The 71880-nt window shown below is 46.4% G+C and overlaps 1 protein-coding gene across 1 annotated transcript; it reads right to left on the bottom strand.

The window, feature by feature from the left end:
- Positions 1 to 19129: 19129 nt before the first annotated feature.
- LOC144153476 (palmitoyltransferase ZDHHC20-B-like) lies at positions 19130 to 35512 on the bottom strand. Its single transcript, XM_077685117.1, has 5 exons — positions 35299 to 35512; positions 33600 to 33813; positions 30572 to 30929; positions 27481 to 27646; positions 19130 to 19182 (listed from the first exon to the last, which is right to left on the bottom strand). The coding sequence occupies exons 1-5, from the start codon at positions 35510 to 35512 to the stop codon at positions 19130 to 19132; spliced, it is 1005 nt and encodes a 334-aa protein (XP_077541243.1).
- Between the last annotated feature and the right edge of the window lie 36368 nt (positions 35513 to 71880).

Raw genomic sequence — 71880 nt, 5'->3', positions numbered from 1 at the left:
ATCTTTTATTGATTGCCATATTTACAGGTAAAAAGACATGCACCCCTTTGTCTTACGACAACAATGGTTAACTCAAAGTTTTCTCATGAGGGATTCGTTGCTTGATTGTCATCTGAGCTTGGACGTTGACTCGCGGAGCTATCACTTTGACTTGCACGCAGTTCGGACTTTTGATCACAGTGGCTTTGAAACTTAATTCAGGCCTCTTTTGTCCCAGCTGTGCTGATTTCACCAATTTCACTCCCCAAAATAAGGCACCTGCTGGTCTTTTTATGCACAGAAAGTATGGTGAGGTTTCAAAACATTTCAGGCTGCTGCGCCAAAACTATACGGACAAAAACGCTGGTGTTCAGCCGCTTCAGCGGCGCGTACTACAGTGCACCAGAGTGGAAGTTCAAGTGCACTGGGCACCAGTAATCTAGACCCAAGAGAACTCTTGTCAAATGAGGGCCTTCAAAGGTATTCCTTCGGCCCCACAAAAGCCACAGATTCTATGATCTAAATGGGAGCGCAAGCAGCCTTCGTGCAACACTATTTAGACCTTTGCCGGCAGAATCTTCAGCCAGTGCCCACGTTTGAGGACACAGACCCATTCTTCCCTGAGCCACAGCAGATCAAACCTGATGGCGTGATATGGGGCGCGCGCACACACCTTCCAAAATAAAAAGAAAGAAAGAAGTGCGGTTACAAAAGCCGGCGAATTTAAACGTGCAACACAATCCTCCGAATCCTCCACTCGGAGTGGTTTTGCCTTGCCCGCAGGTGCGCCGTAGATAATACAACACCGAACGACAGCGGGCCGATGTACCAAGGAGGAGAGTTATCAGCCTGCGCTTACGGCGCGTACAAAAAGCGCGTGATTTTCATCGTAAACAATGAAAAGCACAGCCGGCCTAAACATGAGTGCCGGCACGGCCGCTTTGCACGGCCGGCATGGTACTTCGTACTAGTTTCGGCCGTTTCGGCGATCAACAACGACGACCGAATCCAAGAAATAATAACAAAAAACAGGTGACGTCACTTCCGTGGGGCGCTCCAGCCAGCCCCGATCGGGCGAGGCTGTAGCACCCCGGGGGAAAGGATCCCCGGGGTGTAGCAGCCTTTGCCATAAGCTATTGCAGAGCTATCTCTCAAATAGAGTACAGTTTGTTGTATATAATAACGTATTATCAGGTGCTGGATACCTCGCTTTTGGTGTCCCACAAGGGTCTATATTAGGACCAGTACTATTTCTTTTTTTATATTAATGATATTGTCAACATTCCTGAGACCCCTGAAATGGTGTTATACGCTGACGACACAAATGTGTTTTTCTCCTCAAAAGAATTCGGCAGCGTCTGGAACCCCGCGCGGGGCACGAGATTTAGCCCCCTCGCAACGGCTCCTGCCCCGCGTGACGTCATAAATACGTCATAGTGACGTCATATTAACAGCAATTGTTATTATTTTGCGTAGTAGAATACAAAAAGCACTTTTTTTTACATTTTAATACAAAATGAGGAAGCCACTCATTTGCTGGAAGTTTTATAAAAGAATTTTTTTGTTCGTTCTTGCGGAAGCCGCCGCTGCTGGCGGTATCACAGAACAGGGAGCGGTATGGCGTATCCGAAAGTGCCGAAAGCCCTGAATTTCTTGGGTCGACAACGTAGATGAAGCAGAGTTGATAGAGTTAGAAGCACTATCAGAATGTGCGAGAACGTTGCCGTATGCGGGGACCAAGCCAGCCTTTCCACACGGTAGCGAAATCCGCTCTCGAGTAATGCTGACCTGTGACCGCCTGCTGTCCCGTTCGAACAACCCACGTCCCACGCAAGAAAAGACACCGTCCGAGCGTGATTATGTGAGCCTGCTGCGGCATGTCCGCGCGGCGGCATCTGCTATCAACAGTTTGCACCACGGCAAGTTCAGAATGCTTAAATGGGTGGCCCGAAATCGCGGTGTGTTTTCAAAATGACAGCAGCGCGGAACGTACAGTGCTCAGGACGTAGGCTAGACGCGGCCACTGATATTTTACTGGTCGCATGTGCGCATTACAAGTGCAAACCACGGATAGCTAGAAAAGGTAATCATTGGTGTCCCCACACATGTACCGCGTACAACCCAGCACAGTAGTTTCCCCTTTAAGGAGATTAGCAAAAAAGACCCGAAAATCGGCAGTTTGTCACGTTTTTTGTATATATTTTCGAGTGGATTGAATTGTGGCTTAAAATTGTTTACCCGAAATACGTTTTGTGCGCGGAAAAGTCTGGTGATCATGAGCTTCTTGCATCATAAATGCATGGTATTCAGCGCTTGAAAAGATTTTTCAGAAGAAATTATTGCAGCTGTAGTGGTGAGCCATTTCACTACAGTAAAATGTGGCAGAAATACATCTGCGATACAAAGGATGTGAAAGAGTGAGAACATTGGCAGTATCGTATCCCGTGGACCAGATTGTGGCTGGGTAGTTTTCCATCATGCATTCAGCTCCTCACATTGGCACACACATGATGCTACGACAAATTAGGAACTGGGTTCTCCAAAAGGTACACTAGCTAGGCGCTTCATGCCATAGCTGCTGCATTGGAATAACCTTCACGTCTCTGTATATGTGGCTATGTTGGCCAGATTTTACCGATTCCCCTCATGCAAAGGGACTTAATTCAGGACACCCAGCCGATAGGGTCAGAGAAGAAGCTGTACAGACGGTAACAGGAAGGGTATACACTTGGCCGACCATCATGTCTCCAGCATATGAAAACCCATGGGTTCTACGCAGGCTCAATAGTCAACGTCAAAGAGAATCTGAAGATGTGCCTGGAACGTGAAAGCCTCAGCGGATGGTTTGTGTCCATGGGTATGAGCAGCGAGCACACTGCAAATGTAATTGATAGGCAAAGGTCAAGGCTGTAATGGTGCGAGTTTAACCAAAAGAAATGGTGAAAAACATCCCAATTTCAAACTGCATTGATGTAATATGGGCACGAGTGACATCATATGGACGTGCTCTGTAAATGCAGTTATCTGTGAGTTAACTGTACGTTAGCACTCAAGTGATACGATCAAACGGAATGGAGGCCCCACTGAAATTGCCCAGTTATGCTTTTTTTGCGGTGGGTTAGGTTGGTGGCTGTCAATTGCACAAACAAGATTCTGTGATGTCATAGAGAAATAGCTGGAAAGTGTGTATGGAACTTCCACTGCTCTACACATTTTCTGTACTATCTTATTTGTTTGAAGTTTACAATAAGATTGATGTCATTTGTTTTTTGGGCAAAGAAGTCTTTTTAATGAACGAACCTTGTGTATTTTTTCTTCGTAGCCTCTGTAAGAGCCTGCCTACTGTGCCCCTAAACAGTGGTCACTAAACAAATGCCCACTTGCCAGCCAGCTTCAGGGGCTTGTAACGATTTACTAGGATTTTTCATGGCCAACATAAATTCCAAGGAATCCACGGTGGTACACTCCAGGGCAGTGCAAGTCTCAAAAGAAGTTTGACAGCAGGACTGGACATTAACACAACCAACAGGCTTCATAGGTGGAAACCAGAAGCCCGCCCACACAATGCCATGCAATAACGTATAAGCCAATGCAGTGAGTCTCTTGCTTTTTATGCGAGACATTCAACGTGTGGGTCGACTAGTGAGGTTAGCTGGCCAGTTTGGTTACAAAATACTCACTTTTGTGGTTTCAGACAGCTCTCAAAGGCCTATCTAGATGTCTTCGTTTTTTTTCGCAAAAAAAAAGTGCAAGCTCACAGTTGGGGATCTTGAAAACATTGTTTAGCCTCTCCAACAATTGTGCGAGCCTGAGGTAATCCTGCCTATAGGTGGTCCTCATGTTTGCTAGCTCCCACAGCAAGCACATGAATGCAGTGACTGAGAAAGATGGTGGCCAAAGGGAGAAAAGGGGGTGGTTCCTGAACAAACAGCCCTTGATCATCAAAACAGCAGAAAAGAGCGCTGATGACTCCGAGTCCTCGGCTGGGGTGTCGAAATACCTTCTGGCCTACGTGTACAGTGCATTCACAAACTTTTCTTTAAAAAATCTTGCGATTACACACACTCCCTCCATGGAAGGGGTTTGTTTCCGGCAAGGTGGTTGAGTTGAAATTTGTGATTAGTAACAACATCAACTTGCCATTCGTCCCTTTCACTTAGCATGCTTCCGAGCTTCACTTCAAAAACCCTACTTTTTCTGATTTACGTATAAATAGATTGATTATGGAATATTCTCTTATTTACCTCTGCTCAAATAAAACTGTGTTATACCTTAAACGCTGCTGTGTCCATGCAGGCTAACATTCTTCAATGGTGTTGTGTGGGGTACATTAAGCTCAGTACTAATAAACTTAAAACCAGGGCAAGTGAAGTTTCCCCTATTGTTTCAGGGTATCCAAACTATTTATAAATTTTTGTAAGCATTCTAACTGCCTACCAAAACTTTGGGGGTAACTCAACTCAGCTCACCCTTTTTTCCCATGTCTTTATTATTGTTGTGCTCTACAAACACATTCCCAGCTGGAACATGCCTGCTGAATTTAGGGCCCCTTTTGCTATTTCACACGATTGCAGCTGTATAAAACATTGCTTCTATTTAGTTTTAGCCTATGATTTCCAACAGGTCACTTAACTACTGTCAACACCATATTAAAACATTAATTGCTATTTATAACAAACAGTATTCTAACATTTTACATAAAACATTTCGTTGTTACCTCACTTGACGTTTTTGTTACACAGCCAGCCTGGTTCATATTTATTTATCTATGTATGAAGGACATGTACACAACAGATGCCTTACTGCAATACATTCACATGCCCGTCTTACAGCAAATCAGCAGTGAAAGAAGCCACACGTTTTGGCTTTCCAGCAGAGCTTTGGTGTCAACAAAAAAGGAATCTTTCTTGGCTTCTCTGCAGAGCTTTGCACTCAAGCAAAAAGATCACTTGGTTGTTTGGCTTTCCTGCAGGACTGTAGTGTAGTGCTAGAAGGCATCACTTGCTTTTTTGGCATTTTTTTCTGTGTATTAAGCCAAGAAACCCTTCCGTTTTGTGTGGAAAAGGAACTTCACACCACAGACTGTGCAGAGAAAGTAGAGCTACTCACTGACTTTTTTCACAACCACAGAATTTTGGTAGAATCACTTGTCATTGACAAACACCATGTTTGCTTTCTGTCTGAAGGTGTGAATCTGGGAAAGTTTGTTTATATTTTGGGGGAAAATACAGCGACAATAGCAGTACTGAAGTACAAGGAAAGGTGCTGTGAAGAACAGTGTCCATGTGTTCGCAGCTTTTTTGTCCAGTTTCTTTCCTGTGTTTTTTCATGAAGACTTGCTACAGTGCCTGATCAAACCTGTTTTTGTCTAACAAAAATGTCAACAGCGAAGCACTTATCAATGCTCACATGCTGCCCATTGACACCAAAGCAGAAGTACGTTCACTGGAGTCATTTTATTGCTGAAGCCTTCCAGGATACATACAGCTTTCAGCTGTACTGCAATATTCACAAACACCAATAAAGACATTCACGTCCACATAGGTGACCTCGGCTCCAGTTCCTGCACAAGGTATTAAGTACTCTCAGGAGAGGATAATGTCAAGCTGTACAAGAACCATTCCCTCGTAGATGTGCTCCATAACCTGTTTTTTAGGCTTGTTAGCTTAAAAAATAGTTTCAGTGCCCTGTTTTTTTTTTCAAGCTAATTACCACCACCAGAGAATGTGCTTTCTAGCAGTTGGGCTCTGCTGGGTATGCATCGTTGCAAACAAAATATGGGACACTGCATTATGGCCCTTACGACTAAGCATAGTCACTTAAGCAATTAGCCGAAACAGTTTTTTACACAGCACAGAGTTAAAAAGCAAAAGAACATGAAATATCTCCTTGCAATTAGAAACTTGTACTGTTCACCCCCCTCCCCCAAACACAGGGCAGACAATTACCAGCTGTGAACACAAGTACTAACGTCAAGTTGAATTCCACAGGGGGCTCCGGATGGGTACATTGATGTCACAGTCAATCAGAATTCGTGAATCCTCTGTAAGCCTTCGAGAGAAGCTCTCACCATTACTGGCCATCCAACTGAGTGGGCATGAAAGTATTGTTGTTAGTTATGTTGACTTCCAAGCCAAACACGAGTAAACAAAAAACTAGCGTACCACAATACATAATCAGAACAGATGCAGGATGAAGTTTGTTGACTAACCGGGTTGAAGAAGGCAGTGGGGCAAAGGTTAGAAAAATAAAATCCATGCGGTAATTGTGAACGAAGTTATGAGATGCTGCCAGACGATCAGCTGGTGAGGAGGGAAGGCTATCCTATCTATCCCTTGCTACCTCTTTACTATAACTGAGCAGATAACAACCTTTCATTAAACTTGCTAGCTGGCAGTTCCACGTACCCTATGTAGAAAATTTCAAGGTAGACAAAACGTTGTTTCCTGTGCATTCAATAATGGCTGCCTACAGATTGCTTAGAATTCGCAGCTCATTTGAAGTCTTGCATATCATGAAAGCACAATAGTATTATTCGAAGCAACAAATTCGAAAAACATAGATGAACAACAAGAGCCACTTGTTTACCTTGAGCACACCAAACTTGAAAGCACTATTTAACACAAGTGTTAAGCTTGGCACAAACGGCGATCTTATCGGCTTGACTTCTACCGAACTTGCACATTTGAAGCTTGAGCCTCCTTGCACAGGAAGCCAGCCAGTGAGCGGCTGGTTTCAGCGATAGCTAAGTACCTATGCTGCCCATGGACGGGCGGCTGCTGGGCTCTCCCATTCACCAGGCCACCCACGAAAGTGGAGCTGCGCTCCCTGCATGCAGCGTGCACGGATCGTTTCGCGGGGTAGTAACGTTTCTTGCAGTGCCCCGCGAGAAAAATTGCAGAACAGGCGACATGCGAGGACGGATTGCGTTCGACGATGCCCTGCGCTACCTGACGATACTTGATTCGTGCACACTGACGCCGCTGACACTGCGTTGCTCGCGTTATCACGCCATCAAAGTAGCCACGGCCATGGAGGGCCACGGCGCAAAGCGCCGGAAAACTGATCCGCACGTAACACGTTTCACGCCAGAATCAAAACACATGGCTTAGAATGCAAGTAGCGATCGGAACAAGTAGACAACGAATGCAGGAGCATAAAGCCGATGGCACGCTAACTGCAAGACAATATGAAGCTAGCAACATATTTAACGGCAACAAAAGGAGCACGGAAAAAAGCGGGGCGAAGCAGCTTGCCAAAATAGGATGCGTTAGGCTTACCAAGACTAGCAGCAGCAAGTTCACGAAGAGTACTCAATAAATTATTGGAAACAATCCTCCCAACAAGAAAAAAGCGCCGCGAGTCAGCCGCTGTGCAAGGCGATAAGGACGTAACGTTGCGCAGGCTTGCGGTTGGAGCCACGGCCGGAATCCCACATTGCGCGCACACGCTGTCAAACAACGTCCTCAATTGTGCAAAAAAAAAAGTGACGTCACAGGAAGTCACGTGACTAGTTTAGTTTGACGTCACTTCTGCGGGGCAGGAGCCACCGCGAGGGGGCTAGATCTCGTACCCCGCGCGGGGCACGAGACTTACCCAAAGATTTAACAGTCCTCGTACATGATACTAACATTTATCTCCAAAATTTATCGCAGTGGTTAATGCAAATCAGCTACTTTTAAATACACAAAAAACTAAGTATATTATCTTTTCTGCTATAAATAAACCGGTCCAACGTCTTAATGCCATATCGTTCGAATCAGGGGCGGTATTCTCGTAACTGTCCCTTTTGGAAAAGGCAAAGGCTGCTGCACCCCGGGGATCCTTTCCCCCGGGGTGCTCCAGCCTCGCCCGATCGGGGCTGGCTGGAGCGCCCCACGGAAGTGACGTCACCTGTTTTTTGTTATTATTTCTTGGATTCGGTCGTCGTTGTTGATCGCCGAAACTAGTACGAAGTACCATGCCGGCCGTGCAAAGCGGCCGTGCCGGCACTCATGTTTAGGTCGGCTGTGCTTTTCATTGTTTACGATGAATTATTAACAGTGACTCTAAATGGCTAGTCAGTGAGTGGAAGTGGTTTGGTTTGTTGGGTAAAAATCAGAACAGACTGCTTTCACTATATGTTGTGAAGTGGGCGTGACAGTGACCCTGGCTCGTCAGTGAGCAGAAGTGGTTTTGCCGGTTGGGTAAAAATCAAGCATGACTGCGTTGAGGGGCAGACGAAGAGTGTGGAGCACGTCAGACATACTTTTAGCCTGTGCGATCAGTGTACGTGCTTTGTGCCATTGAGAAATTTAGCAGGTATATCCCGTGTATTGTTTTTTACAAGTTTGTCCGACATAAGCGTTAAATCATTCATTCCTTTTAAAAGCAACACGAAGCCAGCAGGTGAGAAAGAAAAAGGTATGCTAGTAATACTAAAGGAAATTCAGGCTATTAGCAATGGTTCAGAATGACACGCAAACAATCTTTGCTAGCATGCACAGTAGCTGACGAAATACTGCAGGGTAACAGTAGCACATGCACACGTCATTACAAAGAGGGTTATCGCATGTACAGGTAAGTGTGTAAGGTTGATTTAGTGCTAATATGCTGCGTGCGCACGTAAATAAAAATACCCTGCAAAAAAGATGAACAAGGCAACTGAGGTTAGAGCAAATAGAAACAACAACTACGCAGAGTCACCTAGATGGTATGCTTAGAATGTAGATATAACAGTTCAACACAACACGTAGCATCTGCTATTGCTGAAGCCACTGACGCATCACCTAGCCTGTCATAAATGGGCACGATCACGTACGTTTGGCGACATCGTAAATTTTGGAGCACACGAACACAACACACACGGAAAATGCCACAGTAACTCACGACAGATATCCGGCGCATTTTTTGGCCACGCTTGTAACGACAGGGATCACGGCAAGTTGAAGCGAACGAACGAAAACTCGCTGTCACTGCGACGCACCATTGCTAACTGATGGGGCTCTAGATTATTCACGTATACACTCCTGCAGCGACACGAATCTGGACACTTGCAAGTCGAGTACGGAGCAGTATCAAAGTATTTGCCTCGCGTTGTGATACCGACACAACACCGTGTATAGACTGTGATGATAGCATCGATGACTGCGGCGCCAGCAGCTTCACACAAACCTCTGGAAAACTATGACGCACCACACACATCGGTCACGTTTTGAAGGCAACACGGTGCTTCGTACTTTACTGCACATTTTGGGGCAACATTTGGTTCTGATACGTACGTATTTGATATGAAAACATTGCGCTCTGCGCAAGCGCTGACCAGCACTTCGCGTTGCTAACACGAATAGTCATCGGACTTTGAAGACTATGAATTACTGCAGAAGATACAGGCGCGGTGACACAGGCTTGGAGCTGAACACCTCATATGAAACGAAAACACAGCGCAGCACCGCACCGCTCGTGAGCGACTCCACACAACGGCGACGCTCGTAACAATTTTGCTTGCCTCGGCACCGCGCGAAGCCGGAATGAACAAACTCGGAACAGAACGCGTACGTATGCCAATACGGGGCCAAAATTCGCTCTTCGATAGAATTCGGCCTCTTCTCCATGCCGCTCGTCCGTAGGTCATCCGTAAAACCCGTGGTAAATCTATAAAAAGTGCTTTGTTTACACAACTTCTTCTACGCGAGTGTCAAAAACAATAACAAACTCGAGTTTCGCAGAGAAAAATATAATGCAAACATCTACAAAGCATGTCCATGACGTCACGGTGACTAGGTGACGTCATATTAAAAGACAATAAACTCAGGCTAAAAATAAATCTTGATACTGTAATATTAATGTGTCACTGCCAAAATTATATGCAATACTATTGAAGTAATTGCAATGTAATGCAATTACGCAATTTTTTTGTTGAGTACGTCACTTCCGTGGGGCGCAGCAGCCAGTTCGGCGGGAATCGGCTCGGAAGCCCCGGGTTGCAGCAGACGCAGCCTTTTGAAAACGTCCCTTTTGCGTCCCTTTCATCGTGATGTACTTCCGGTTAAGCAGTGGATGTTGGCAGCATGGAGAAAGGTTGGCAGTAGGTTTGCCGCGCTTGCGTTACGTCACTTCCGGTTGTTTGCTTTTACCCAATCAGGGCTCGCCAAAAGGGACACTTTTGAAAGGGACGCAAAAGGGACAAAACTCGAGAATACCGCCCCAGAAGTGTTACAACAAGTTTCAGAATGTAAGTTTCTTGGTGTGTATTTTCACGAATCTCTTCGTTGGACCTATCATGTAAATTATGCAAAACGCAGTGTAGCCCAAACAATTGGCGCCCTAAACAAGCTTCGTATGTTGTTACCCGATAACATAAAGGCAGCGTCTGGAACCCCGCGCGGGGCACAAGACCTAGCCCCCTCGCAACGGCTCCTGCCCCGCGTGACGTCGTAAATACGTCATAGTGACGTCATATTAACAACAATTGTTATTATATTGCGTAGTAGAATACCAAAAGCACATTTTTTTACATTTTAATAAAAAATTAGGAAGCCACTCATCTGCTAGAAGTTTTATAAAAGAATTTTTTTGTTCGTTCTTGCGGGAGCCGCCGATGCTGCCGCTGCTGGCGGTATGGCGTATCCGAAAGTGCCGAAAGCCCTCCTGAATGCCTGAATTTCTTGGATCGACAACGTAGATGAAGCAGAGTTGATAGAGTTAGAAGCACTATCAGAATGTGCGAGAACGTATGCGGGGACCAAGCCAGCCTTTCCACACGGTAGCGAAATCCGCTCTCGAGGAATGCTGACCTGTGACCGCCTGCTGTATGCCGATGGTACCTGCGGTAGATCTACGACATCGCGCAGCCGAGTGGCCCCGTTCGAACAACCCACGTCCCACGCAAGAAAAGACACCGTCCGAGCGTGATTATGTGAGCCTGCTGCGGCATGTCCGCGCGGCGGCATCTGCTATCAACAGTTTGCACCACGGCAAGTTCAGAATGCTTAAATGGGTGGCCTAAAATCGCGGTGTGTTTTCAAATGACAGCAGCGCGGGACGTAGGCTAGACGCGGCCACTGATATTTCACTGGTCGCATGTGCGCATTACAAGTGCAAACCGCGGATAGCTAGAAAAGGTAATCATTGGTGTTTCCACACATATACCGCGTACAACCCAGCACAGTAGTTTCCCCTTTAAGGAGATTAGCAAAAAAGACCCGAAAATCGGCAGTTTTGTCGCGTTTTTTGTATATATTTTCGAGTGGATTGAATTGTGGCTTAAAATTGTTTACCCGAAATACGTTTTGTGCGCGGAAAAGTCTGGTGATCATGAGCTTGCATCATAAATGCATGGTATTCAGCGCTTGAAAAGATTTTTCAGAAGAAATTATTGCAGCTGTAGTGGTGAGCCATTTCACTACAGTAAAATGTGGCAGAAATACATCTTCGATACAAAGGATGTGAAAGAGTGAGAACATTGGCAGTCTCGTATCCCGTGGCCCAAATTGTGGCTGGGTAGTTTCCATCATGCATTCAGCTCCTCACATTGGCACACACATGATGCTACGACAAATTAGGAACTGGGTCCTCCAAAAGGTACACTAGCCAGGCGCTTCATGCCATAGCTGCTGCATTGGCGTAACCTTCACGTCTCTGTATATGTGGCTATGTTGGCCAGATTTTACCGATTCCCCTCATGCAAAGGGACTTAATTCAGGACACCCAGCCGATGGGGTCAGAGAAGAAGCTGTACAGACGGTAACAGGAAGGGTATACACTTGGCCGACCATCATGTCTCCAGCATATGAAAACCCATGGGTTCTACGCAGGCTCAATAGTCAACGTCAAAGAGAATCTGAAAATGTGCCTGGAACGTGAAAGCCTCAGCGGATGGTTTGTGTCCATGGGTATGAGCAGCAAGCACGCTGCAAATGTAATTGATAGGCAAAGGTCAAGGCTGTAATGGTGCGAGTTTAACCAAAAGAAACGGTGAAAAACATCCCAATTTTAAACTGCATTGATGTAATATGGGCACGAGTGACGTCATATGGACGTGCACTGTAAATGCAGTTATCTCTGTGTTAAATGTACGTTAGCACTCAAGTGATACGATCAAACGGAATGGAGGCCCCACTGAAATTGCCCAGTTATGCTTTTTTTGCGGTGGGTTAGGTTGGTGGCTGTCAATTGCACAAACAAGATTCTGTGATGTCATAGAGAAATAGCTGGAAAGTGTGTATGGAACTTCCACTGCTCTACACATTTTCTGTACTATCTTATTTGTTTGAAGTTTACAATAAAATTGATGTCATTTGTTTTTTGGGCAAAGAAGTCTTTTTAATGAACGAACCTTGTATTTTTTCTTCGTAGCCTCTGTAACAGCCTGCCTACTGTGCCCCTAAACAGTGGTCGCTAAACAAATGCCCACTTGCCAGCCAGCTTCAGGGGCTTGTAACGATTTACTAGGATTTTTCATGGCAAACATAAATTCCAAGGAATCCATGGTGGTACACTCCAGGGCAGTGCAAGTCTCAAAAGAAGTTTGACAGCAGGACTGGACACTAACACAACCAACAGGCTTCATAGGTGGAAACCAGAAGCCCACCCACACAATGCCATGCCATAACTTATAAGCCAATGCAGTGAGTCTCTTGATCTTTATGCGTGGCATTCAACGTGTGGGTCGACTAGTGAGGTTAGCTGGCCAGTTTGGTTACAAAATACTCACTTTTGTGGTTTCAGACAGCTCTCAAAGGCCTATCTAGATGTCTTCGTTTTTTTTTCGCAAAAAAAAAGTGCAAGCTCACAGTTGGGGATCTTGAAAACATTGTTTAGCCTCTCCAACAATTGTGCGAGCCTGAGGTAATCCTGCCTATAGGTGGTCCTCATGTTTGCTAGCTCCCACAGCAAGCACATGAATGCAGTGACTGAGAAAGATGGTGGCCAAAGGGAGAAAAGGGGGTGGTTCCTGAACAAACAGCCCTTGATCATCAAAACAGCAGAAAAGAGCGCTGATGACTCCGAGTCCTCGGCTGGGGTGTCGAAATACCTTCTGGCCTACGTGTACAGTGCATTCACAAACTTTTCTTTAAAAAATCTTGCGATTACACACACTCCCTCCATAGAAGGGGTTTGTTTCTGGCAAGGTGGTTGAGTTGAAATTTGTGATTAGTAACAACTCGCCATTCGTCCCTTTCATTTAGCATGCTTCCGAGCTTCACTTCAAAAACCCTACTTTTTCTAATTTACGTATAAATGGATTGATTATGAAATATTCTCTTATTTACCTCTGCTCAAATAAAACTGTTATACCTTAAATGCTGCTGTGTTCATGCAGGTGTAACATTCTTCAATGGTGTTGTGTGGGGTGCATTAAGCTCAGTACTAATAAACTTAAAACCAGGGCAAGTGAAGTTTCCCCTATTGTTTCAGTGTGTCCAAAATATTTATAAATTTTTGTAAGCATTCTAACTGTCTACCAATACTTTGGGGGTAACTCAACTAAGCTCAACCTTTTTCCCCATGCCTTTATTATTGTTGTGCTCTACCAACACATTCCCAGCTGGAACATGCCTGCTGAATGTAGGGCCCAAACCATTCTTTTGCTATTTGACACGATTGCAGCTGTATGAAACATTGCTTTTGTTTAGTTTTAGCCTATGATTGCCAACAGGCCACTTAACTACTGTCAAAACCATTAATTGCTATTTATAACAAACAGTATTCTAACATTTTACATAAAACATTTGGTTGTTACCTCACTTGACGTTTTTGTTACACAGCCAGCCTGTCATATTTATCTAGGTATGAAGGACATGTACACAACAAATGCCTTACTGCAATACATTCACAAGCCCGTCTTACAGCAAATCAGCAGTGACAGAAGCAACACGTTTTGGCTTTCCAGCATTGCTTTGGTGTCAACAAAAAAGGAATATTTCTTGGCTTCTCTGCAGAGCTTTGCACTCAAGCAAAAAGAGCACTTGGTTGTTTGGCTTTCCTGCAGGACTGTAGTGTAGTGCTAGAAGGCATCACTTGCTTATTTGGCATTTTTTCTGTGTATTGTGCCAAGAAACCCTTGTGTTTTGTTAGGAAAAGGAACTTCACACCACAGACTGTGCAGAGAAAGTAGAGCTACTCACTGACTTTTTTCACAGCCACGGAAGTTTGGTAGAATCACTTGTCATTGACAAACACCATGTTTGCTTTCTGTCTGAAGGTGTGAATCTTGGAGAGTTGATTTATATTTTGGGGAAAAATACAGCGACAATAACAGTACTGAAGTACAAGGAAAGGTAGGTGCTGTGATGAACAGTGTCCATGTGTTCGCAGCTTTTTTGTCCAGTTTCTTTCCCGTGTTTTTTCATGAAGACTTGCTACAGTGCCTGATCAAGCCTGTTTTTGTGTAGCAAAAATGTCAACAGCAAAGCACGGATCAATGCTCACATGCTGCCCATTGACACCAAAGCAGAAGTACGTTCATTAGAGTCATTTTATTGTTGAAGCCTTCCACGATACAAACAGCTTTCAGCTGTACTGCAATATTCACAAACTAGGTGTCCTTGGTTCCAGTTCCTGCACAAGGTATTAAGTACTATCAGGAGAGGGTAATGTCAAGCTGTACAAGAACCATTCCCTTGTAGATGTGCTCCATAAACTGTTTTTCAGGCTTGTTAGCTTAAAAAATAGTTTCATTGCCCTTTTTTTTTTCAAGCTAATTACCACCACCAGAGATTGTGCTTTCTAGCAGTTGAGCTCTGCTGGGTATGCATCGTTGCAAACAAAATATGGGACACTGTATTATGGCCCTTACGACTAAGCATAGTCACTTAATCAATTAGCCGCAACAGTTTTTTACACAGCACAGAGTTAAAAAGCAAAAGAACATGAAATATCTCCTTACAATTAGAAACTTTTACTGTTCACCCCCCTCACAGAGCAGACAATTACCAGCTGTGAACACAAGTATTAACCTCAAGTTGAATTCCACAGGGTGCTCTGGATGGGTACATCAATGTCACAGTCAATCAGAATTCGTGAATCCACTGTAAGCCTTCGAGAGAAGCTCTCACCATTACTGGCCATCCAACTGAGTGGGCATGAAAGTATTGTTGTTGGTTGTGTTGACTTCCAAGCCAAACACGAGTAAACAAAAAACTAGCGTACCAAAATACATAATCAAAACAGATGCAGGATGAAGTTTTGTTGACTAACCGGGTTGAAGCCAGAAGGCAGTGGGGCAAAGGTTAGGGAAATAAAATCCATGCGGTAATTGTGAAGGAAGTTATGAGACGCTGCCAGACGATTAGCTGGTGAGGAGGGAGGGCTATCCTATCTATCCCTTGCTACCTATTTACTATAATTGAGCAGATAACAACCTTTTATTAAACTTGCTAGCTGGCAGTTCCACGAACCCTATGTAGAAAATTTCAAGGTAGACAAAACGTTGTTTCCTGTGCATTCAATAATGGCTGCCTAGAGATTGCTTAACATTCGCAGCTCATTTGAGGTCTTGCCTATCAGTAAAGCACAATAGTATTATTCGAAGCAACAAATTCGAAAAACATAGATGAACAACAAGAGTCACTTGTTTACCTTGAGCACACCAAACTTGAAAGCACTATTTAACACAAGTGTCAAGCTTGGCACAAACGGCGATCTTATCAAGGCTTGACTTCTCCCGAACTTGCACATTTGGAGCTTGCGCCTCCTTGCACAGGAAGCCAGCCAGTGAGCGGCTGGTTTCAGCGATAGCTGAGCACCATGCTGCTCATGGACGGGAGGCTCCTGGGCTCTCCCATTCACCAGGCCACCCACGAAAGTGGAGCTGCGCTCCCTGCATGCAGCGTGCATGGATCGTTTCCGCGGGGTAGTAAGGTTTCTTGTAGTGCCCCGCGAGAAAAATTGCAGAACAGGCTACATGCGACGACGGATTGCGTTCGACGATGCCCTGCGCTACCTGACGATACTTGATTCGTGCACACACTGACGCCGCTGGCACTGCGTCGCTCGCGTTATCACGTCATCAAATTCGGCTACCTCGTTAGCCACGGCGCAAAGCGCTGGAACACTGATCCGCACGTTTTACGCCAGAATCAAAAAACAAGGCTTGGAATGCAAGTAGCGATCGGAACAAGTAGACAACGAATGCAGGAGCATAAAGCCGATGGCACGCGAACTGCAAGACAATATGACGCTAGCAACATATTTAACGGCAACAAAAGGAGCACGGAAAAAAGCGGGGCGAAGCAGCTTGCCAAATTAGGATGCGTTAGGCTTACCAAGACTAGCAGCAGCAAGTTCACAAAAAATGCTCAATAAATAATTGCAAACAATTCTCCCAACAAGAAAAAAGCGCCGTGAGGCAGCCGCTGTGCAAGGCGATAAGGACGTAACGTTGCGCAGGCTTGCGGTTAGAGCCAAGGCCAGAATCCCACATGGAGCAACACACGCCGTCAATGCCTTCAAATGTGCAAAAAAAAAATTGTGACGTCACAGGAAGTCACGTGACTAGTTTAGTTTGACGTCACTTCTGCGGGGCAGGAGCCACCGCGAGGGGGCTAGATCTCGTACCCCGCGCGGGGCACGAGACTTACCCTAACATAAAACGACAACTTTACCACTGCGCTGTCCACTCAAGGCTACAACATCATTTACTAGTTTTGGGGCGCTACGTCAATATCAAACCAAAAACGTGGTTTACGATTCATTCACAACTTATCAGGTCAACAACATATCTCTTCGTATTTTAAATGTAGCTACATATTGACTATTAATGACATATATAATGAACGCCTAGCCGAAATAGGCTTCCTGAACTTGAAATCAGACCCAGAAATATTTTTTATCATTATACACTAATACTGATCCGCATTATATTCTCAGGCACACTTCATTTAAAAAAATTCAGTCTAGGACAGGGTACGGCATGCAACTGTTTCAATGGCAGATACCAAATCTTTTATATATGTATCCTTCTCTACTTGATGTGATGCAAAGCTGCTCTTCTCTGCTAGCCTTCCGGAAAAAAGTTAAACGGCTTCTACTCGAGCAATAATGTCATGTTCTTCCGTCTCCTCTTTTGTAGCTCTGTTATTGTGGGCGTGTGTTTTATGTAATAATGCTTTTGTGTTGTAATCACTAAAAAACTATTCTTCGGTATGTAACAAGAGTTATTTTATTACGCATTTTTATGCTTACGAATTTGGATCGTGAATACTGTACAGACTTCAGAAATGCATAGAAACTGTGTACGGTTAGCCTGATGTTGTTCTATAGTTGTACATAGAATTGTATAAGGTTTCAATTACAATTTCTAAGCCATTTGCCCCAGGGTAACCCAGGGCAACCTCCTTTTGTTGCCGAAATAAACAATTCAATTCAATTCAAACCCGCATGACATCGGGTGCAGGGCATGATTGAGTCTGCGAATACGTAATGGTTTTCTCACAAACAGAATGGCCAAAATCTAGATCCGGAACCACCGTTCTTCAAGAGACCTCAAGTCTATCTTCACCGTGACTACAGAAAAAGTGTAATCAAAACTTCGTCTTCCTCATTAACCCTTCGCCCGCTAGGTGCAGCACCCTCTTGTTGGAAATAAACCTGCGCCCCATCTCTATAATAATGTGCGTTGGTAAGTTGTTCGACAACGTCGTTACGCACTGACTCACCCGATACGTAGATGATATGCTGGTACACACCATGTTTGGTTTTAGGCCTCATTTGTCAACGCAGGATGTTTATTTGCCGCTCAAAAAGCTTCTTATCAACAATTTGAGTAAGGCTCACCCCACCTCCGTTTTAGCACTTGACGTGCGGGGTGCATTTGATATTATCCCAGACGCAGCCATCCTCAGCAGGTTAAAAACCCTCAACTTTGAAGCCGGCGCTTCCAGCAACGTGCGTGAGTTGATTCATCACCGGCCATCACTTAGGTTTCCATGCACCTGACAAGCTCAGCCCTCCAGTCACTTCCCAAGGCTGGTGGTTTACATACACAGGCTGGCGCAGACGAGGACGGGTAGGTCCATACTGCAACAGGTCCAAATACAACCAACCGATACCGAGAAACATCCTAGCCCTAATCAAGTCAAACGGCTACCTTTGCACGCGTGCAGTACCACTCGACGTACTACAGACGAACACAGCGTATAGGTGTATGAGGCACGGTACCCCAACAAAGCGGCCTTTGCGATTGCAGGCATCGATCGTCTCCGCGCAAAAATTCCAGGAATAATCACCGCCTCAATCTGCACGGCAAGCCCCACCACTGCGGAAGGAACAGCCCTGGCTCTAGCCATAACCAGGACGCCCAAACCGAGTATCGCCCTATCAGATTCACAGCAGGCGATGCAGGTGCTGCCACCGAACGGCCATCACCACTTCTTTCAGTATTTACCGTAGAAGAACTGTTGGTGGAAAAAAATATTAGCAGTGGCTTAGCTCGGCTATGCCAGGAAAAACGTAACGTGGGCTAAGGTTCAGCTTATGTTTTCTGGTTGTCTAGGATTAGCTTATTATCATGCTTACTGCTGCTAAAACGATTTCAAATCCAATCTAAGTTAATCCAATCCAATCCAATTCAATCAAATCCAATCGTGGTGGCGGCGGCGGCGGCTACGGCGTGCCAGCTGTGCGCCGTGAGACGGTAGTGCTTTTCGCGCATGCGCAGCACGGCTCTCCTGGAGCCACGCGAAAGTGCTCAACCTCGGCCAGTGTAGCTCACGCTGCAAAAGAGAACCTCCACCGCGCCACGCGTGCTTTACTTTCACCGCGTGGAATTGACCTCCCCAGTGGTCTCGCTCGCTGGGAGGAGGTCTTGCTGTGGAGGCTTCGAGTTGGGGTGGCGTTATCCCCAGCAGTTACTCACGCTTGGCCTGCCCGATATCACGCCCCGTTTGCGGACACCAGCCTCTAATGCGTGACTCCAACGCCGATAGCTGACGTTAAACACCTGCTGTGGACTTGTTCAGGTCTCAGAAACGCCCGAATTCAACACATTCGAGGCACAGAGCTCCATCTTGGGAGACCCCCAGATCTTAAGCGTTGGAAATGGGGTTCTGCGTGCAACTGGTGCAATGTTGTACCTTTAAACCTCCCTGTTATACCGTAGGGCAATCTATCGCAATTAAAAAAAACTATGCGGATGACAGCATCTTCGCCGCGGTGCTAAAAAATTCTCCTAAGAAGTCCTCCCGACCAGCCGGTGATGCTGCGAAGGTCCCCTGCTTGCACCTGCGTAGGAATAAACGATGAGCTAATCGGCAGGCCTGAGTGTTAATACCTCCGGGGAGCACTTCTCTTTGTTTAACGCACGGAGCCCTCGAAGTCGCTGGGTACCCACTTACCACATACCGAGACATCAAGCAACACTACCACCTCACCCACAGGACACCACCCCGCCCAACGCCGAACTTCCAGTAGAGGAATTCACGGATGTGGCGTACTCTATAAACCCACTCGCTTCCCGCATCGCACGCAACTACAGCTCTCCCACCCACACCTCGTCATCTTCGAAGAGTGCCCGTGATGCCACGAACTCGACATGCTTTACCGCTCCTTATGTGGGTATCCCGCGGACCCTTACTACCCTCCTTCCCTACTGGGAGCAAGCTTTGGGTTGCTCTTGCCTCGTGGACCAACGGACCCTTACTCAACAGGCGCTACAGGTCGCTTCGGCCATCTGGGCTGAGGACACGCCCCCAACCTGAGCCTGGTGTTTCACAGTGAAGTGTCTCTCTCTATCACCTATGGTCTCCAACATTTCCCTATCGGGCCTCCCAGCTAAACTCAATTATGAGGTTGTACCCCACGCACCGTACGCGGACGATCTAACACTGGATTACCAAAGGTTCCTCAAGCCACCAGTAAGATCAGCTACAACAAGAAATAGACACAGCAGGGGCATACCCTGCAAACGTGCGGCTTAACGTGCGCACCATCGAAATCTGCCCTACTCGTCATGAGCTGGAGGACACGAAGACGACCGGTTCTACCGACTCTAGATCTTCAATGGTCAACGTAAAGGGGGAAGTTTTTCCGCAGTGCAGATGCTGCGAATCTTGGCAACACACCACCGGAGTGGAGCCACATTGCCTTTCACACCTCAACAGACTGGCCCAGCTCACTTATCATATTCAACGCGTCTTCTCCCGTGGCATGTACTCACAAAAAGAAAGGCAAGCAAAATTCTTCAGGCCGTGCTGATCAGAAGTATTATTACTTGGGACACCATATATGCGGCTCTAACCAAAGATACCAACAACAGAGCAGCCATTGAGCTACTAGTCTTTACATCCACTCATCGCCATCTCCACCTGGTTTCACATAACACACTGGTTGAACAGTCAGCATCAACGATTTGACTGACAGTTGCAGGGCGATATGTCTGTCCTTTGCACTCTGTGCCTCTGAGCACTCAGCAACAGTCGACATCCTGCGGCACATGACAGGGGGCCGAACAAGCTTCCACACGGGTGCTTATAATACCAGATCCCATGTGCATGCAGCCAAAATATAACGTTGGTTGCGGACAAACCGCGCAAGCTTGCTTCTCACGGTGACATATGACACTGACCCTAAGAATGCCATGTTTTACGGACGTCGCGAGCTACCTCTCCCGACAAACACACGTGGTTGCGGTAGCTTTGTCGAATGGCCCCTTCCTGGCAACAGCAACACTTCACCCCAGCTTTACAACGGCAGCTGAAGAAGAGGCAATCGTCTTAGCGGTGGTGCACGCGCCGACCTCCAACGTAACTGTGATCATTAACTCATAGACAGCCTGGCGACGGTTTTCAGCGGGGAACATCTCCGGCCTTGCAGCTACCATGATCTAGAAACTACTAGAACTGCCACAGACCCACATCGTATGTGCCCCAGGCTATGGCACTGCTCGAGACCTTGCCCACCCGTGCATTTCCTGAAGGAGGCGAACTCCAACTATCAAGCTGCCCTCCTGTTCAGCACCCCGCGTCACAAAGCTACTTTAAACGCGTTGAACCACCACACCCAGAGGCGGATGTTGAAGCAGGAGCTTCCCCCAGGGTTCTACTGCCTCCAAAATATTCAACCGGATGCAAATTCTGCCAGCAGTTAGGGACACTCAGGCACATTATGGGAGAATCTGAGGTCCGTTTTTCCACTGAGGAAAATAAAAAAAAACATTTCTGATTCTGATTCTGATTCTGAATGTAAAGTTACCCCAGGATTGCCACCTCTACTATTCCCTTCCCCCCACCCTGCAGTGGGAGACACTGCTGTATAGCCCCTCCTCCCGAACCAGCTCATCCTTGTCGACACGGCAGCCGCGATCAAGACGGCACATTGATTCCCTTGAATAGGTAACCACTTCTAAATGATATTGTGATCAATGCTCCTAATAAAAGCTGCAATCTATTTATCTCTCTCCGCATCGATCACTTGGTGTAGCGGACGCACACACTTGGTGACGACGCCACACCGATGCTTACTACAACCACATTGTATTTCCCCTACCACATAGCCCCCGCACCCCAAATACAACTCATTTGGTTTGGATATTCCCTGCCTATCCCCTATCCCCCCACCCCCCTGCCATGCTTTTTAGCAATGGGACAGCAGCTGGCTGGTGAGGAGTTTCTGGTAACGCGCCCGGGCCGCCGCAGCACAGAGTGGACTATACCGGACTGGGATGTCCGCCCAGCGCCCATGGTCTCGCTCAATCACGTAATAATAATAAAAAAACGCTTCCAATCCAATACAGCCATCACTAGAGGCTACAGTATTTACTTCAGCAATAAAGCAAAATGGCACGTACTGATTGAGGGTGATTGGCCGTATGAGTAGTACGGCCATGTCTCTCTGGAAGTTCTGCTATTTTTAATTTCAGAATTATTGGAAATGAGCCCGCCGAAGTGTTGTCAAGCAAGCTTTTCAGCTTTGTTCCGGAGCGCCGATGCACGCGGACGCGCTGGACGGAAGGCAGTTGCCCGACCGGCACCGGTTGCGTTAATTGACCCCTTACAACCCCGCGCGTGATGATGATGTTTTCGCCAACTAGGTTTCGCCAACTTTGTTTTGGCCAAAACTAGTTGAAAGGAGGAAGGGGAAGTGGGAGTCTTCCTGGATTCCTCCCCCTCAGATAGCGACCCGCAGCCCTTGGGCGCGAGCGGCATCTTTGGCCAGTTGGACGATCCTAATCTGTATTTTTCACCAGTCTCGTAAAAGGGGCGTGGCTACAAGTCTAAAAAGGGCCTACGACTCTATCCACTGACACTAGACTAGGCAAAGGCAGACACTGTATGTTCACGGAGTGATAAACCACTGCTTGGCTACTTTAGTACATATTACGGCTTAGGGATCCACAAGACTTCGAACGCAATAATTGTACATTTCGCCTCTTTTGGCGATGCTATCATGACCTACGGTATCACAAGCACCCCAATATTTACCGATGTAAGTTGAGAGTGAACTGTTTCTTCGCGTGTGGGCACAATGTATTCCGCCGTGTCCTGTAGGACTTTGATAAACTGACTGTCCGGCGACCATCCTGCTTGAGTTGAGGCCTCCTACTCGCGCCGTGTTAACTGTTCGGCGTGTGGACAGCCAGCAGGAAGCAGCATGACCGACAAGGTTCTCCTGCAATGCCGGAAACATTCTATTATAATGGATGTGTACTGTCTTATTGTTGTTTCAGGCCATCAGCGAAAAATAAAGCACGTCTACTTGACGTGAAAGCAGTCGGAAGTGCATACTAGTGTTTCTCTGGTGTTATTCGTGCGCGTACGTGCAGATAAGCGCGCACTTGCGCAGCACAGCTGAACATTAACTTACCGCGCATCATGGGGCGCGTAGACTATGGAACAAAAATCTTGCGGATGGCGGATAAAGACAGAGTACTTAGTTGATCATGGAGTGTAGTGTTGAAAATTTTGGTACAGTATAATGCAGCATTAAAAAGCAACAGTTAGTGCGGATCTTCGGTAACACAAAAACGTTAGGTTTTCTAACATTGGCGATGGGTTAGCGGGACAACTGAAGAGAAAATATGGTAATTTCTTGCGGTTTATCTTTTAACGAAGCAAGCAAACCTGTAGTCAAATGATCTGTTGACTAATGCAATATTGTATCGCAAATACACGTGCCTAATAGGAGAATCATGCGAATCGCGCGAAGCGTTTCACATTGGTGCGCGCCTCCAAAGTTAACACATTTAAAACATTGGCTACGGTGGGGTTGCCCCAGACGAGAAAACAATAGCTTGAATGCCTAATGCTTGCTTTTTGCTCAACAATCTTGTCAGGTATGAACATTGTCATTAGATTCAGTTGTTTGTTAATGTTTTGCCTATATAAACGTCTCGCTCAAGAATTCTTTTACTTTTGGCCGGGAGGCTGAATCGAGGGACGGACAGACAGACAGACAGACAGACAGACAGACAGACATACAGACGGACAGACAGACAGACAGACAGACAGACAGGCAGACATACATACAGACAGACAGACAGACAGACAGACAGACAGACAGACAGACGGACGGACAGACGGACGGACGGACGGACGGACGGACGGACGGACAGATGGGCAGACGGACGTACGGACCAAAATACTTGCGTTTAAGTTGCCAAAGAAAGACTATATAGTCTTAAAGGAGCCATGAAGACAAAATACAAGTTGTGTTTATTAGAAAGACTGCTTAGTCCCGATAACAATGATACCAATATCATCGGAATCTTCGAACAAATAACGGAGATATTAAAGAAAACGTGTGAAGCAGTCGCGAACCCCTAGCCAATTTCCCGCAACTTTTAGTGGCCGCTTTTCTGATGGAGGCGAAAAGCAAAAACGCCCGCGTGTACAAGATTTCGGCGCACGTTACAGATCCCCAGGTGGTCAAAATTAATCCGGAGCCCTCCACTACGGCGCGCCTCATCGCCTGCGCTGCGTCGGCGCGTTAAACCCTACAATCAATCAATCAATCAATCAATCAATCAATCAATCAATCAATCAATCAATCAATCAATCAATCAATCAATCAATCAATCAATCAATCAATCAATCAATCAATCAATTTCCCGCAACTTTTCTATGACGTCACGGAACCTTGTTTGTGCGATTGGCGGCAGCCTAACTGACCTGTTGGCTCGACACATGACTGGACGTCTGTAATAGGGCCTCTAGTTCCATTTGACCGCATTACTTGAATGCTAACGTGCAGTTAACGCACTGAAAATTATATTTTATTGTTGGCCCGTATGACGTCATTCTTGCTCGTAACACGTCACTGTGGCGCAAAGTTTAAAAGTTTTTAAATACTTCTTGCTTTTTTTCGTTAAAAAACATCTTTTGTGGCTCTAATGGAGCTGAGTAAGATACTGAATGCTAGTTCTTTCAAATTAAACGAAGTTGGATTTTCTCTTCATGGCTCCTTTAAAAAGGGAGAACATGACACAGCCGGAGACCACGGAAAGCCTGTTCACTTTACCAGTTTACCTTGCAAGTTTGAGCACAGCGCAACTATACCGTAAAGTGCGTTTTCTAAGTATAGTCGGTGAAGGACCGAGATCGCTGGAACAATGTACTTTTCACCTTTCGGTGACCAATAATGTCCGCGTCAAGGTTACGCATTCCTAGACTTTAGAAATTTTGTTAAAGCTACTTTTCGGTGTGTTCAGCCGCAGTTTTCCCCACCAAACAATGGTTTGCTACAGCCTGGGGAGAAGCGAAAGACAAATGTTTGGAAGGTACAAGTCCTAATTGCCAGAGAGCCGCAGCTTTGACGTCGCCGGGCAGCATGATGGCTGCTATCGATCCAAGGATCCACAAAGGACAAAACTTGAGAACCCCAAACTATGAAGAAGCAGTTAAAAATTAATGTACCGGTTGAATTAATGCACGCAGAGCCGGTTGAAAATTCATGTACGCAGCTTTTAGGTATCTATTAGCGCCTTTGCATAGCTACTAATGTGCTTTTCAGTCATCATGAGCAGTGTTGCAAAATTTTTTGTGCTCCCATGCGCCACGCGGTACTCATGTGTTTTAAAATGCGAGAGTGGTTCGTAGATGCAATATTGTAATGAATATAAATCAAATTCCGCCAATATCGTAAACTCTGAGCTACCAACTGCATTGACTCCAGCCTTGCCAAGAGAGAGTGACCTCCACCGAGAACTGCAAATAATCAGCTTCCGAATCAACTGGCTGGGCTGTCGTCTTAGCGATTCGCGAAAACGACACATAATAAGCAAAGGAGCAATGAAAACCACGAAACTGTGGCCATGCGTCAAAATTATGGAGATGTATCTGATTAAGGATGACGATGTATAACCTCCGTTCTACGCATGATATACAATGGAGTTTTTTTTTGGAAGCGGTGATTAGGTCCCACGGTGGTCTTGTAACCCTTCGCTGGGAACCTCGTCAACAGCAATTATTTTTGTCTATGATAATCAGCAAACGCTGCGTCGGATGGTAGCGTTTTGGTCACGATGACAGGGCCTGCGAGGTTCATGGCCGCTTCAGCCGTGGATGGTACGCCAACCGGAACCAAGACCGGAAGCCTCTGATACTCATCTGCGTTTGGAAAAATGAATAAACAGCAATGTTAGGGGCTCCGAATGCTTGCATCCATGCGGCGTCTGCTGAATGAAAGGTTATTCTGTAATTTATAAGCGCCTTGTAAGGCGGTTGAGCACATTCTGAAGATTTCTACTTTAGCAGGTTGAACGCGTGAGTGCGACCTATTGTTGTGTAGCCTTTCCTAGATGCAGGCAGTTCCCTAGGTTATTCGCAGACTAGGGCATTACATATTGCCGCGGACCATATGCATTGGGTTTGTTTATGTTTGTTTTTACTGCCCGGCCGCGCCCGGCTGTGTGATCTGTGTCTGAAGCGAAGCGCGGGTTCCATTCTTTATTTTTATGCCGCACTGGTTATCTCATTCTGATAGGAGAGCGTTTCGCTCTAACGTCACTTGCCTAGAATAATCTTCTTTGAGCTACAATGTTCTGGAAGTAAATCAACGTTTCCAGAAACACTCGCGCCGAAAGATAAGAGCCTGCAGAGCAGACGCCGCGGCATTCGTATTGCCGACGCTCGCTTACGCACGTCACTTCGTTGACTGCTGCTTCGCCGCCTGTGTACTTTTTGAGTTATTGGGGGAGCACAAGTTCGCTCCAATAAACTTGTTTTAAGTGCGAATAAGCGACCCCAAACCATCCACCGCCGGCGGCGGCGGCGGCGTCGGCGTCCGCAGTGCTCCTCTATATTTAAAAAAGAAACAGCATCCGGCGCCAGGTTTCGATCCGAGGACTTTGCGGCCGCAGCGCGACGCTCTACCGACCAAGCCACGGACGCGGCGGTGATATCAGTGTTAGTAACGCGCCTTATATCTTTAACGCATTCAAACTACGCCGTCAGCGGCGTGCGTTAGCGACTCAGCGGCGTTATAGCGGCTTGATAACTGCGTGGTGTACACGTGATACTACAAACCCGATGGAAGAGATGGAAGAGAAGGCGGCGAGGCGGTGGGCTGCGGGGGCCGAGCGCAAGCGCCGCAAGCGGGCCGACAACCGTGCATTCGCACTTTCACATTCTCCCCCTCGGGGAAATGCGGGGGAATTTTTTTCTTCAAGACGACTGTGTCATCTTTGCCTTCGTGACAATATGCCCTTGACTAATATGCTTTTTAACAGCTTCTATACAAGAAAAAGTAGGCTGGTAGGCGGACAAGTTGCATAATCCATCTTGTTAATTATATTTATGTAGAAATGTTTACACGCCAGTTCCTCCAATGTCCGGAAGCATTCTGAGAGCAATGTTTACATTGTTTAGTACATCTCTTGCATTTATATGGAAGTCGTCTGCTTCCCGCCGTCACCTACGACTTTGCCTCACTTTAAGGCTTTAAGTCCTTTTAAGGCTTTCTCCACCTCGTTATCTGTTTCAGCTCTTCCCTCACAATTCAAGATGAGTGTTCAGTACTGTTTTCTCTTTGAAAGTTGCTAGAGTTTAAATACGCATGTAAGCTTACCGGCACTTCCATAATCACATCTGTATTGCCAATTACGTAATCAGCTTTGTCATTTAGATCACATATTTTATATTTTCCATCAGACAATTTTTTTCATTGTTTTCCTTAATGTTCTGTATTTGGTTATTGTTCCGCCAATCCTTGCCATTTGCAGGCACGAATATTATTTTGTGGCTTCTGCTAATCAATCTAGGCAACTCGGCGACTTAGATGCACTGCATTGTTCTTGTTTCATTCTTCTCCGTTTTTCAATGAGCTTATACTTGTTCTGAGATATTTCACAGGTTAGTTGTCCAAGTTCTAGCCTTCCCGCGGCTACTGTTGAATGTATGATTATCTTGGGTTGTCATTCAGTACGTCTACCGTGTCCTCCTCTAAGGCTGGGAGCGTGACTTTGTTATGAAACTTTACTCAAAACTTCTGCAACCCGCGCTCTGTCTCTTACAAGCTTGTTTAGTAAATATGGTTAATCCAACATTTTGCTCTCTTTTTTCACTAACACTAATAGAGGAGCCTTGCCTGTCGGTTTGGCTTCGGTGGAAGCGGGAGGAACAGGTTTATTCTTTTGGACCAACGGCAGGCGCAGATCGTAGGGATTCGGGTGGAGTTTCGTGGGATACCGACTGCCGTCTCCTTGGCTCGTGTGCACAGGAAACGGCCAGAGCAGCCTGTCGGTTCCGAAAACCTGAAGCAGCATTAGATAGAAACGTTGTAGTTAGGATAATCCACAGGAATAGTGTACAGACGACTGATCGATTCAGAAAAAAATGAATCAGGGAAGAAAGCAGCCACAGCACCTGTTCTATGCTGTGTATTATTTTTATTTCGGGCAGACTTCCCGAAACTACAGGAGTGCGTCTACCTCGTCAAGTTCGGTTTCGTCCAATGCAGCCACATCGGGCTTTCTTGAAAGCGCAAAGCTTCCATGCATGGCTGCACAGCGAGCCACCAGCTGGCTGGAAGCCAGAAGAAAACCGCATTTTACCATTGGGACGTGGAGAATTACACAGCGCGCCCAGGCGCCGGGTTTCTCATACTTAAACGGAACAGCTCCCACGCGCCCTTGCAGTCATGGCAGTCAGGGGCGCGTGGGTTTTTTTTAGTAGCTGACATAGCTACACCACCAGCGCGTTTTTGCTTTTGTGCAACTATGCCGTTGCCTACACGCCCATGTAGGCAGGTCCAATAAGCTCTACGCAGTATGTGCAATGTGTTCGGTATACAAAGATGGAAACTTTTTGTTGTGTGCTTTGCCACTCATTGGGGTCTAAATCCCGGCACTTTTCTTGGGCACGACTCTTGCCCAGCAGTTCTTCGCAGAGAAAGAAAACTCGACAGCCTCTTGCCAAGTGTGGACTACTTGCAACAACCACAGCAGATTTGTTGTGATTCAGGGCTGCAGTACAAAGTAAGACACCTTACTTGCTACGATATGTGCAAGCAAAGCTGAAATTGCCGTACGCAGTGCACGAGTACAGTCATTGTCTTTAACAGTATAGGCCAAACAGACTCCTTTTTTTGGAAGTAAAAGTTGGTTTCATAGAAAGGAATACATACATATTATTATACAGACCAGGGTCCCAAAGTCAACAGATTTTATCAAGTTTGTCAACTGTGTCAAAGTCAACTTGAATCAGTGACGACCACTGAGTTGGAATACACTCTTCGACTTAATTCCGAAATAAATGGAATTCCGCCACAACCAAAAGAAACTTGGCTTTTGTGGTGCAACCTTGCTGTGAAACTTAACCTCCCTGATTTCTGCGTAACCGATATCTCAGCTGTTCAAGGTACGCCCGGCCGCCCTAACACCTTTCTGCTATCTTGGCACCAGTGCATCTTTTGCGCATTTCAAGGCGCGAGTGGCACCGTTATTTCTTGTGCTGTCAATTGTTCTGTTGCGATGATGCAGCTTGCCGCTGTGACTGTGAATCGGTACATTGCGTTTTTAATATATCCTAAAACAGAAAAATAAACCACGCAATCACTTTTATAATCCTTCGTTGAAGGTTGCATTCAAACAATGCTCGATGCTACTCTCCTTGTCCTTGTTCTTGTTTTTAGCGAAGGCAGGGGGAATAATCAGTGCACGACTTTAGGACACATCAGCACTCCTTACGACGCAGTGAATGCGAAAGCACTAGCGTCGGAATGTGGCACGAACATGCCGATGTTTTTTTTCCCATGTTGTACAGCTGCTGTGGATGTGGACGGTTCAAAATCCATTGCCGCACATACTACATAAATTAAATTCGTACAGGTGTCGCGTGGAAAGCGGAGCGTTAATTTAATGCGTGGTAATGACGGGGTGCGTACAATGACACGTGCCGAGTGGTACGCAGGCGTGCTTTCACTACCATTATAACCCTGTTGTCTATGCGAAGTTTTCGTCCCCTTGAACTTACGGTCAATAAGATCATTGGCCAACCGCCTTGCTAGCCTTACGTGATTAGGTGTAACGTGCTTTGCTAATCACCTAATTGCTACTTGTACATCAGATTTAGTAGATTAACTTCGAACGAATTGTTCCATCGTGGTGCAGCAGGCATTATTTGTGATGGTGCATAAAATGGCTGAAGGTCACTATACTCCCTAATACGAAATTTGTGCGCTGCACGAACTTCAGTGTTCTCGGTCACGGAGCATAGCTGTTGCGCCCCAGGAAGTGATAGCGTGATCAGCAAACCCACGGCGGCACGCGCTACTCTGCCGTTTTCTCGAAGCGCGTCACCACCGCCGAGCATGTTGTAAATCGTGTTTGAACCTCCCGCGCAAATGTCCCGTGGTTCGAGTGAGCCACGCAACAAGGAGGATGCGAAGCCCGTCCCCCGGTTGCCTCACTCGTTGTTCACAACTCACTCCTGGGTGCTGCAGTGCGCTGAGGCAGCTTTCACTCGTGGGTTCTCTCGACGGCAGCGATGCTAAACCTCTGCTTCGGCGGCGAGAACTGCGTCTCAGGAAAGGACCGCGGACTGCGTCTCAGGAAGTGAACGCACATCAACGTCGAGCGCACGACGGCACGTGCTGCTATGGCGTCACCTCGCAGCGCATCACCACCGCCCAGCATGTCTCCCTGTCTCCCCCTCACACTTTCGCCATGCTTCTCCGCCGTTTTCTTTCTGGCTTCGTTCGCTCGGTTACGACGCCGACGCCGATGTCAAGCCACTGTAGCGGCCACCAAAGTGCTGCGCACTGAAATTGTTTGGAAGATTGTGAGAGTACCGCTGTGCCTTAGTGACATGCCTTCCGAATCGGTCCCTTTCGCTCCACAGACACAATTTCTGGCACATTCACGAGTTGAATCAGTAGCTGCGGTTTAGAGGGATCCGTTACGCCGAAGTATTTAGATAAAATATCCCGTGATAAATGTGTGCACCTCTAGTGGAATAACATTTAACCTCGTTAAAGCTTCGTGCAAGTATTTTTTGAATCGTCCTATTATTATTTTTCGGCAATTAATTTAAGAGGGTAAAAGAAAAGGAAGTGAGGGGAACAGCCTATTCCTGGCAAAGATATAAATAAGCCAGTTTGCTGAAATTTCTGTTGAAGGTAATGCGGCAGAGTACGCAGGCCGTAAAAAAGGAACAAGAAACAAACGTGCGATACAAACCTGAAGAACGTTTTTCTTTCGGCCCAAGTCGAATGAGTCCGTCTGCTCCCGGAACAGAGTCGGCCGCATGTTCTCCAAGGTGGTGACGTTGCGGTACAGGTAGCCGAGCTGGACGCACATGAAGGCGGCGACTGCGATCGACAGGTAGGCTCCGCCGGCGACCACGCAGCTGACGTTGAGCGCAGTGAAGGACAGGCCCAGGGAGAGCCAGGCACTCGCGGCGGGGATCAAGGCGGTGAGTGCCGTGAAGGCAGCGAGTACGGATCCGTACGCCAGGGTCAGCAGGAACGACTTATGGGTGGAAAAGGAGACGCAGTTGTTGAACCACGGGCAGTGGTGGTCCATCTTTGGAACGCACCTGCACAGTGGTTCACGGGCGCTTTTTGTTTCTTAGCTATAAAGAGGTGGAGAAAAACGCTGAGAACTGATATCATGGCTCATTGCTTTCGAAAAAGAATTGGTAACAGCGAACAAAAAGTAGGTATGCGAACAAAGACGCGCACGCACGCACGCACACACGCACACATACAACTGAATTCGCATCTCAAGTAAACTTGACACATGTTTGATACCGCAAGTTTTTCGTGTCTTGTACCGTTGCTGTGGTGTATTTAATTCCTTAAGTCCGGTAAAATTTACATTGGTCAAACGGGCCGATGACTTCACACTCGATTAATGGAGCACAAGCGCTATTTGTAGGAAAATGAGTATTCACACCCTGCACAGCACTGCATAGATTGAAGTTGTTTTGCTGTCTTCACAGATGGAGCAGTCGTTGCCAAACATAAAGACGAACACGTCAAGAACGTAACGGAAGCGTTTCATGTCAGAAAAAAACGAAGGTAGGCGTCTGAGTGCTCCCCCTCTATTATTACTAAAAAAATGAAATTTGATTTCTTGTCTGCAGGCTGAGTACAATCTTTTGTTTAATCCAGAGCAACACGCGTGCACTGGTTCGCGGATTACAACTTGCAGTTTGATTGATTGATTGTGGGGTTTAACGCTCCGACGCAACGCAGGCGATGAGGCGCGCCGTAGTGGATGGCTCCGGATTAATTTTGACCACCTGGGGAAACGTGCGCCGAAATCTCGTGCACACGGGCGTTTTTGCTTTTCGCCGCCATCAGAAAAGCGGCCGCCGCGGCCGGGAATCCAACCCGCGACCTCGTGCTCAGCAGCACAACGCCTTAGCCACTGAGCCACCGCGGCGGGTAGAACTTGCAGTTTATTGAATAGTTTCGCCGTTATGTTTGTTGACGTGACTGTACTGCTTCAAGTTTCATTTTCCTTTATCATAAAGTGCAATTGCGATTTCAGTGCTGTGCCGTCGTCGTTTCTTCTTTTGTCCGGGTCTATCTTGCCTGGTTTTGAACATCATGAATCTCCTTCAACTAGCCAAACTTGCAATTGCTTTACCTATTACAACGCTTGGGGCAGCTCAGGCTATCCACAACTAATCCTATGTGGGTGTCGAGACAACGTCTCGACACCCACATAGGTGTCGACACTCACGTCTCGACACCCACACGCTCTTTGCCTTAATACGTGGTGCCCCCATACCCCTCTCCCAAAGTGACTCTTTGTACACAGAACAGGAAGCAAGAACGACATGCATTTATCGCCGTGAATATACATGCGCGACATTGATTTGCAAGCAACTCCACAGCTTTGCTTATGCCCCGCGTTCAGCCGTTCTCTTGCTGTTGACGATCTTTCCGTATGCACAATTGACAATGAAATGTTAGGATATAAGAACGTCTATTACATGCTAATTTTGTGCTTTTACAAGTGTTTGATTTATAGGTATTGGACTTAACCTAGACATACAAAGCAAAATTGGAAGTTGTACATTACAAGGTTCACTGACCAATTTCTGGATATTCGATGGTGTAAAAATCGCCCTCGTGGATTTTTGATGAAGCTCTTTTTCCAAGTTCATAAGGAACATGTCAGCATTTTCAAAAACGTTTAGAGTGTAAGAGCACAACGTTAAGGATCTTTCCATTTCTTTAGTTGCAGGATAAAATGTCACAACGTTTTGGGCGACAATTAACCTCTACTAGCAGTAGGTGAACATTAGATGAGGGGGGGGGGGGGGCGGCTGCAATGAGAAAACTGCACACTTCGAAGATTAAGTAGGGAAACATTCGTAGGCCCTGTTCAATATTTCTGACAAAAATGCTAAAATAATAATCTATCAAAGAATTTTAGATGACCGCCGAGTATTGCTACGTTGCTTGGACTATCATGTCAGAACGCTGGAACCATTATCCGCAGCAACATGAAAATTGAAATGCTTGTACGAGTGTAGGTCGCACAACTCTTGTTAGTGGAACAAAAATGTTGCAAATGCATGATTACCGCAGCAGTAGAGAAAGAAATTCAGTGAATGTAGATGCGGGAGCACAGATGGTTCGAGAGTGCGGGCTGTCAAAGAACATTAACGGTGATGTGGCAGTCACAGCCTATACTTCATAATTTCTTCCAGGGTAAGAATGAATCTATATTTGTTCCTCTCAGGCAGGCGCTTAGAAACACAGAAAGTGGCTTAGAAACACATTCTGCTTGCCCGATTTACCTATGTGTGTATCAAACTACAGACGGAGACTGGAGAGAAAAAGTGCACCTTTCATATCTTATCGGAGATACGGGTAGAATGGTAAAACATTAAGCAAGTGAATGTATGTTTGCACCTAGCAGGCATTTCTGGACCTGAAGACAACAGAAGAGGCCGCGCCAGTAGCGATGGGAGCCTTCTACGAGGAGCTAGTACATATTAAATAATCATGCGTCTACAGGGCTGCATTGAATGCTGCACTGTATTTCCGAGGTGGAAAGAACGGTAATTTGGTCTCAGTATGGAGTATGCGCTTATAAAACTCTCGCTGGTTTCCGGAAAGGGGCCTGTACGTGAAAGATACATGAACATAAGAGCAACGCTCATCTAATTTCTGAGATTTTTAAGAGCGCGTGTGCCCTCGATGAAGCGGACGAAGTAGGCACGCAGCAGTTGAAACCGTATACGTACTTCTTGCATCGGGTGCAATGGTGGCATCTGTCCGGCTTGATGCGCCTGCACGGTTCGCAGTAGCGCACGCACTCGTCCGGGCCCAGCGTGAGAATACCGCGCTTGTCGCCCAGCTCGTCCAGGTAGAGTCGCCGCTCGTTGGGATCCTGCAGCGAGTTCAGCCGCTGGCGCTCGGCGCTGCTGACGCCGAAGTAGGCCGGGATAGGGGCTGGGCCTGCGAACCATGCAACGCGCGGCAACAACAGTGTTTGGCAGGAGCGGTCCAAACTGTAACTAAAATATCGCGCACCCAATGTGATTCTTTCGAAAACACGGCGGGTTCTAAATCCCTAAGTAAAGAGTAAAGATGGGTAAAAAGTGCACAAAGGAGAAAATTTTACACTTGTAATGTTTCCGCCGGCTTGCTGACTTAGCAAACCTTTCATCTTGATCAGAAGTTCCCAGGTCACGAACAATTAAAGCAGAAGGTTGGCCCTCCCTGATGGTTTTGCTATGGTTACAATGGGAAGCGTTCGCTAACTGCGCGGCATAACACATTACGCTCGATTTACATGGCGAAGCTTCCACGGCGAATTTATACAGCCTGGAGACTTTTGCATGACACTGAGGCTCCTAGCTAGGACTATACATATGTATATTGCTTTGTCGCAGTACATGCGGCATTTACAGTGAATTTCACGGTATTAAATATTTTTGTAAACAGCTCCAAAAGAACCATGACTAAAAGAGAGTATAATCTATCTCATGCGATGCCAGAATTTTTTCTCTGTAGTATATCTAAAGCGTCGGGGAACGCAATAAAATACAAATTTAGATGCTTAAACCGCAGCTTTAAGTTTTTTGCTTGATTCAATTCTTCCCTGAAGATGCTTGAAAAAGCACCTATCACAAATAATGGTGATTGTTATAAACTGGCGTTTTGCAACTAGTTCTTGTCATTTGCACCATGTGAAGTTTAATGTGAATGAAGAGCGGTATGTCCTGAAGGCAGCTTCTACCCATCCCAAAACCTCGTAGGCAAGGGGTCTATGTACAGCATGACCGCAGGTTAAGAAGCGTGCCACCGATGTTTTCGACCAGCCAGCAGAAATTGGCTGGTCAGCGCAGTCTTCCCCGTCCTCTCTCTGCTCTTGTTTTTTTTTGTACTCTTGTATTTGACCGGTTTCATATCCGTGGGCAAAAACGCCAAGGCGCCAAGAATACACTTATACACTGCATGGTTCGGCTCTTCACAAATTTCACGTTAGTATGGATGGCCCGGTTTTGGTTCTTTCCTGGAGTCCTAATACAACCAAATGACGCAGTTCTGTTTAAGCCTACTTCTTCTTGTTGACGTGGAAACATGTAATACTTTATGAATGCAATTTTTTCATGTGGACGTGCAACTGTGTGAGCACGAAAGAAAATCATGTCAGCATTTTCTGTGCATTCAACATGTCTTTCAAGGTACAAATGTAGGTCTCTACAAAAATAATGAGCAATTATGCCACATTGTACTTACCCCATCGCGGTGACACCAAAATGAGATACAATAACACTTCCCTGCAGAATGCTGCGGCCGAATTATGCCTACCTCCATGGCCTGCCAATGATTTTCTCGTTTTATACTCGGCATACTAAAACGAGCATTCGTGTAGATTTCAGACCATGCAGCTACAGACGGACGCCGTGAGGCAAGCGGAAACATGCAGCCAGCTACCTGTGAACGTGGTGTGCAGGAAGGACCAGAGCACGAGCAGGAGCAGCACGCTGAAGACGAGGGCCAGCAGTGCGCGGAGGGCTAACACCTTGACCAGGCTGCCGCACACCACGAAGACGTAGGAGTAGTACGCCCACCCCAGCAGCGCCAGCACAGCGATTACGGGAATCCAGTCGAACATGGGGGCCACGCATCGCCAAAAGCCTCGGGGCATTTCGAACGGGGAGATTATGATGATGATGATGATATTTTGCGAATGACACATACCCATTCCGATGCGGGTGGTCAAAAGATGTTGCTAGCTGGTAATTTTAGGACAAGTGGAAGACATTTAGCAGGCTTGATTACGACAAAAACGAAAACCGAGATAAATGAGGTAAATCACCTTTTCTTGTTTTTTTTTTAAGAAACCGATCAATATTTCCAAAGAAGTTCATGCAAAGCATGCATGCATCCCTGTGGCAGAACCCCGTCTATGAAGCCGCGAATTCAATGAGTGCCGGTGCTCAGAAGGAAATCCCCTCTATGTAAATGGTACCTCGAGGTGGTGATTTCTGATGCGTAAAAATTGATGAGAAGATATTACCAGAACGGAAATTCTACTGGATGACTTCCCAGATGCCATCACTCGGAGAATGAGGCTGTAGGATATGACGAATGCAGTATTCGGTCTTCAGGCATTGAACCAGCTTTAGGTTTATTGTTTTCTGCCTTTCCCTGCGTTCCCTTAGCTGCATCGGAAATCCAGGGACAAGTAAGCACTTCTTATAGTGGCGAGCGCTTCGTAGAGTTTTGCAATGCGCAGCGAGACATGCTGACTCTCAGCGCGTTCTGCTTTGTAGTTCCGCTGTTTTCCTCGGTGGAGCATTGGCGTGGAGGCCGAGACGAAAGCGGCAGTGGCGAGTCGCTGCCACCTGAACTCAGAACTTTGACTGCGCATGCTTAGCGGTTGATTTAGTTATGAAGGCGCCCTACCTATGTTTTTATTTCAAAGGCCCAGGCATGGATATCGAGCGCATCGTAGCCAATGGGCATTCGGGAGCGGTAACAATGCCTGACAGTCCCGACGGCGGCCTTTTCGCTCAATTGAACTATTTAAAGCTTTCTCTCTGGCTGGAGGTTCCAATGCTTTCTGGGAGGCCTAATTTTCCAGCAAAGAAGGAAAAGTCTCATGCGTACGCTAGACTGATAGCTAGGGAAGGAGTCAAAATATCTACATTATTTATGTACAGTTCAAGGAAGTAAAATCGCTTTAATCGCTTCAGCAATGATATTCTCGTAGTTTGTGTGTGCGTGTGTCGTGTAGGTCTTGTGTCCAGTTTAGCTATACCTGGAGCAATTGAGTTTTGGAAGCTGTATGAGGGTTGACAGCCTTGCATTTTTTGTCTTTTGCAAAAATACCAAAGCCGAGAGCCTGTTCGGTACAACACGGGATAGTGGGATAACAGAAAAAAAAAGAAAAGCAAAGTCGCTCGTGCAGTCAGCTTAATTTGGTAGACAGCTCCTCGATCAATACCCCCTTCATAGGTATTGTCTGAAACTACCAACCACCACACTAACAGGCCTGGAAATAAGGGAGCATTGACTTGAAGCTTCCAAGTGGGTGAAATGATGGACTGACGTTTTGAAACGAGATGCGCCCACCTTTTTCAGAAACAAAAAGGTGAACTCGGCTGTTTGACCAGCAACGTTTTTCTCGGCTGTTTGACCAGCAACCAGCAACCAGGGGCTCGTTCGATGTTGAATTGCCAGTGGATTTGATTTTCTCTTAAATATTCCGAACACTTAAGTGCTCTACTATGACTCGAGATTGAAATAGGTAAATTTGGGAACAAGCGAAATAGTCCTCCCTCTACGAGGTAGTGCCGCTGCTACTATGACGTCCCTTGGGGTGCCATTTTTCCTGCATACATTGAACATACGTTGGAACAGAAACCGAAGTTCAAAACTGCGCTTGCGGCGCATGTTAAACACCTACTTGCCTCAATGCACCCCGTCGCTGAGCGCACCTTTGAACACAACCAGGAACAGGCTACAAGCGCCGGAGTTGACTGTTTGCTGTGAACAGTAAGCGCACACAGAATAAAACCTCAGTCCAAGAGACTGAACACGTACTGTTAGCGCTGCGATTTGGGACACAGGATAGGAATACGCGGGACAAATGATAGATGTCAACTGATTTTTATTAGACACGCACACAGGGTACAACAACGGCGCATGCGCCGATAAAAAAATTTGTGCCCTTCCACTCTGTGAAGAAGGATGAAGCTGGATGCAGTCCACGGAGAGCACGAAACAAAACACGTTTATCGTAATTTGCGATGGAGCATATTTCCTAGCCGATTAGCTGAATGAACCTCTGACGGATCCAAGCTTTGTTCTTGCAGATAAACATGGAACTGCCTGTGTCCCTTCCGCGTCGTAAGCATCTTACTGTTTCTGTAAGGGCGGGTTCAGACTGTTGCCGCAACTGTCGTAATAACTTAAAAAAAAATGACATCATTTCATGTCTCAGCCGACCGAACTGCGTGACATGGCATTTTTTTACGTCCTTAGATCACGATACGGGTTTTGCGTCGGTAATCTGAACATAGCCTAACACACAAACCCAATCCGCTCTACCACTAAGGACTCCGGACAGGTCCCATTGGGCCGTTTAACGTCCGCGTTTAAATCTCCCACCAGCACAACGGACATGCCATCCATCAGTACGGGCATGAAACCTACAGCTGCGCGTGCAAGCTTCCCCTCATCCCTCCCACTATTCTCCACTACAAACCTGCGCACGCATAAACCGGCAACCGGTCATATGCGCGTGCTTAAAAGTGACAGACGCCGTCAAAAATGTCCCCTGAAAGCCCACTGAAAAAGTGATATTGGCTCACGCCGGCGTTCCAAGAAGGCAATTTGCTGTTCATCCGGGAGGGATTCGCCGCTACTCCACGAGCTGAACTTGAAGCGGTAACGGTTACGTTGGTGCCAGCAGCTTTCCGTTGTTTTTTCACCCATTCGCGCTTGTGTTCGGGCCAACGCTTCGATTCTTGCTCTTCTTCCTCCAAACGAACGGCATGCATCCGTCCCATAACGATTTAAAACTTGGAAGCCCTTGAGCTCTATTCTCGCGTACAAACATGGCTGTCCGTTTTCCTTCCGCCTCGTATGCATCTTACTATGTGTGTAACACGTCAACCTACACCCGAACCACTCGATTGAGGACAGCCAACTAACCACATTGAGCCATGTAATTTCGACATCTAAATACCAGCACAACCGGCATTTCATCATTAGCGGCATGAAGCCTACCTGTGCGTGCACGCCCCCCTTTTTCTACCCGCAAACCGCGCCTGTATAAACAGGCAACCGGTGATGGCGCATACTTAGATGTAAAAGACACCGGCGAAAATGTCGCTCGGAAGGCCTTCCAAGCTGAAAAAAAATGTGCTCAAGCCGGCGTTCAAACTGGGGAAGTTTCTATTCTACCTGGAGGGATTCGCAGCTACTTGGCAAAGTGAATTTGAGTGGAAACGACGACGGCGGGCTTCGGTCGTTTTAAGGGGCAGCCCTTTGGCAGCCGTTATCTGGAATTCGCGGGAGCGGCGTCTGTTTATGTCCGCGTAACCGAGTGAGCGAATGCAGCAGCGACGAAAGAAAGAAAACGGAGAGGAGCGTTTAGCGAAGGGTGAAGTGGAGTACGATACGTGCGGCTACGACGTCAACTCTCTTACTGCCTTTCCCCCAGACATGTTTCATGTGTCGCCACCAAGGAGCGCCCTCCCCCTGACACTCTCCCCAGACGCTGTTCCATTCTCCGCTAATCCAAACCACGTGACGTCTGCGCGGGAGGTTCAAACACGATATGCAACAACATGCTCGCTGCTCCCTTGTGCGGGGCTAATCCGTACCACGTGACATTTGCGCGGGAGGTTCAAACACGATTTGAAACATGCTGGCCCGCGGCTGCGGCGCACTTCGAGGTAGCAGCAGAGTAGCGCACGCCACCGTACGTTTCCTGATCACGCGAACAGTTTTTGAGACGCAGCAGAAATGCACCGTGACCAAGAAGACTGCAGTTCACGCTGCGACAAATTTCATATTAGGGAGTGTAGTAATCGTCAGTGCATTTTTTATGCCCATCCGGGCTACTGTTTATTTTTAGCAATCATCTGATAACCGCATACCGCCGTTAGCTGCCTACTGCGCGACTTGCCAAAGGGGAATGGGTGGAGGCGAGGGGGAAAATAGTTGTGAAAGAGGTGTCAGCGGTGGTGAGGAGGAGCCCCGGAGGGGTGCCGAGTAAATCGATGACACCGGAATGAAAACCAAGGAAGGGGGGGGGGGGGTTAGACATATACTGCTTTGAAGTAAAAACACAAATTCTTTCCTCGCGCGTGAGTTGATCTGCACTTCAAGGAATACACTACTCTGCTCGACAATTGCGCGGTAGGTCTGCTCACGCAAGCGCTCCATTCTTCTGGAAAATGGGTTGCTTGAGGTATTTTTCTTTGTAGTTGGTTTTTTGACCTGTGCAAAACCCGCATGTTTTTTTTTTTTTTTTTTTTTTTTGCGGTGTAGCGCATGCGCACCTGCGCCAGTGGTCGGCTAAGTGTCCCCCACTACAGAGGACCGTCACTGAGGCGCGCAAGTGAACAACGGCGGCCATTCTGTTGTTTATCAGTGTTGCCAGATTGCCCCTTCTGCGACCTCGCCATTAACTTGGACGAGGTCATTCGTAAACAACGCTGCCGAAAAGGCAGCAACACGGCATCTTCGGACACACTTCTGCAGCTCACATGTAGCGAAGCGCGTCGTTATCTTTGATTTTCATTCGGAACGACGCCAGCCTCGCGCGGCCGCAGAGCAGGGAGAACAACCTGATACCACAGTTGACCGACAGAAAACGCATAAACAACAAAATGGTGGCGCCCATGAACCGTCGCAGTGTAAACAAATGTCACGTGATGCGAACTGACCAATGATCATGGTGGCGGCACGGAACAATAGGAGAAAAAAGTGCCGATACTCTGTAACCTTACCTAGTGACACTATGCACTTATTACCGCCTGTACTGCTGTGCAGTACCATTGTGGGGTTTAACGCGCCGAAGCTGCACTTAACTTATGAGATGCGCCGTAGTGTAGAGCTCCGGATTAACTTAGACCACTTGAGGATCTTTAACGTGCGCCGAAATATCGACACAGGGGCGTTTTCGCTTTCCGCGTGTGGTACCTACCAAGCCTGTCGTCTAGGTGTGTGTTGTATGTCCAATGTAACATTTACCGCAGGGCGGCGGGACCTACTGCAGTACAGCAACACATGAAACACGTGACGTGCTTTTTTGAGCACCCAGAGCCTTTTGCTTCAGAGTACACTTTTCAACACAGTTGTGCTTGCTTGCGGGGAGCCGAAAAAATGAAAAGCATATCCCGCTTTCAATCCACCCTTTTGAAGCTGTGGGAAAGCTGGCGGACGTGTCACCGCCAGGTGTCTCACCCTTTAAAGTCCTTATTTCTTCCAGATGCTTTTCTCTGGCGCTCTTCATTTCAGCAGCAAGGTTCTTTGCCACAGTCATACCTCGGCAAAGTTAGACCGGCTCACTCAAACTCACTCACAAATTTATTTTTGGAATCACCTCTCACTCAAACTGAGACCCATTGCTTACAGGCATCAAAATGTCAAACATAAGTGATAGATGGTCACTCAGGAATTGTAAATATGATATGATTGATGCAATATCTGGGTGGGAACGAAGTATAAAATCAAGGACGAACAAACGAGCCAAGTGTCTCTGAAGTCTTTGACGCGACACGGCCTCGCAAGAACACTCGCACGAAGAAAAATAGTGATCGAAACACACTGACCTGTTCGCAGCATATTGGCAAACTTGGTGGGTAATCCTCGGAATCCTGGCCGAAAAACCTGTTTCTGCGACCAGACATGGCCGCATTCCCCTCTCCTGAGGAGCCAAGCGTCCTACGTTCGCTCACTTTTGGCGGCGACATGTTTTAGTGGCGCCCTCTAGCTCTGACGTAAGCTTATGGACTGGCGCCGCTGTCGTCCGCTTGTGAAAGGAGCAGAGTGCCTGTGCCCGCTATGATGGGTTAGCGCTTTAAAAAGCGTATTTACAGTAATCCAGTTTTTTCCCAGCTTCTGACCCGTGTGAGTCATTTGAAGCTGTATCCCGCACAAGTTTTCAACACACAAGGAGAGAAAGACCAACTTTCTTTAGTTAGAGCATCGCCAAAGAAGGTCGTGTGTAACTCGTCCTTTCTAGCTTATTTCCGATGCTCAGCTCTCAGAGCTCCTCAATAATTATTCCACATGCGTAGGCTTCCCTACAGTATTTTTTAGATGCTCTTATGAAGACTCAACAGTCTAATGCTACGCAACAACCAGCGGGTCCCTGCACGCGCTTCGCACCGCAGGAAGTAAAACGGCTGTCTTCTATTTCTTCCTATGTTGTTTACTTGTATAAGATGAATGTTTTTTTTTTCTGTGGCGAACGCTTTAACTTTTCTTCACCTCCCAAAATGCCTTATTAGGAGGTATGGGGATGTTTGGGAGACTCACAAAGTTCATGTGGATATTTTCTTCAGGCTGTAAGGGATACACTACCTACTTCAGGAATTGGTTTCCGTTATGGCCGTGTGCAAGAAGGTTCATATCAGCGGCGTGCGTCGTTTATTCACATGCAAATGCAATGAGAAGGTTTGTGCTACGCAACCGCGAAACAGCGCAGACAACGTTGTTCAGAGTACTCGAAGGCGGATTTTCTGCACCGAATTTCTAGCAGAACTGAATCCCAACCCGAACAGTCATGACATGATTACGGTGTTAAAGGCATGATATACTCGCGAACGAACGCCATCAATAGTATACGTGCCGGTTATCAGTATGACAAGAATCGAAACCGGTGAAGATGTCCAAGCAGCTCTTTATTGTTTTCCAAACCCTTAAGGCGTAAGGAACAAATGCTGGCTTACTCGGAATGACGTTGCATGAATTGAAGAAAATTATTCTTACTCTCTGGTCTTCTAATGACGAGCCTGCCCGCTAACCATTTTGATTTTACTGCTATGTAAAGTTTTTTTCCTCCTCCCTCGTTCCTCCTCCTTCTCTGGAGTGCAGTTTTACTATACCGTATATATGAACATTGGGAAGATATAGCTGTGGGAAATGCACCAAAATATCCCTCTGGGTCTGAAAAACATAGTGTCACTGTATTTTAACCGTACACGTTACTTGTTTTGTTCAATTACCCTCAATACTGGTTAGAAGCCTGGTATACAACCAGCAGCCTATACACACGGTAAGTTATTTGGAACTCCACCTACATTTTTTTGCGCCCCATAGTGCATGTTGGCATACTTTCAAGCCATGATAACGTAAAGTGATGTGATACAATACTTTTGAGCGTTCGGCAAGGTTGCAAAACCTGTTTTACCTGACATACAAATACCGGGAATCATAATGCCGTCTGGCAGAACCGACAGCCCCGAAGGCCTGGAATTTGTTTTGGTCTTGCATTTTCACTGTTGTCGGTTATTGAACTATGTATTCACAAACTTTCGAACTTTTTTTCGAAAGATTGCTGAATACACAAATTGTCGTCTAGCTCCAACTCTTCGCGGTCCGCACCGGACCGGCGTCGTAGGAATGGGGTGACGCCGGCAATGTTTCTTCTGGAGCGGTTTAAAAACCTATACTTAAAATTTAGCCTGGATCTAGTGTATGCGATTTTAAAGCCTTTTATTATGACAAAAAGTTGCATATACGCAAAATCTCGCGCGGAAAAGCATCAAAAGTCAACCGAGCGCAACGAAACAGCAGGGAGAGTGAGCCCGAGTGAAGCAGACGACAAATGCAAGAATCCCTATGCCGACGTCACGGAGACGCGCTTCGCAGCGCCGCCCGTGGTTGCGCTCACCACCAATAGCGCGGCCGGAAGCAGAATCAGAGATGTAACCACGCGCACAGTTTAAGAATTACAAAATTTTTATCGTCCAGAGTCACGAAAACAACGCATCAAAATTTTGGACCTAAAGCTGAATGATTATTGTTGGCTTAGGGTCTCAGAAAGTGACGAGACAGGTGGGTGGCCGCCTGTCTGGTCACTTGAGAGGCACGAGACAGGCGGGTAGCCGCTGTTGCTCGCGCAGCGGCAAATCGCGGGCAGATACAGAAGTGCTCGGTAGTCAAGCACAGAGCGCACGTGGGGCACGTGGTGAATCCGCCCACCCTATTTAGCACTTGAAGCTTCGGGTCTAAGCTACGTTGGAGCGCAGACGACGCAGTAATCTGTCAGGCGCTTTGTTGAAGGCGTGTGGAAAATGGAACTTGCAGAGAGGGTCCATGGTCACCGAGAGCGTCACCGACAGCGAGGAGCCCACTCGGCGGCCGTACTCCGGCATGTGGTGGCTTGCCCGAGGAAGGCAGGCTCTTGCGGAAAGCATAGGAGCGTCGCACAAAACCTGCAGCACGCGCGACCAGGGTAGCGGCGTGCTGAATTGTAACACTGCCTACGCTGCGATTTATAAACAGCGCCTTTGGTAGCGTGAGCTACACTGGCCGAGGTTGAGCAGTTTCGCATGGCTCCTGGAGAGCCGTGCTGCGCATGCGCGAGGAGAAGTGCCGTCTCACGGCGCACAGCTGGCGCGCCGGAGCCGCCACCACCCCGACTGGACTGGACTGGATTGGATTGGATTTAAACTTGATTTAGATTGGAGTGGATTGGATTGGAAATCGTTTTAGCAGCAGTAAGCATAAATAACCAGCTGAACATTAGTTCACGCTATGTATATCCTGGCATAGCCGAGCTAAGCCACTGCTCATCTTTTTCCTTCTCCTTTTCCTTCCACTTTTTCTCTATTTTTCTTCTTTGTTCCCGCATTTGATGTAGCAAGGCCTTTCGTGAGTGGGGCTCTCTCTTCAGTTTTTGTAGCATTCGACTCTCTCTCTCTCTCTCTCTCTCTCTCTCTCTCTCTCTCTCTCTCTCTCTCTCTCTCTCTCTCTCTCTCTCTCTCTAATGGCTGTGCTACATGGAAACTTTCGATTGACAGTTGAAAGCTCACTTGCAAGTGCTGCCTATGTATCTGCAATGGGGCACTCGATAGGCAGTTTGTTCGAAGGCCTTCGGAAGGCCTTTGAAATGGCCGTGTAGCCGAATCAAAGCACACGTTTTCAAGCCGAAGGCCTCAACAAATTCACTCTCAGTTGGTTCATACCAAGGTTAGGCCCTGGCGCTGGGGACGCGTTTCCACTCGCTTTGCGTAGGCTCGTGGCCTCGATAACTTGAAGCCGAAATGTTTCCAGCTATAGAAAACACCAGAGAGCGAACCCGTCACCACTTGCCCCGTGTGTCATCTAAGTCCTTGCCACGCTCGTGCAGTAATGTGTTTTATATCGGAGTACCAACTTGCCTAACAACATATTCTTCTGGAATATTTGCAATTTTATTTTCTACTCCCTTCATATTGTTTTTCCCCCCATTGGCCATTTGGTCGGCCATTATGCCGTAACGCCGGCGACGACTCAATATTCTCGAAACACCGAGGCAAATAATGCTTTAGCATTAATATTTGTTGCAGAACCACTGCCGCGTAAGCAGTGTTGGTGGCCTAGCTTTAGGTCTTACCTTTAGCGGTGTCAGTGCGCTATACAGGAAAAACCTTTGCATAAACACAAACAACCGGCCGCGTATCTGTTTACTCCGCCTGAAATGCCGCTTAAACACGGTAGTCTTCCGTCGCCCCAGCCTCTTAACACGCTTTTCTCCCTCCCTCCCTCCCTCCCTCCCTCCCTCCCTCCCTCCCTCCCTCTCCTGCCCCTCTCATGCTGTTCCCCCCCTTTGTCCCTTTTCAAAATGGGCGCAATGGAGGTTCGCAACATAGATTTTCCCGCGTTGTACAGCTCGCGGGCCTTCTTTGGTATCTTTTCCCTGCATTCTTCATTGAACAAGTTAAGGAGTCATTTTCTGGTATTTACTTTTATTCCGCCTGTCTTTGGGCGGCGAACCCTTACCAAATTTTCTTGCTTGCTTACGCAAAAACAAATCCCACGGCTACCATTTAAAAGAACGATGCTATTGTCAGCCATATACTGTCGCCTTGTTTCAAATGTGCATAATGTTTCGTTTCTGCAGAATAATTCTGATTTTTATGATTCATCTTACCAGTTTTAGTAGTTTGTAACGGTCTTGACGAATGCACGCATAATTCTTGCTGCGCCTTTTTATTTCAGCCTTAGGGCGGTGGAACCACCACACCACCAGATGGTGATGCTGAATATATCCTAGTGGTGATGATGATGATGATGATGATGCATATCATTGTGACTTCGCTGATGATAGTTTACACATGAATCACTGGTAGCAAAACCGAGAGTGATGGCAGCGTAACCAAAAGGGTTCCCATGAATTCGTGCGAGACTCGGACACGGGAGACTTGGAAGACGCGTTTAAGGAAGACGCAACCTCGCCGAGATGCCGTTGCCGGAAAACGATGACGATGAACGCACGAGACGCGAGAAATAACGTAGGAGGCATAGCGCTATAGTGTACTAAAATTATTCTAGTACACTGCAATAGCGCTTGCGTATGACATGACGATGATAATGAGTTGCGAGGAAAGACTGACCAGTTCATTAGCAGTTTGAAAACACCGATGATGCTCACGCTCACACTACCATGGTTTTGCAAAAAGGGGGAGCGGTGGTGGTGGCGGGTTTGGCGGATTCACGCCTACGGAACCTGGGAATGCTGGCGGTTCTTGCGCTCGCGTGAGCAGCGCTAAGCGGAGGAGATGATTACCTTCGACGAATGTTCCAAGACAACAAACTGCAGCTTCAATCGGGTTGTGAGGGCCTTAGTTGGTTCCAATTCAGTTCGTTATTGGTAACATCAACAAAGCCGGTTTAAAAAATGGTTCATGAACAGATTCGGTGTATATCAATCAATAGCCAGATGCACGGATTGTAATTGCAGGTTTTACTGCTCGAATTGGTACCTGTACGGGGTGAGCACCGAAGAAAAAAGTAGTTCAACCATACTGCTGCCTTTAAATTCTAGCTGCAGGTCATGGCCCCCCTATCTTACTCCTTTGGAGCATTCACTGCTGTCCCCCGTAAAGAGCTCGGACATCGTAAACGGGACCACCTCATTAACGTACGTAGGCGGCAATCTAAACTGTACGGGCCTATAAATGAGGACGCTTCCTAACTAACCCCTTTTTTACGGCCCTGCAGGAAAGCAGTCTTCTACACTCTGCATCACTTACGGAGACCTCGGCTTTACCCGTGCAGTGCCCAAGCAGCGCCCGCGCGCCCGCCTGCACGCGCACTTAATAGAAACACGCAAGAAGACACACACAGAACGATTAAGGGAGCGTAAGAAATAGAACGCCGTGATGAGAAAACGGCATTGCTCGTGGGGATGATTGTGGTATAATTAGACGTTGACGCAATTGTAAATTGTTTTGCGCCATTCAGTGCAGCTTGGCCCGTCAAGATGATGGAGCCGACGCTTCAACGTCTCCTCCTGGCCTCGTCTGCTCTGCAGGGGCGGCGCTAAGCGTGGGCGCGATGTCGTTAGGAAGAAGGGTGGTGGGGCGCCCTCGGGTGCACCTGCTCTTCGACGAAGAGAGGGTGGTGCGATGTACGTTGTGCGCACAGAGTTCAAGCTGATAGAGCTCGAATTTCTTGGGGTCAGCCGGACCGTAGGTCTCTTCAGCTTCCAAGGCCGCGTAAATGTCCTGCGAGCGGAAACAAACGTTATCAGTCCTTCCAAACAACTGGGACTTGGTGGTTACTTTGAGTTCCTATTGAACCTTTAAGAATTCAAATGGGCTGGACCGAAAAGTACCCATTGATTTATGTCCTTCATGCAGATAAGAATCTGTCTGTAATCGTACATTATCTATTAAAATCCTCAGTCAAATGCTCAGCAGGTATCCTTTTAAAAAAACGTAGCCCCTCTCGTGTGCGTGTGTGTGCAAATGTTTTGGAACGCTGCAGATGAATGGACAAAAACATTCCATGTGGTTCCCTAAAAAGGTAATAGCTTTGCAACATGCTTAAACAAGGGCATTTTTTTAGGATTTCGTTAATTGTGAACTGCAAACGTTTCGACACGCACGCTTTAGGCCAGTAGAAAAATAAACTGAGAGAATCAGTAGCTGTTCTTGGCTTCTCGAATCTCTACCAACCTCTCGGAAACAGAAAGCAGTTAAAACGCGTTGCAAACAAACTGGCTCAGGTAAATCTTGTAATCCAGTGTTTTAATGCCAGCTTTTACCAAGAATTAGCGTACTTCTTTTCAAAATCCTATTTAGGTGAGGTAATTACTGTCTGGCAGTGTGGGGCACCACAAGGGTTTCCAATATTAAACTGCATTTACTCCAAACAATGCGTACGGCATCTCTTAAAAATGTCTCTCGGTGCATTTACACAACCTCGGTGTTTAGTTTTCGGGATGATTAAAGTACATCTAGTGTGAAACCATACACTAATTATACAATTTAAATTAAAGATTAGAAAACACGCGAATAGTTCACGCGCCGTAGCTAATTTGTAAATATGCCACAAATTACACCACGAGAAATAGGAAACGCCAATCGCACATACCGCACGACTGAACACTGCAAAAGAACCTCGGTCATGCACCCCTCTCGGGCTGGTTAACGACTTTAACCTTCATAAATTTGACCCATCAAATTTACGAAACCAGCCTATTCGTAAAAGGTATGCTTAACAAGAATTTAGAACTCGAAATACCACATGAATGGAATATTAGTATCCGTAGAATGGTTTCTCTGTGTAAAGAGTCTGTAATAACAACAGTTGGTTTCTGTAATATTGTTAATGATGTTTTGCCCTTCCAGTACCTTCGTTGTTTCACATTGATTTGTGAAAAACGAGAACGCCCGCGTGTTCCAGATTCTGGCGCACGTGAAAGGTCTCCAGGTGGTCAAAGTTAATCCATTACAGCGCGCCTCATCGCCTGTGTAGCGTCGGCGCGTTAAATCTCTCAATCAATAAATTTCACATTGATTTCAAGTTTCTGCCGATTAATAACCCGTCATTTTTGTTTTTATCTTTTTATGTGTGTGCTGCTACCGAAGTTTGTACCGGGGCAGTGAACACTGAAGCGGCTCATGAGCAGCATTTATTCCCAGTCCCACAACTCCGCACAATACCAGAGTGAAATGCAGATAGATAGATAACGGGATTGCAAAGGTGCCGCACGACGCGAGACGCACTATGCTGAAATGTGCGTGTATCGCAGGTCCGCTAAATGAGTCAGGATCAGGCCGTAGCTGACCACAACGAGCGACAAGTTGCCCTTTCTACTTGTCCAGCAACCACTATCGTCACGTTTTGGGTACGGTGTCAGTGTTAACCGCACGTTTCTGAAATTCATATTGCGGACCAAGCAAGGACGAGACAAGCAGGACCATGAGAATGCGAGAGGCCGTCAGTGACATCTTGAAGGGGGCTTCCACTAGCCGCGAGACTGATGACCACAGCGTTTTCGTTGACAATCTGGCTAAAAGCACTCCTTCACCGAATTCTGAGTTTTCATTCCCTGTTGATTGAGGGAAACCCTACAATGAATGACTACAAAGCAACAATGAATGACCACAGATTCTGCAGCAAAGCGCTGACTCATCTCGTCCAGTGCGGGAACGTTGCCTGCCGCGGCCCCCGCCCTGCCAAATCCGTGCTCACATGCCATAATATAAGCTTAGAATATAAAATAAAAATAATGTGTAAATACCTTTTATTCGAAAATTTAATATGGTTGGCGCGTAATAAGCAAACACTAGAGAAAGATTCGGTTTTTGCCCGAAAGGTTTCACATTTCCACATAGCTCTGCTATGTGAAAATAAACCTGGACTTTTTCCTTCAGAATATACAAGTAATTTTTCCACGGCCAGTCTCAGGCCTCGTATACACCGCTAACGGTTACTACGAGAAACGTCAGAACATGTTGGTAGTGTTTATGTGTCGAAATGGGCTTATTGAATTTACGTGTAAATTCTAAGGTCTTTTTTTTCTGACAGCGAAATATCTGGCGACAGGAGGGAGTCGCAATGCGAAATGGAGAAAGATTCCGAGCCTTTTCCAGTCTCACGCCACTGGACACTAGTCCTGCTGCCGACGGTCTTTAGTCCTTGCCGGTGCTTGTGCTTAGCTGGCACTAGCAGTACCGCTTTCACCAGGTCAGGTACTTCTGGCATACTGCCATTCTCCTGCGACCAGTACCTTATAGGATCGTCTTCATTATGTCCTTCAGACGGGAAGAAGCCATGCTGGCGACTCTAACAGTAGACGGCCGCGGGTTCTAATTATCCTTGAACTGTTGAACGTGGAGAATGGCATCGGTTGTAGGGGGAAGAATACGAGGGAATGCCACCCCTATTCTTTTTTCCGTGACCGCACTGTGTGGAATAGCGTATCGTGGGCGCTGAGTATCTTGGGCACCGGCCCGGTCGACCACTTGGCCTCGGTTGTCGAGAATTGGCTTCCTTCGCATCTATAGCGATTAGCATACCGGCTGCGCCTGCGAGTGGGCATTTTTTTTGTGGCCTCGTTGTGGGTCGCGATCAACTACACGCCACAGTTCCTCCCACTGAATATCTTTAAAGGGACCCTGCAACACTCTCGATAAACGCTTTCATTCCACCCTTCGCGCCTGGAAGCGCTGCGAAAGCTACAGTTATCACCAGCACATAGCAGGACTGCGTGATTTGCTCGTCGCGCCAGATACGCCTTCCGTTTCTGCTTTGTTTTTGTGGCTTTATTTTCGAAGTTGCTATCAAAAAACTTTCATTGCTGCAACTGAAGAAAAACCGACCAACAGCCGCTACATAGCCTCAGTGACGTAATTTGGGCCGTCGAAGAACGTCAAGACCGGGAAAGGGAGAAAAATTTTTTGAGTGAGTTTCGAAGTTATCTGATGGGCATAAAGCAGTAATTTTTGGCTGAGGTGCTTTGCGGCCCCCTAATCTAAGTACTGGGTGTGGTGGGTGACTACGTTCTGCAAGCATTTCGGAATTTAAAAAAAGTTGAAAAAAGTGTTGCAGGGTCTCATTAGAGCTTTTGGCAATAAAAAAACTGGGTGTAATAGGCCGGCAATCATGTACTTCTACGACTCGTGAGAAAGAGAGCGTGTGTTGCAGAACTGTTGCCAGCTGAATGGAAGTTCGATAAGCATGAGTCAAGACTACGCAAAACTTCCTGTTGAAAGTAAAAAAAAAGCTTTGACAAAGCAGTGCATCTGAAAGAGCAACCGACGGCAAAGTAAAACTGCTACACGACAAACTCAAAATCGGTAATCGCATCTACGTCTGGGATCAAGAAAAAAATTACACCATCTCCCCGAAGGGAACTATGTGGTGATGCAAAGCATCCCGGAGTTCCCAACCACCCCGCCGCGCGCGCGGCCGCTTTCGCGGCGCGGTCGCGTGTACGAGCGGCATCCGGATCCGCTTGGCGACGAGGGCGTTTCGAAGCGGCTTCTCGTTGGCGAACCGCATCCGGATCCGCTTGGCGACGTTGGCGTGCCGAAGCGGCTTCGCTTTCTCGCAGTGTGGGATCCGCTGCTCGACGCTGGCGTTTCCAAGCGGCTTCACTTTCCCCAGTTCACTGACAGAATTGTTGGCGTCCATTCAGTTCATCGGACAAGCAGCAATTGAGGGAGCGGCGCGCGGAGAGGAGGAGAGGAGGAGCAGCGCGCGCGCTATGCCACAGCTGGCGTGGAGAGAGGGGGAGGAGGAGAGCGGCGTTATCGCATAGCTGGTGGGGAGAGGGGGAGAGGTGCGGACGGACGCCGACGGACGGACATAGCCCCGAACAAGAGATGCTTTGCATATAAAAAATGAACGTTGCCTGTTCGGACGGAACGAGATAAGACTCGTCCAAAGGGGCGAAATGGTAGATCTGCCAGCGAGAGCCAGCAATAGCCTACTACTTCAGACAAGCTTTCTGGCACGGGAAGCGATTCGTCGCTGTTATAGCTCAAATTTATACTTTTGAACACACACAGCATAGCTAACAAAACAACTGATTTGGAATGTTTATTTTATTAACTGAGACGTGGTTGCATAATGGCATTATTGTCCCGCCCGCTTACAAAGTGTTTAGAAGGAACAGAGATACTAGAGGTTGTGGAGTGGCTATCATTGTGAAAAGAACTATAAGTACCGTGCCTTTGCACCGCAGTCTACCCTAAATGGTATGGTGCAGGATTACCTATGCAAACAAGGTGTATTAATTAGGGGCTGTACATAGGCCACCCTCCACTTTACCAAATTTTTTGGATGACTTGAACTGTGTTCTCAACTCTTATGCAAATGAAAATACATGGCTAATATTGGCTGGTGACTTTAATTTGCCACATATTAACTAGGAAAGTCTATCAATGAGTCATCTGGAAGTAAATAGTGCGAACAAAATAATGCAGACAATGTTTTCGCGTAACCTTAATCAAATATATATAGTTAAAGACTTTACAAGGGTTAAAGATAATAGTTAAAGTTAAAGACTTTACAAGACTTTACAGCAATGTCGCAGTCAGTGCTGGATTTGGTCTTCATATCTGGTGGAGTGGGAGATTAGACTGTATCAGTTGACGAAGGTTTATCTGATCATAAGATGCTCGGCTTGAACATACCCGGGAGCGCAAGGGTCTCTAAAAAAACCATATGATTTGGTACATGTTAAAGATTATGGCCGTGCGGGTGACACGTCCATCCTACACGTTTTGGAGAACATATTTGACGAATTTGAAATAGCATCCCACAACGAAAGTGTAGAAGAATTACGGAAGAGTCTTAAAGGTATCACCAGACACTGCAATGACCATTTTGTTTCCACACGAATGAAGAAATCAAAACAGAAAAATCCTTGGATAACTAGACGTAATTTACCTCAAGCGCAAGCTGAAAAGATTAAGAAAAAGGAAAAACAGCACTGCGGAAATTTTATTAACTAAAAAAAGTCTGAAATACGCTTGACTAAAATCGAAGAAAACGTTTTTCAATAAAACGCTCACAAATTTTCGCAGATGCTCGCCACAAAAGTTCTAACGATACTTTACAGGTAAGAAGTACGCAATCGAATAGATAACGGATGGAGAAGTAGGGCTGACAGAAAAAAACGATATCGCGAACCTATTTAATCATTTCTTCCAATCAATTTTCACAAAGTATAGAGGTGACAATGAGAGCGAAAGCTTGGTCTATTCAATACAGTACCCAATGGAAGACCTGCGCATTAAAAGGGAGGGCGTGTTTGGGCATTTGGGAATGTTGGACCCAAAGAAATCATGTGGCCCAGACAAAATATCTACAGCACTTCTTCAACGTTGCGCTGAGTGGACGTCATATTACCTGCCCCTTTTGTTTGAGAAATTATGAAGGGATAATTCAGTGCCTCAGGACTGGCGCGACGCGAACGTTGTTCCGATATATAAATATGGAAATAAACTGTCTGTAACCGACTATTGACCCGTCTCGCTAAGAATTGTGTGTTGTAAAGTATTAGAGCATATGATAGCCAAACACATTCTTAACTTTTTAGACAAAAATCGATTCGTTATATTCATTTCAGCACGGCGTCCGATCTGGCCTTTCGACAGCCACTTGGTTAATCTATAGTGTCCATGATCTTTGTGAGGCTATATATGAATTCAAACGCGTAGAGGTATTATAGACTTTGCGAAGGCATTCGACAAGGTTCAGGATCATAAACTGCTTTACAAATTACGAAGGCTATGAATTAGTGAGGCTATTGTTTCGTGGATCGAGCAGTACTTACGACCCACCGCGGCGGCTCAGTGGCTAAGGCGTTGTGCCGCTGAGCACGAGGACGCGGGTGCTATTCCCGGCCGTGGCGGCCGCTTTTCAAATGAAGGCAAAAAGCAAAAACGCCCGTGTGTGCGAGCTTTCAGCGAACGTTCAAGATCCCCGGGCAGTCAAAACTAATCCGGAGGCCTGTACTACGCGCGCCCCATCGCCCCTGCAATGAATCAATCAGTCGTACTTACGGCATCGTTTTGAAAGCGTCAGAATCGGGACAAGTGTATCTGAAAAGTGCGAAGTTCTGTCTGGAGTGCCTCAAGGCTCCGTTTTAGGGCCGTTATGGTTCCTACTGTACATTACTAATATTACTGCCATTATCAACTCACTTGTTAAGATTAAACTTTTTTCGGACAATTGTTTAATTTGTTCTTGTGTACTTTGCCCGAACGATCACTTAAACTTAACAAATACCTGCAATTTTTGGTGCCAACGCTGGGGGATGGAAACCAATTATAAAAAAATACCATATGCACATGTTCTAAGATTTGAATATAATGTAGGGGAACATAGCTTGAGCTTCCGGTACTTCTTGACTGGCGCATTCATGTTTATAATACCTAGTCCAAAGCATATCAAAAGCTCTGCTTTCTTGTGCGGCGCTTCCAAACGCGACTAAACAAATCAAGTCGGTTGCCTACAAAATGTTAATACGGCCCGTTCTAGAATATGCCAATGTTGTATGGAGCCCACACCAAAAACGCTTTAAAAAAGAAAGTAGAAAAAATACAGCGAATCGCAGCGCGTTTTATACGTTCTAGGTGTCGCCGCACAGACTCAGTTACAGATATGCTTCGGCAGTGCGGGTTGGAACTGCTGTAAAGCAGAAGAACAAACAACGGATGAAATTCCTTTTCCAGATATTGTATGGAGCATTAAAACTAGATAAGGAACTCTATGTGAAAGCGCCTCCAAAACTTGGTTCCCGGAAAAAATCATAGCAGAGCAAGTCGAACTGTTAATACGTATGCTGACGTGTATCGGCGTAATTTTTTCCCGGAAGTAATTGAAATAGGAAATAAACGGCCCAATGATGTTGTGGAGTGCTCGGGTGCACAACAATTTGAATTAGCTATAGATATGTTTTTTTAGAAATAGTAGGTCATCCCAAATCTGTTCATTGTGCGCTGTTACAGTATTTTGTTCCCTTGTTTTTTCCCTTGCAGTATTTCGCAATTTTTTGTTTATGACTGTGTTATTTCATTGTTCGTTCCCTTGTTTTGTTCCCTTGAAACATTTTGCAGTGTTGCGTTCATGACTGTGTGTTATTGCAGTTTTTTCTTCCCTCTCTGCAACGACCCTCACTAGAAGGTCAACAGTATTGTCGAATACATAAAAAATAAATAAACAAATGAATGAATAAATGAATAAACAAAAATGAATAAATAAATAAATAAATAAATAAATAAATAAATAAATAAATAAATAAATAAATAAATAAATAAATAAATAAATAAATAAATAAAAATCAATGAATAAATAAAGTGGTTTAGATGAAGGTCAGTCATCAAACGATAAAGATAAAGACGCTTCTTTAGGGGACCGGAGTTCTTCTTGCAGATATTGCGCCTGAACACACGAAGCCCGATCTGACGTCCTACAAATGAAGCACATACAGCTAATGGCGCGCAAGTATTGAAGGCATATAAAATATGGTGTTGTAGGTAGAAAACTATCATGATTGTTCGAGAAGAACTTGCATACTCGGCCGCAGCTAACTGACGAACTCAGACTTTTTACGAATGTTGTCTAATTTGTTTGAACTGATGGAAATTTGGGTTAAATATGCCAAGTCAGGTTTTCGAACTTTTAACATGCAAGTGTTATTGACAAAAAAAGTTGAAAGAGCGCAGTGTTTTGAAAACGATAAGCGCCTCACGTTTCTGTTTTCCCCCATGGTGCGCATGAGTTGGGTGATGACCATGACCATACACAGGATCATGGTGCCCAGCTCTATTATGCCGGTCCAAGCAGGGTAGGTGTAGCCCAGCGTTGTCCTCCTGTCAGTGCTCACCGAACCCAGGGACACTGCCTGGGGGCAACAAAAGTTAAGGGAGAAGTTAGGACTTCCTATAGCGTGGCATGTAAAAAGCGACGACCGCAACATATCAATGAACTGGTAAGGTGGACAACAAAGCAAAACTGGCCGCGTGTCTCCGCGCTTTGCTGAGAATGACTTAGGCAAACGATAGCACTCTTGCTGACCCCAGCAGGCGCAGCGCCTCAAACTTTGTCCTACGCGACCTCCGGCTCCTTTATTCTGTTTTCCATCTCCACATTTTATTCCTCCTCTTCTCCCTGGTACTTTTTCCTACTTTGCCTGACCCTCCAAATGCCTCCGGCACCTTCCGTAGTTTCCATCGTAGTGTCTAACCTTCTATCGTATTGTTTCGTCGTATTGTCTCACCTCTACTCACTCGGCCACCTTCCCTATCGCCGCGATCTTCGCCACCGTTTCCTTACCTCCATTGCTCTCACCCCCTCCTTTCTTCTCCCCCTTACAAGCTCCTACTCCACCTTCCTAGGCGCTCCTAACTACCACCTTCTGCACGATTCAGCGTCTAAAGGTCCAACGAGACGAAAGGTGCAAGAGTGGATATTCCGTCTCGGTGAATATTTCATCTCGTTGGACATTCAGGCTCGATTGCAAATTCCGACTCGGTGGATCATTCGTCTCGTTGGACATTCAGGCTCGATCGAACCTTCCGACTCGGTGGATATTCGAGCTCTGCCGTGTTGTACGAACGTCCGAAGCACTCCACAATCACCTTCACTACCCAATTCAGAAAATAATAGCGAGAACGTCTGCGTTTCAGGTGCGAGTAAACAACTCCGCCTAAGTACACGATAGTTCAAATTTAAATGTACTCCCGACATTGGCCTTTCCACGTGGTCAGGCATGCTATTTACGAACAGCAGCTTCACGAATATGAAATGGCTAGTTTACAAGATATATGCTATCACTGTCGTATCGGCTGAAGAGACACATTTTTGCGGATACGCTGGGTTCTCCTTTATGCCTGTGTGTGCCTGTGCTCGGGTGTACAAGATTTATTAAATTCCCCTTAGCGAGAACGAGCCAATCGCCTATCTAAAAATATTATTTTCCTACGAACGAACTCAAGTTCCTTCCCGGCGCATGGACACGTGCAACACTTTAGCAAGCGTACCTGAAATCTGCGAACATTCACTTCCTGAATTGTGCACTTTGCTATTTTCATTTATAATTTAGGTGGGTTTGCTCGACGGTGCGCTAAACTTGTAATGTTATTTCGTCAGGCGGCCTTGAGGTAAGTCCAACTGCCAGCCAACCGCGAAGTGAGGAATTCGGGGCGGAATTAGAAACTTCCACACCTATAGCTGTACAGAGCTGATATCGAGAATTTTAGCTCCTTCCATGCTTATGGATATTTTTCGAAGGTGAGTGCGAACTTCTTGAATTCCATTACTTCAATAAAGAAGCTCCACCACATTTTTCCCGAGAATGTTTTCCTTTTTTTTAGGTTAGAATCCTTTACGCAGTTTGAAAGTATTACTCACACTTCGGAAAAATGACCTGAGTTTATTGAAGGAAATGGTCAAAACTAAGGTTAAAAGCTTGCCTTTACTTAGACAATGAGAATCGGTCTTTATTTTTCCAATTCCCGCAAACCTTAGCTTTATGGGCACACAAGTAAACTCCGAGCATAATGCGCTTCATTTCATGATGCGAGGTGCAGTAAAGTCACAGTATTTGGAGTGCTACATGCAACCTCTGCAACAGACATCGCGCAGAGGACATTAGGGCGCCGGTTGTTTGCCTCAGGGACAGTTCTTGACGCGGTTATATCCATACGCCGAAATTGAGGTTCGGCGGAAGGCCTCTATTCTTAATCATATGTGATTTCAGTTTTTTTGGTAACACTACTTAAAAATATGTCGTTACTGTGCAATTTATTTAATAAACGTTGTACACAATATTAATCTTGAAGATCTTTAGTTCGTACGTGAGAAAGGTTGTGGCCATATCTTTCTTCTACATAAATTTGTTTCTTTAATCCACGGTTCGGCACTCTCCCGGTGATCCTTAATTTCCTCTTAATTAAATCAGGTTTTCTCATTAAGGTTTTATCACCGGAACTGTTTACTCAGATTGTAAACAGTTCCGGTGAGATTGTATCTTGCCTGGCGTTTTTTCCTACGGAGCTCTTTTCCTTTTCTGTTCTTCTATAGAGCGGACAATAATATGATATCATTTGGCTATTGGCGGTGAGCGCGACCACGGGCGGCGCTGCGAAGCGCGTCTCCATGACGTCAGCTTAGGGATTCTCGCATTTGTCGTCTGCTTCACTCGGCCTTGCTCTCCCTGTTGTTTCTTGGCGCTCGGTTGACTTTTGGTGCCTGTCCGCACCAGATTTTGCGTGTGCATACCTTTTTAACATAAGAAAAGACTTCAAATCGCATACACTGGCTCAAGGTGTGATTCAAAGTTTATTTTTCGATAATGCTCTGGAAGAAACATTGCTGGGGTCGCCCAATTCGTGCGAAGCCGGTCCTGTGCGGAGCACGAATAGTCGGAGCTAGGCAGCTCCTGTATTCAGCAATCTTTCGAACAGAGCGAACAGCCAAAGTCAGCGAAAATGCAAGACGAATTCCAGGCTTTCGGGGCTCTCGGCTTTCGCAGAAGGCATTACGATTCCCGGTAATCGTATGTGGTAGAACAGTTTTTGCAACCTTGCCGAACGCTCGAAAGTATTGTATCACATCACTTTACGTTGTCATGGCGTGAAAGTGTGCTGACATGCACTATGAGGCGCAAAAAATGTAGGTTGAGTTCTAAGTAACCTACTGTGTGTATAGGCGCGTGCTGGTTTTACAGCAGGCTGCCAACCAGTACGGAGGTTTATTGAGCAAAACGAGTAATGTGTACGGTAAAAATACAGTAGCGCTATGTTTGTTCGAACCTGGAGGTACATTTCGGTCCATTTTCCACGGCCATATCTTCCCAATATTAACATATGCGTTATAGTAAAACTGCACTCCAGATAGGAGGAGTAGGAGGAGGAGAAAACTTTATTTAACAGTAAACTCGAGCTGGTTTGTGGGCGGCCTCCTCAATCCAGGACAAAACAGTAAGAGTAATTTTCTTCAATTCATGGAACGTCATCCCGAGTAGGCCAGGAGTTGTTCTTTACGCCCGAAATTGAAAACAATAAAGAGTCACTTGGACATATTCATCGGTTTCGATTCTTGTTATTCTGAAAACCGTCACGTATACTATTTATTGCGTTCGTTAGCAAGTATACCAAGCCTTGAACACCTTACTCATGTTACAACTGTTCGGGTTGAGATTCAGTTCATAACGATAACGATGGTTACGATAGAAATTCGGGGCACAAAAGCCGCCTTCGAGTGCTCTGGACAGCGTTGTCTGCGCCGTTTCGCGGTGGCGTAGCACGAACCTTCCCATTGCATTTTCATGTGAATAAACAACGCACGCTGCGGATAATCACCTTTTTGTACGCAGCCATAACCAAAGCCAATTTCTGAAGAAGGTACTGTATGCCCTACAGCCTGAAGAAAATATCCACACGAACTTTATGAGCCTCCCAAACATCCCCAAACCTTATAAAACGTTTGTGACAGTGTAGAAAAATTAATGTGTTGGGCACAGAAAAAAAATCATCTGATATGTGCAAGTCAACAACAACGAAAGAAATATAAGATAGCCGTTTTATTTCCCGCTGTGCGATGCGCCTGTAGGGACCCGCTGCTTGGTGCGTAGCATATTAGACTGTTGAGTCTTCATAAGAGCATCTCAAAAATACTTTATGGAAGCCTACGTATTTTGAATACTTATCGAGGAGCTCTGAGCACTGAAACTCCCAAATAAGCTAGAAAGGACGAGTTACGCACGATCATCTGACCGATTCTCTGAAGAAAGTTGTTCTCTCTCTCCTCGTGTGTTGCAAACTTGCGTGGGATGCAGCTTGAAATTAATCAGAGGTGTCAGAGGCTGGAAAAATGACTGAATTACTGGAAATACGCCTTTTAATTCACTACAGCATCAAAGCAGGCGATTTCTAGCACAGGCACTGCTGCACCTCACAAGCGGGCGAACGATGCGCGAGCGTAGCAGCGGCGCGAGTTTAGCAGACGACAGCGGCGCGAGTCCCTAAGCTGACGTCAGAGCCAGGGGGCGCCACTCAAACATCTCACCGCCAATATCTTTTTATCAGCCGAGACACGTTCGCTGCTGAGCGAAATCCTGTCCTATTGGATGGGTTGGCCGAATAGTACACCAGGGGGGCGAGATCCCGTTCTGGAGAAGAAAGCATATACTGTGGTTAGGGTCCTTTATATATTTCATAAATGACGAGGAATGTGATTTCCAAAGGGCAGCTGTGGTTAGTGAAGCAAATGTCTGGCGGGAGCGCTCATCATAAACCTATTAAACGAATGTCAAAGGCAAGCGATCGGAGTTCGTGTTGCGTGACATCAGGGCCGGGAGATCATGTTTTGGGGAAAAACGCTTGTGCTCCTCATTAATGGTTTTGCTGGGTATCGCCTATTCAATCAGCAGTTACAGCTACGCAACAGGAGGTCATCAACTACCTGCAGCACCGTTTTCGTTCACTGGGATGGAAAAATTCAATCACCAGCGTTGCTAAAGCGGTGTAGTTGTTAGCGCTGGCCAGCGGCGTGATGCGTTGCTCGGCATTTAATATCCTGTAAACAATGCACGATGTAAACAATGCATTTAATGTGATGCCCATTGAGATTTTATTGGCAATTGAAAAATGAGTTTCAAATTGACATGACCATGCATTTCCTTCACCCGAAGTATCTATGCCCTAAATAGGGTATGACGAAGCGCTTTTTTTCAAACACCCAGTGTTTACATGTCAATATTATAGGAACGCCCTTCTGTGCTATATGTGACGCGAAAGAAAAAGTTTCGAATTCAGACTTACTACAAGAGCCAAGGGGCAAATGTAGCGCAAGCATATCATGATATAAGGAGGTGGTGGTTTGCCAGTCATGAAGTCTATGTCGTGGGTGATCCTACTGGTACCTGTAAATGGAAACTTTTATGTACAGGATCCGTCAAAAGTACTTCGAACATTTCGAACACGGTCTCGTAAATTGACAGGAATTTTTTCTACCAGAAACCGTCCGAATGCATTGGTGTGCGTTTAAAGGAGACCTTCCTAATAGAAAAGGCTTCCTTTAAACGTGCAATGGGTGTCATAAAGCCAGTGAGACAAATATTTTGCGATATTCACAAATCTTTGCCCATTTACTTATAAAGGCGCCTGTGCTAGTGGGCAATAAGAAGTACAAAACCATAGGTAAGGACACTTTGTCACCGACCAAAGGTTTATTCAAAAGAAAAGGAACACGTTTCGGCTCCCCTACAGCAGCCTTGTGCACTGGACAAGGATTCCGTAGGGAAGCCCAAAGGTTTTTCTTACCTGTATCATAAAGGTTTGTTGGACGGTCACAGGTTTTCAACCATTATTCTTCTACGCCACCAGACAAGAATTTCCCAGAGTTTAGATTTTAAGCGCGAAACCAGCATGGCGCGTCGAGCTGTACACTTTTCTTCTCGCCTCACAAAAAAAAACAGACGTGTTGTGCGCTCTACAAGCTCATGGAAATAGCAAAAGCGATCACACTGTTCATTTATTTTCAAGGATTGCGAGATAAACGAATCAGCGTTGACTTCGATACCAAAATTGTGTGGAGGGAGGCTCTTGTACCCGGCATAGACCTGAGCCATCTCTACAAAGAAACTCGAGGCTGTGCTGTAAGGGAAAGTCAAGTGAATCTGTAACACTTCTTCATACTTAAAACTCCGCATTCGGACGGGACAAGGAAAAGAATACACAGAACGGGCGCAGACTCACAACTAGTTTATTGAAAAATGGAGCATCCTAATGTACCCACACCAGCACATGCGCACACATGTCACTACCTTTATCACATGTTATAATGGTTTAGAAATTCATATTCATTTCCATACAAAGATATGGATGGTTCACTTACACACTGTTCACCATGCTTTCGAATGAAAAAGGCCTCGATTAATTCCCTTGCCATCTGTTCTCTACTTTTGCTAAGCACCTTTGAGTCAAAACTGGCTCCCACGGCTTGCTTGCACAAGCCATGCAATGGTGCGGAAGGTGGGATCCCGTTTTATTATGCATATTCTATTATTACGCATATTAATAAAAGGGCTTTTATTGTTCATACAGGCGCTAAAGCAATGTTTATTTAATGAAGGCAGAACAAAGAAAACATATCACGCACTGCCGGCGGCCGCCGCAACAACAACAACAACAGTGACGTGAAACGCCACCCGAAGTTTGTGTCATGTAATTAAACGATGTCTAAGCTTTTAAAATTCCTGCATACACATTTGCGGTTGTGTCACTGATATTTTTTTCTTTCTTACAGAACTTAAGTTACGTTTGCAACGAGCATATGTGCCGAAAAGCAGTTCTCGGTTTATTCGTGTTTTTCGTATCCGTTTTGATTACGGTTTCCTGTGGCATCCCTGGTTCCCGCCGTTATCACTGCCAGCGCGTTCTCCATCCCTCACGCAACAGCAGAGACAGCTTCTGCTATGTTCTTGGCTTCAGAACGGGTTGGATAAGCCTTGCAGCACTGTTTAGTTGGGACGAGGTATTATGTAATTAAGTGCCAAATAACGAATCGAAGCGCTCGGAGTGGCAGAGTTTAATCTGCGTACTCTCTATAATGCTTGACGGCAATGCATTTTGCCCGCATTTCAAGAGCTTGCCTGGCTCATCTCTGTGTAGTAGGAAGCACGTTCACACTTGTCCGGCACCCGCCGTGGTGGCTCAGTGGCTAAGGCGTTGCGCTGCTGAGCACAAGGTCGCGGGTTCGATTCCTGGCCGCGGCGGTCACTTTTCTGATGGAGGCGAAAAGCAAAAACGCCCGTGTGTACGAGATTTCGGCGCACGTTAAAGATCCCCAGGTGGTCAAAATTAATCCGGAGCCCTTCACTACGGCGCGCCTCATCGCCTGCGTTGCGTCGGCGCGTTAAACCCTACAATCAATCAATCAAATCACTTGTCCGGCAGGCGTTTGGTTCGGCGATACGTCTGTGAGCTGTCGGTGCTTACTATGTCACACCGCGCCAACGCCTACCGAAGTAGGTCTCTCCACGGCGTCGAAAACTCGGCGGGCACGGCGGTATCGGCACACCTTTCCACCGACTCTGCCGTGGAGCAGTGGAGGTATCAGTGCGGCGCAGTTAAGATGGCCTAAATAAATAACAACTACGAAAAAATAGCCCGTTGAGGGTTCGAACCTACATAGCGAGAGGCGACCTTAGCATTGCCCTCTATCACTCAGCGACCAGAACAGACTGGGCTCCCGGAAAATCAGGTACAATAAGCTGAGGACTGCCCCTTCATGATGCTGCTTTCTCACTAGACTGCAGTTTTCTGAGCTGTTTAGCTCAGCCCTTCTTGACTAACGCTTGTGCTGTATACTTCCTCCTATTTCCAGAAATTGCTGATCAAGAATCCCGGCGTTTCTTGAGGCAGAAAAGGGATCGCAAATGCGTGTTCGCCCTGTAAAAGTGCTTCTTGAGCTTGGGTTGGTACTCAACAAAATGCTGCTATATGAATAACTGAAGCGATGTTAAAATAAACTTTGCTACACAAAGCTAGATCCGTCGAAAATGGCCTAAGCACTTTCTCCTCACAATGTTTACGGATTACTTTACTGTTCCTTAAAGTGCTTAAACTCCGCGTAAACAGCACGGTGAAGAGCAATTCGAGCTGGAAAAGCCCATTAGCCGGGATTCTTAGTACATACTTCATATTAAAAATTGGCCGCGTATCTGCTTCCTTCGTTGCAAATGTCGACAAAAGACGATAGCATTTGTCGTCATTTGACAAGTAAATTCCTCCCTACGCTTTACCACTCACCTCTCATGTTGTTCCTCTTGCGCTGTGCTCCTCCAAAGGTAAACACGCTAGAGGATAGCTCAAGTCAATTTAAATTTACCGCTTTCCACTGCTCCAGGCCGGGTGCCTCGATGCCAGCGCTGCCGTACGGCGGAGACGCGCGTGAATCGAGACGCGCTACTTCAGCGTTTATAGAACCACGTTGCCCTAGTGCAGGTGCGTTCCAAGCAGAACGTGGAACCTATCTAGTGGAACCTTTCGTAACTGTTGCTGCTTGATTTCTTAAAATGCCGCCAGAAGATATAGTAGCGCGGGTGATAGCAGGCAACAGTGATTTTTTTTTGCACTGCAGATGTAGCATTTGATTTCGCAAAAATCAAACATCTGTAATTTTTGTAACATCTGTAATATCCCTTGTGTAATAATTTTATGTCTTATTTTTGCGTAATGACTTGTTCTTGTTCAAAAATGTTGACAAGTATGAACATGTAAACCGGACATAGACGTTTATATTTGGCTGTGAGAATATAAGACTATTGCGCATACTTCGCTTCACTTTGGCCGGGTGACTGAATCGAGTCACAGACAGACAGACAGACAGACAGACAGACAGACAGACAGACAGACAGACAGACAGACAGACGGACAGACAGACAGAGAGACAGACAGAAAGACAGACAGACAGACAGACAGACAGACAGACAGACAGACAGACAGACAGACAGACCAAAACTTCTGGGTTGAAGTAGCCTAGAAAGACTATCGTCTTTAAAACAGCTCTCGGATGGGACATGACAGCCACGAAGATTGTAACACCTTCTTATCCCGTCAAAGCACTGTTTTTAATATCAAGGAGTCGAGCAAAGGTAACTCCATCCTGCAAATCATTCCGCGGAATACGATGCATCTGACAGTCGCGGTGGTAGCTTTATACGTAAAACACGAATTAACGTTTATCATCTCTACACAAACTCAATCACGTGCCGCCCGCATCTGAATCCAGACTTGTAAGACGGGTATTAAGCACTTCTGGAACAATCAAAACAGGTTTTTTTTCTAACCTGTATATTTATTTGAGTAGATTAAGCGATGTTGAATGTGAGCATACGTTTTTTCAGGCGACAGCGGCTTGAAATCGTTTTACTGGGGGCATATTTTGCTTAGTTTTGAACACCGTGGAGTTCAAAACATCACAGGCGACAAAGTTAAAGCTTACCGTATCCATTCGTTATCATCACTACTTCTGCGAGTGCAATCCAAGGCAGGAGGTCTCGGTACATGATGATGTCTAGTAGGGTCTGCACGTAAGGGCCTCCCTGCAAAAACAATAAAATTTTCTTTAGTGAGCTACTCCGCATCCCAAACCCGGCAGTTCTTTCTGCGTGCTGGGAAGCCGACGTCTTCAAGTGAAGCATTTGAATAAATTGACTGACGACAAAACAAAGCTCGTACTTGTCGCTCCTATGAGATATAAACAACCGCCGATGCGTGGTGTGACAGGAGGCCTAGGAAGCTTAGATCAATAACTGAGCGAGAAGCTTCGTATTACATGCCTCTGATTATTTGCACTAGGGATGACACTGAGTAAATTCAGCGTTCTTACAGCCTTGTGTCACGTTTCGTCAGAATATTATACCAACCACGATTCTAATACAATGATTCGTGCTCGTGTGTTTTTGGACCATACCTGGTGCATCTTTACTCCATACTTTCAGGCCCTTCCGTGTCGTCGACACCTTGGTACCAGATGGTGTGTTGTTACTGTGACTGAGAGGCTCGGCCAAGGGCCGTTGTTAGCCCTACATTACGGAAACCGTGCTTTGCTTCCTTAGTATTTAGCATGTTCAAATGGCTCCTGCAGGCGTCCAGTGGTGCGGTTGTGCCCTTTAAGCGCCATCGACACAACCGTTTTGCTTTGGCGTCTTGCTCTTATTTCTGTTTGTTTTCTCCTTGTAAGCCCTAAACTACACATAATTTTTAGTGCAAACTTTGTCTGCTACTTCGTGCTCTAAAGGCTCAATACATAATTCTGACAGACGTTTCTGAGTGAAAGCCACACTGCATGCGCTAGGTCTTCCTAAAGCTACCTATAAGGAAGGATCGTGCATAATGTAGTTGCAATGGCATTTTGTATGCCCAAGATTTGGACCCCAAATTCGCCAAGTGTTCTGTCACTTACTACAATTCCCTTTGCTTTGTCAGCCGCGTTTGGAAGAATCATCGCTCGATTACGCTGTCACAGGATTTTCACGTAATGTCCCACTTAGGGCTTTCGAAATGAAGACGCACATTCTTTTCTGTCGTTTCTCGGTGAGCTAGGTAACAGAGAACCGTAATTCTTTTCTCCAACCAAGAAGGCACCATCGCTGGGGTTTTGGCTGCGCGTTTTCAGAAAAAGCTCAGTCCATCCCTTAAGCACCACAGCAGTTACTGTTTTGAAGAATTCTGTTCTGAACAGCATCTACACAGTAAACAAGCCCTCGTAGTTCTAACCCCAAAGCAATGAATGATCCATTGTGCCAGGAAGCTGCCGTTCGCCGTTGGTGCCTGGGCGGAAAACGGGTCCACGAGGAACGTTCTAAATCATGGTACGAGGCTTTCACAGTTTGCTACAGAGCTTGAACTGACGTCAAGCAGCCGCGTCACTGTAACACAGCGTGAACAGTCGTGGGTGGACAGCTGTGGACGTATCCGTCACTTTTATTCTCAGCAGCGCTGGGAAATTAGAAAGTGATGTGCCAGAGAGGAAGTGGTGTCTCCATGTGCAAGCCATGTATATATAGCGCGACCGTCGCTATGCCAGAGAAACGCAAGTTAAGGGTCTCGCTGCTAGGCAACACAGAGTGACGTGGAAAGCGGAGATTCGCTGCTGTGCCCGTGAGTTCGGTGTTCGGCCGCATACCAAGCACGCACCCCGATTACCTGGTACAGCGGCGGAACCAATTCTGGTAACGTGTAACGTTGGGCGGAACAGCCGCAATCGCTCGCAGCGGAAAACTGCAGGGAGTATGGCTGTAGCTAAGATAATCAGTTCTTGCATGTCCGGGGCCCTTTTTGTTTTTTGAACAAGACCTCAGATGTGTCCTCGAAGTGAAAAAAAAAAAATGGCTCCAATCCACGCTGGGAAACTGGTTTGAAAAAGCAAAGCTGTGAATGGCCCCCACAACAATTCCACATACTACGTCACTTGAATTCACACACGTTGCTCAAGAAAGAGTGAAAACAGAGATGCTGCCAGCCGTTACATGGGATTCGCGGAGGTGCCGTCCCGAACGCAGCAGCGTCGGAATCGGCTGGGCTCGACCCCGGCCGTACGTCGGAAGAAAGAAAACGGAGAGGAGCGTGTTTCGAAGGGTGGGACAGTGTAACCTAGCCATCCTGATGTGCTAGCTCGGGGCTACACCACCGCGCGACGCAAGCTCAGATACCGAAACAATCCGGCATGTGAGCTTAGTGATTCATTCACAGAGATTTAAACTAAATAGTTTCGTAAGTGTGAGAGTGGCGAGAAAGCTGAGGGCACTTTTATAATCACTATTTATCATAAACAGTTGCTCCATTCGTCTTTTCTAATACCTGTTAAAACACAACCGAATTGGTATACAGCAATTTAGAAAACGCAGTCCCAATCGTGACAAGCAGTGCGCGAAAGGTGGCGTTTCTCTAGCCGCCAAAGGTCTGTAAGTCGTCTCCACATTTTGCTTTCCCGCCCTGCAAACCAACTCTTAACGTGTATTTGCCGTGCGACCACGTAATTCCATCGGGTCCGGGTTACCCAGGAAGTGCTGCCGTACAAGTTAATCAAGCCGTGCGAAGTAAGCGCTCAATGGACGCGAAGCTGCGCCAAAACAGGCCCAACACCGTCGATAAAGCAGACGACAAAGCCTTTGCTTTCCCGCGGACGAGCCCGCCGGGGTGAGCACGGGGAACGCTGGGTAATAGCGCCTTATCGCCGCGCCATCTACACTGTCTCCTGTGAGTGAAAAGCGCCTCTCGCCTCCCCAGCCGCGTTGGGAGTTTCTTGTCCCGCACGCCACGAAAGAACCGTTGGCTGGTAGAGGTAGAAAGCGTCGCTTTAAAACACCAGCCTTAAAGGGGCCATGCAGACAAAACACAAGTTTGGTTCATTCGAAAGATTGCCTCGTTATCATCATACTGACCAAACGTTTAACGCAAACTTCGCTCAAATAAGCTATATAATTAGCGAAAAAGTGAATGACCACGCGACCCACTAGCTCATTTCCCACAACAGCACCTATGATGTCATACGTGACAGCTCTGCGATGGCTGAGGCCGGCAAAAGCAAATGCAACTTATCAGGGCTTATATGCTTGCCGATCGAGCTATTTGCGCTTTAATTTAGGGCACATTATGTGTATAGCAGTAAGAGTGGTGAGGCAAACAGTGAAAGTTACGAAAGTACACGTAAACATAGAAGCACCGATGCGTACTGCTGTTGGCACTGCGCGCCCTATGCTGTTTTAGCTGCACAGCACTGCGGCGCTTTGGGGTTGTCTCAGACGACACTGGCCGATTGGAGTAAGCGACAGTGTCTTACGCGATCATATTTGTCGAACGAACACCATGTTTCCCGGAACAATTATTTTCTACCTGTACAAAAACCAGTCGAGGTATACATATGGTCGAAAACAAAGACATAAAATAGTAAGCCGCAGTGTGGTTGCGCCATCTAGGTTGACTAACGGTAAACAAGGCTCCCCAGCATATATGACATCATTGCATACGTCACGAAAACACACAATTTGGCGGGAAAATCAAAATTTTAACTTCGAATAAATAATTCGTCAATAAATTGCTTCCGGAAAAGCGCTGGGGGTACCACAAAACACGAAATCTTTCGAATAAAACTTGTATTTTGTCGGCATGACCCACTTAAAGGGACCCCGAAAAGCTTTCTGAAGGTGGCAATCAAATGCATTCAGGTGGTATAACACATAACGGGGGATTTTTGAGCCAAGTGTGAGCCCCATACGTTGTACAGATAATTCGTAAAAAAATTTTTGAAGATCGCCTTTCTCAGCCGATGAGCGCGACGCTGCAGCGAGCCGACCGCTGCTGACGCAACGACGACCGCGGCTGACGCAACGGCGAAGGCGCCCCCTGATTCGCCCAATCGCCGGCAAGGTCGGCCGCCGGCGGCGTCACTGCCATTGGCTTGAGGCTGCTCTTCCTCCTTTCTGCGCGATCCCGAGGCAAAGGCGGCAAAGGCGGGTCCGCAGTGATTGACGCGAGCCTAGGCGCAGGAATGTAGCTAGCTACTTTGAAGGATGCAGAGAGGGAGGAGGAGTCGATCGGCAAGTGGGGAGAGGTGCATTTAATTGCTTCTGGCGCAGCTAATACTGAATGTAGATCAATAATTCCAACGGCATTGCATCGCTATATTGGTGCTACGTGACAATACAGGCCTTTTGTAACTTTTACAGAAGGCTTTTCTCGGTCCCTTTAAGGCTTCTTCATCGTCTCATCGGTTAGTGGGGCGCACCCGCTATAGTTTCTCCTGCACTTATTTTGGGACTTGGGAGTAACCCGTGAATCATGGGTGCCTCCCGCGGCCGATGCATGCCTGCAGGTGTTTTGCATCGTCGCCGTTTCTACATTCCACAGATTTTCCTTAAAGAGACCGAATCCCGATGGAGGACCTGAAGCCTTCGTCTAGCGCTGCTGGGACTTGCTTGTTCACTTGACGTGGACTTACGCGGCGGGTAGACAAAACGTGTATCGGGCGTAACTTAGTCAAGAGCGGGGCAAGAGTCTCAAAGAAAGTAAGCTTTACTCGAGCGAACTACTTCTCAATAAACTAGACGAAAATCTTCACCCCAAAGAAGCACTCGTGAAAGTGACGTCACACTGGGACGCCGGTGACTTCAATTTCGCGGCACTGGGTCCGCACGCATTATTTTCGAAGTTCAATCCTTCCAAGAAACATCCTATCAGATTGAGAACATTGTCCATTAACCAATAAACGCCCAGGTTAATGGTGAAAGGATACATACAGGACATGAAACAAGACTGCTGAGAATGCTGCACGGACAAAAGGGCTAAACGGGGGCTCTGATAGAAACACTGAACAAGATATCATGCAATAGGTTCGAAACAAAACATAAACGAATTTCAACGTAAAGTTCGCGGCAATATTTTACGTTATGTTTTGTGTTACACCAACCTCACTCAGATCACTCTATTATGTTGCAACCGCCACGGCCGATACAGAGCACCGAAATGAGTGTTTATCCATAGATATATAAAAGGTGACCGGCACACTGAATGACTGATTGACTGACTGGCTGCTTTGATCAACGCCCAGCCAAACTGCTAGACCTACAGACTTGAAATTGCGGGAGTAAATTTCCATTACGACCTAGGGGCTCGCAGAGGCGGGATTTTCGGAAATTCCGCTCGTTACCAAGGACGAGATGGAAATTGTGTTTTCATAAATTTTTGATTCTCTCCATCGCCCGTTGAGATATCTAAGTGTTTTTGCTGATATACGTAGCCTGTGAACCTCAAAAAATAGTTTAATACTTTTGTCCTAACTAACACTAACAATACGAATATGCATTTCGGATCAAATTGGGTGCTCCCCAATATATGTTTCCCCAATAAATGTTTCCCCAAATATATGTTTCCCCAAATATTCCTCAATGTACATTTCACAATTGATATCGGAAATTAATTGTTGCTGATAGATGTAAGTAAAACAAATGCACAAACTATACATAGAATTTCGCCCTGTGACGCTACTAAAAGGATAAATGGGATTTTTAAAGACGATAGCCTTTCTTGAGCTACTCAAACCCAGAAATTTTGGTCTGTCTGTCTGTCTGTCTGTCCGTCCGTCTGTCTATCTGTGACTCGATTCAGCCACCCGGCCAAAGTAAAACAATGCCTGCGCAATAATCTTATATAGTCACAGCTAAATCTACCCATCTAAGCCCGGTGTAATGTTCCTACTTGTCAACATTTTTGAAGAAGAACAAGAGATTACGGAAATATAGGACAACAGATTAATACAGAAGTGATATTTGCACTTTGCCTTTATAAAAAACCATACATGCTTGATTTTTGCAAAATTAAATACTTCATCAACTGCAGAAAAAAAATTCACTCCGCCGTGACCTGCTGTCGCCCGCGCCACTATAGCTTCTAGGCGCCATTTTAAGAAATCAACCGGCAACAGTTACGAAAGAAGGTTCCATTAGATAGGTTCCTCGTTCTTCTTGCAACGCACGTGGAGTAGGGAAACGCGATTCCATAAACGTTGAAGTAGGGCGCCTCGATTCACGCGTGTCTTCGCTGTACGGCGCGTTGGCATCGAGGCAGACGGCCTGGAGCAGTGGAACGCGGTAAATTTAAAATGATTTAAGCAAACCTTTGGCGTCTTTACCTTGAGAGGAGCGCGACGCAAGAGGAACAAAATGAGAGGTGAGCGGGAAGTCGATAAAGTCGATAAAGACTATCGTCTTTTGTCGACATTTGCAACGAAAGGAGCAGATACGCGGCCATTTTTTAAAATGACCGCGTCACGGTCCGAAAAGGCCGAATAAGTGATGTCAACGCCCAACCCAACTGGAATTTCTAGAGGCTTCAAATTTCGGTGGTACATGGCTATCATGGTGTGAGAGCTCAATATTGCTGAATTTTTTCGTAATTACCCCCCCCCCCCCCCACCCGAGCGAGTTGAAAACGCGATAATATTTCTTTTTCACACTTTTTTTATTTTTATCGCAGGCACGTCCAGATTCCCAGCAATTTTTTGTTGCTACAAGTAACATATACAAATGTGCACAAGTAGCTTTGCAAGATTTTTTCATAACAGCCACCTAATGGGGAGAGTGACTGATTAATTGTGGGGTTTAACGCGCCGACACAACGCAGGGGATGAGGCGCGCTGTAGTGGAGGACTCCGGATTAATTTTGACCACCTGGGGATCTTTACGTGCGCCGAAATGTCGTACACACGAGCGTTTTTGTTTTTTCTCCCCACCAGAAAAGCAGCCACCGCGGCCGGGAATCGAACCCGCTACCTCGGGCTGAGCAGCACAACGCCTTAGCCACTGAGCCACCGCGGCGGGTAAATGGGGAGAATCAGGGTTTTGCTAAAAGTATTTGTTTTACAAGACATTTCAATGAGGAGTGCTTATAAATACTGCCCATACAGGTGTCCAAAACGAATTTCAGTATTTTTTCCTAAATGACATGAAAAGGCGAACGGGAGTTTTTAATTTACACCCATCAGGAAGTGTAATTCAGCTCAATTTTTTTTATAATGATGATGATGATGATGCTGAGTAGTGGCTCTCCCTTTGAATAGGGGTGTCGGTTGTCAGCAACCGATTTGCCTGTTTTATTCCACTTACTTGCCATACTCCTAGCTAACATAATAGATTTGCTTCCTCCCCCGCATCTCCCCCTCACCGCTGTGTTAAGATCTCACTGCTCCCACCCCCTTTTTTCTCCCCCCGCAGTTCTAAATCCTCATCCGTATGATTACTCCGCCTGCGTACCCATCCATTCCCTACTTTTCCTCCACCTCCATTCCAGTCGCCTCTTCGTCACCTCTATGGCCTTCAAGTTGAGGTTCCTTTTTTAAAGGGGCCCTGAAAGGCATTTTGAGCACACTAAATGAACTAGCGCAATCGCTAGATTGGGTCGCCAACGTCACCTGTGCCAAGTATTACTCTTTTACGCGCAGCGGAAAGCTCACACTTTTGTTGCAAAGTTTGTCGCTTTTTTCTCACCCTTTCCTTCGCCGCCATCTTCACATGTCTACATCATCGATTCCCAG

Source organism: Haemaphysalis longicornis, unplaced genomic scaffold (genome assembly GCF_048455015.1).
Source record: "Haemaphysalis longicornis isolate Haplotype H1 unplaced genomic scaffold, Haemaphysalis longicornis Haplotype H1 scaffold_9, whole genome shotgun sequence".
NCBI lineage: Eukaryota > Metazoa > Arthropoda > Arachnida > Ixodida > Ixodidae > Haemaphysalis > Haemaphysalis longicornis.
This window is presented reverse-complemented; position numbering and strand designations above follow the sequence as displayed.

Coding starts and splice junctions, on each gene's coding strand:
- LOC144153476 (XM_077685117.1), bottom strand. CDS start 35,512: ATGCCCCGAGGCTTTTGGCGATGCGTGGCCCCCATGTTCGACTGGATT. Junction 33,814..35,298: donor CCTGCACACCACGTTCACAG/GTAGCTGGCTGC, acceptor CATGGTTCGCAG/GCCCAGCCCCTATCCCGGCC. Junction 30,930..33,599: donor CATTGCACCCGATGCAAGAA/GTACGTATACGG, acceptor ACCACTGTGCAG/GTGCGTTCCAAAGATGGACC.